At 46.3% G+C, this 71,468-nt stretch overlaps 3 protein-coding genes across 7 annotated transcripts; all 3 read right to left on the bottom strand.

Moving 5' to 3' along the window:
• Positions 1–19,287: 19,287 nt before the first annotated feature.
• Positions 19,288–47,640, bottom strand: LOC120847825 (guanylate-binding protein 5-like). The gene is made up of 6 exons (XM_040219709.2): positions 47,534–47,640; positions 47,331–47,419; positions 46,888–47,049; positions 21,140–21,200; positions 20,928–21,076; positions 19,288–19,428 (listed from the first exon to the last, which is right to left on the bottom strand). Exons 1-6 carry the CDS (start codon positions 47,625–47,627, stop codon positions 19,330–19,332), a joined length of 654 nt encoding a protein of 217 aa, XP_040075643.1. The 5' UTR covers positions 47,628–47,640; the 3' UTR covers positions 19,288–19,329.
• Positions 25,204–43,107, bottom strand: LOC115316376. 5 transcript variants are annotated; one of them, XM_042292468.1, is made up of 10 exons: positions 42,954–43,094; positions 36,611–36,730; positions 36,422–36,533; positions 33,750–34,425; positions 32,850–33,078; positions 30,515–30,581; positions 29,286–29,448; positions 25,784–25,907; positions 25,614–25,675; positions 25,204–25,294 (listed from the first exon to the last, which is right to left on the bottom strand). In XM_042292468.1, exons 1-10 carry the CDS (start codon positions 42,999–43,001, stop codon positions 25,252–25,254), a joined length of 1,644 nt encoding a protein of 547 aa, XP_042148402.1. In that variant the 5' UTR covers positions 43,002–43,094; the 3' UTR covers positions 25,204–25,251. The 5 variants fall into 5 exon arrangements, with proteins under 5 accessions (XP_042148402.1, XP_040075638.2, XP_040075641.2 ...); XM_040219704.2 differs by adding an exon at positions 37,678–37,826 and having other exon boundaries at positions 25,614–25,907; positions 42,954–43,026; XM_040219707.3 differs by lacking the exon at positions 42,954–43,094 and adding exons at positions 37,678–37,826; positions 38,357–38,412 and having other exon boundaries at positions 25,614–25,907.
• Positions 47,641–57,272: 9,632 nt separating the features above from the next.
• Positions 57,273–57,959, bottom strand: LOC120847807 (nuclear pore complex protein NUP62-like). The gene has a single exon (XM_040219683.1). It carries the CDS (start codon positions 57,957–57,959, stop codon positions 57,273–57,275), a length of 687 nt encoding a protein of 228 aa, XP_040075617.1.
• Between the last annotated feature and the right edge of the window lie 13,509 nt (positions 57,960–71,468).

Genomic DNA, 71,468 nt, shown 5'->3' with positions numbered 1-71,468 from the left:
ATTTTCGCGGTATAAACTTTCTTTTGATATCTGTTTATTTATGAATTTAGGGAGCTATATATTGTGATCGGTCTCATGTCTGCACTCATTCAATTTTCCTAAGATGTCCAATTAAATTAAGTCATTTAGACATAAACGGTGGCCCCACCGGGTGAAAAACGTGTCAAAGGCATCTTGTGAGCGCCTGACAAAAGCGCCTGAGGCACGCAATATGTGACGCCGAAAAAAAGCCGTCATGGTGGAAATCACTCGAGTGAAGCGTTGTCGATGTCCCGGATTCACTCTCGAAACTGCTCAAAGTAAAAAGCGTATCGGTTCAAACAAAAAAGTATCTGTCAAGCAAAATCCGCAAAGCGGTGCCTGGCATTTGCTTGCTAGAGGTCAAATTGGTTGCGCCTTTAATTTTATTTCGCAAATTATACAGAATACAGACGTCAGACAGCAAATGACGTGTTTTTCCCTAATCTCATATTCTCAAGACGTTGTAAGGAAATGTCCGTAGAAAAATAGTTTCCTAAGACCAACCTTGTGAAATGCTGCTAATGAATAGTTCAGCAGGGCGTTGATAGTTGAAAAAGAATTGCTACTCGGCCTATAGGGTGGACCATCGAAACATCTGTCCAGTACTTAATTTCTTTAAAGAAACCGATGGAGACATTATCGCTTCCTTTTTGCATTCCATGAGGTTGTGCCTGGAACCACTTCATAGAATGCTGATGAACAGATGAGCTTGCGAGTTCATCGGTTCTATGCGATCCAGCACATTGTTAGTCAAGTCGTCTACCTGGTTTTTCACTGTGCCTCCATGCATTAGCCTTCTCATTCGTTTATTTTTATGTAAACTGGTTTTAGCGAGTACCTCCTGTACGGCAGATCACATCCGTAATCCTCCCCCGGCATTATTTCAGTCGTTTCGCCGCCGAACCTGACCGAACGAAGATCATGATCAGATGAAGGTGTTCGGAAAACGTCCACAATTTAGGCTCGTAATTACGTCACACTTTTCGAGCTGTCCCATTACCACTGTATCGTTTCTTCTTTCACCAGAAGGGATATATTTATATCGCATAACTAAGCGAAAACGACATAACGCATCAGCACAGCCGCGAGCCCGTCGAGACCGAAACCAACCAGAGGCCACCTTACGGTGCTAGAGTTCCTCTCGCCAAGATCGATCACGTGAGGAGAAAAGCATCCAGCGCCGCGCAAGAAAGCCACCTTTACGGTCGCTCCGCCGACGTTGCACGCGCCCCGGCGTATGTTCCGCTGTTTTCGCCTCCTTCTCCTCTTTCTACTACAGGGTGATTTCAGATAAGATCGACCAAAGGGTGGCTGGTCGACATTTTTAAATCAACTGATGTTTTTATATGACATTCTCTAGTGTCTGGTATAAACGAATCCACACTTAGTTTTGACCAGAAAAAAAATTTGGAGACAAGAAAAATCGTAAGGCGGGGAGAGGTGGACAGTTGCAATAACGCGCACTGATGGAGGGGGCAAGTTTGAAAGTGAATAATTAAAACAATAAAATTAGGAGAATTTTAAAACCTTTTACAAACAAATTATGGGTACAACTTGCTTGTAATATAAAGTAATAATATTCATTAAAAATTTATTTAGTTTTCTAAAAATTGCCAAACATGCCTGCTCGAACGACAAATGGCAAAATTTGGAAATCTGTATCTCATGAAATAATTTAATCATTATTACATAACATGCAGACATTATTTTACTAATATATGGCTATTATTGAAAAAATAAATAAGGTATCTGAGTGACACAATAGTTACAATATATTTAGGCAAACATGGGAAAAAAATCAAACAAAAAAATTCCAATGCGAATAAAAAAAAAACGCCACCTTCGATATTTTTTAAATTTGGGTACCCTGTTATACTTTATTTCGGCATTAATTTCTATTAAAAACATGTTGCATCATTGCACTGTGAAAGAAGAAACAACTCCGCAAAGTAGGGTCCTTTTTCAAAGCCTACACTTAGCAGTGTCCTATACAAGAAGTGACTCTGAGTTCCAGTTTCATGAAACTTGCACAAATCTTTTATATACATTTATTCAGATGAGGTCATTGATAAAAAGAGCGATCGGTCACACAGTAAAAGGGAGGAGAAACTATATACAGCATTTTACATAAGCGTACAAAGTGGTATCATATTAGAGACTAATGATTTGAGAAAAGATGATGCAGTGTGAAGTTGTACCTTCCGGTATATTTTACATCTAGAGTAAAATAAATAACTTTACTTCCACACACAAAAACATAGATATCATAGTAAGATATTTAGGTTGGCTGTGTATTTACGATTACAAACAATTTCAGGTGACGGATGCCATGGTGCCTAACTGGAGCAGCTTCGATGCTCTCGGTGTATGAATGAATCGTGGCAAGCCGATATATTTTATCCTGCTCGAGGATAACATTTTGGGATTTTTTTTATAGTGATCAGATAAAAATTATTAGTAACCACCAACAAAAACAGTAGGTTAAATACCCCGTGAAGAAAAATGTGATAAATAAGATGTCCCTGCATTCAAAATGAGCAGTCCTTGGGAAATCAAATTCGGCACTTTACGCTAAGGTTTTCCTCGCTGTACCCATTTAATAAAGTTGGTTCCAAGCAGATCCGACTGTCCGTGCTACATATACGTCACAGGTCCCTTCTGTTGATGACTTGCTGAGCCGCCACGCGTGCCAAGACTGAATGCCAGGGAAGGCGCGCACCGTCAGCCACTCTTCTTTTTTTTGTTCACGATACCGAACAACCTCATTTTCGTCCAGATATACAAGATGCACGCCTTTCAGTTTCTTTGATAGAACGCTCACCATTGTCCTGGCCGTCTGAATTGCGCCTACTGAACGTTCTCTCAGGTTGTTCAGCGTGGCCTGGTGCTTCACGAGTCCGCCAACTCCGTCACATGCATTTTTCCCATGTCCAGATGCAGAAAATAACCACTGGGCTTGTGGGCAATCGTCCTTTGCAAATTGGTGAAGCTGGTAGCGATTCTTGAAATGACTGGCGGCGCCGTCACTTACGTACGTCACGTACGAGTATACCGCAACGTTGTATTCAACCCACTCCTTCACTTTTTCTAGAGCCAAGCAAGCGTGAGCGGCGTCGTGACACAGGTCCTCACTGATGATGGCAAAGCTGTTTGTAGATTTTCTTGTCGTCACTACACATGTAAATATCGAAACTTGTTTTTTTTTCCAGTGATATGCTTGCGCTTCGTCAGGAAGCACGATGGTCCAGTTTTCAGCAAAGTCAAAATGAAAGACAATGCTCCCGCGTTGCATGCAGTTTTTCATCGTAGATCGCTTTACCTTGCGTTTGCCGGATATGGTTGTGAAGTACCCAACTTCCAACCGTCACTTGGATGACTTTTAGGAAAGTCTCAGGTTCCAAAGTTTTTTTCACAAGGTCGCCGGACTCCCATGTTGCAAGCACAATCTCTTCATCCTCCGGGATATCAAGTTCCTGGAGTGTAAGAAACTGGCCTTTTGGGCAGTGATCACCGTCTCCTTGAAGGCACAGTTCTGTTGCTGGGTCGCACATAAATGCCGAGTTCATTTCACCAGTGTTGAATGTTGAGCCTGTAACGTTCTCTAGAGCGGCAATACAAAGATAATAATTGGCGCAGCGCACACAAACGCACACTTCCTGGTGTGGAATACATTGGACCCATCTAGGGCGCAACGAATAAAATTTCGTTAGCCCAACGCCGGAATCGGGATGCTTGTCTTTGTATATACGGAAGGCCTCTCGTATTGAGCGTGTCATGAAGCGCTTTGGCACGAACGTTTTCTCTCCGTTGAGCATGACAGAGATGACGTCCTTCTGGTTGGGACTTTGGCGCGAACATTGTAGCTCGTCTTTCGTGAAGTACTCTAGGGCAGCAGACAGGTTCTCAGGGCTCACCTTGCACCTCGTGTAAGGATCCGGCTCATACCACACGCCATGCTTTTCCTTGGGGTGTCGGGATTTACTGATGAGGTACATTGAGGCCTGTGGAATCATCTTTTGAACCTCATTCTTCGTCAGTGTTGACGGCAGGAGTGTAAGCGGTTGACAACGTTCCCGGAGAGAGGTGGCGGTTTCAAAGGCCTGCCGAAAGTTGTCCACCCACTCAGTGCATGTGGAGCATGTTGGTTCGGACGACCCCGATGGTGCGTCCCTGTCGTACGCAATACGTAGCCTTGAGCGTATATTCTTGACAGCAACCTGCTCCAGTTCTGTCTGCTTTCTCTTGACATAGGCAGGCCTGTCCCGACTTCTTACGACGCTTGGTGTCTCAGCGGCGACACATATGTAGGTAGTATGCTGCGATTTAGATCTTCAATTGCTTCTTCAGCTGGCACAAATATGTCAAGGCACTGCTCTGAGCTTCGCATCGAGATCTCCTTAGTGATGTGCATGAAGCAATGGTAGCACAGGTAGTCCGTTGCACTCACTTTGGTGGAACAGTCAGGCGGAAGAATTTGCTTCAACGAGTTTAGGTCCAACTCGCCAACACTTCGAAAATTCCGCTTCTTTGGTATAGTCTTTTTGTGTTTGCAAAAGTAATCTGCACAAAACACTCGTTCGGCGCTCCAGGACGTCTTCATAATGTATACATAAATAATAGAAATTAAACCCCAACTGATGGCATATAATTGCCAAGTGAAAGAACTACTGGGTGCACAAGTGACAAGTCCGAGGCTGAGGAGCTCACTCACTGCAAACGTACATTTGAAAAGAGAGGTCACAACTGAGGCTGTCGGCAAAGCTTGATCCACGTCAAAGGAAGAAAGAGGGAAAGTCTCCAGACAAAAAATTGTGGTCAGTGGCCTTCGAAAAAGACTTTCCGGAATCGCACTGTCGTCCCTCCACGCGCTGATATGAAAGCACCCGAGCTTCTACCACGTGGTTCATGACACAGCCTGAGCCATGTCGGCGACCGGTTCGCGAGGGGTTGGCGGTGGGGTTACGTTGATGGTCACTCGGATTAGCCCTTGCTGTACTGAGCTACCGCCTGCAGTGCCTTATCGCCGGCTGGTGTCAACAACGAGAACACACAGACCCTGTCTACACCAAAACTACAAGCGTTCACCGCACACGTGTCGCCGCCGCTGTTAAGCTTTTGTGAAATTGCTTTCTTTTGCCGCGGAGAACCGCCTTATCATAACTACGCGCCTGAAATCCTTCCAGGCGGGCGTACACAATATCAAGCGTTTCGAGAAATGCCCGTGGAGTAGAGCTATGGGAAAATTCGGAGCCCGCGATGTCGATATCGTCGCCGTTGTGTTAGTACGCCGTCACGTACTGCAGTCCCCCGTTGGGGGAGGGGGGGGGCGGTCTTACTACGATAACATGGCGACAGCGTTTACACTCTATGTATTTACGCGAGGCTCGAGTATTTGGGGATAATGCTGCCGGTTGGTGTGTCCCTTTGTGCCTGATATTATCGCCCGTGACGCCAGCGAGTGAGATGGCGACAGGCATGACTGCTCAGTAAACAGGCGTCGGCGGCCATGTTTTGCTGATTGAAGCGAACCCCCTTGTCCTTGATAGCGAGCGGGGAAATGCGAAAAAAAGATTGTATCTGCCGTTTTGCCAGAACTAGCGACGAGTGTCGTCTGCGGTTTCGGGCAACTATTTTGCCATAATCGTGAGCTTAGCGAGGAAATGATTTTTGCTAGCCACAGAACACTACCACGCAGAAAGGGAATGCTTGAACATGTTTTTGTTCTGGATATATATCAGGGATATATATGAGAGAGAGAGAGATGAAGGTAGAGCGGAAGAGGGAATAGCATATAGTGTCACAGGAGAATAAAGTAAACAAAGTTCGTAGGGGCCGATGGCTGCATGATCTTTTCTCGGATCACTAGTCCGTAATATGATACCTCTTTGTACACAGTAGTTTCTCCTTAATTTAAGTGTTGTGGGGGTTCTTTATGGGGGAGAGTCCCTCTATACTAATAATCCCGCCCGATCGGTATGCGCTCCGCCCGTCACCCAGGGAGTGACATACAGCAACGAGAAGTCAGCGAATGGGTTTACTGTACCTCTCGGTTGCCCGTCGTCAAGAGCCGGTAGTCCGGGCCTCCCGGCCCTTGTTGACGCCCGTCAATCAGAGCTGACAGTCGGGGTCTGTGTCCAGGCCTGCAGATCGCCTTTTCCACGCCAGCGCTGCGTAGGCTGGCTGTCCCGGGCTATCAATGCCCGAGTCTCGCTGCGGAACCACCCCGGGATCGTCTTAGCCCAGGTCATATGGCCCGGGCTCGCCGTTTCCACCGGTCTTGCTCCAGACCTCGCTGGTGGACCGCTCCGGGGTTCGTTATGGGCCAGGCCAGGCCTAGGCCAGGCAGCTTGGCTTCGACGTTCCTTGTCCAGCTACCAGCCTCGCTCAGCTCGCAATGTCCTGCGCCCGCTCGTGCCTTCTCCGCCGGCCGCCTGTCACGTGCCCTCTGCCTCGTCTTTCACCCCCGGCTCCCACACCCTTCCCCCCTCAAGGCCCGGACTTCGGGGGACTTCATGGGCCTCAGGGAGCCGCTGGGTTTCATGGGCGGCCGCTGTTGCTGTTGCCGAAGTGGCCACGTTGCAGCGTCCGAAAGCGGCGTAGGTGGTGGTGGCTAGCGAAGCCGGCAGACAATGCCGGCCTGTCTGTCGCTCGCTGTCCCACTCACCGCGATGCAGCAGGGGGCTTGCTCTAAGCTGGTCCGGCCGACGCAGACGGACTTGCCCCGTTCCGCTTAGAGGTCACAGCGGGCTTAGAACTGCCCGCCTGAACCGTCCGTCAGGCCGAACAACTGTCAGCCACCCTGAGCACTTGGGAAAACGAATGGTCCCGTCTTCCCTCCCGGTGGGCTTCCTGGGTTACGCCGTCTGTATACGGCCGTCTTTCCAAGAAGCTATTCTGCGCAGAACAAACTGTAAAAACAACGCACAGCGAACAAATACTCTGCCGCAGAATGTGGCAGTGGCCATAGCCTCTACCGCCATAGCTTGCCGACGGGTTCGTGTACCATGCGGCCAACTCAGCAAGTCTGCATTCCAGAGCTCGCTTGTGGGTCACCAAGAACAGGGGATTTCTTGTGTCCTACCACAACCTGATGCTATACGCCTTCCCCATCGCGACGACGGTAGTATCCTTTCAAGTCAGCGATGTGAACCGGGCAAGCCTCCTGGTTTTTTATCTCGCCGAGTAAGCCTAGAAATAAGACACGACGCTCGCGTCTTTATTCCTCGGGTGCCCTTCTCACCTCGGAGCAAGCGATGCGGCAAAACCACTAGCTGCGTTGCTCAAAGCGTGAGTTTCCTTCAGAACAGGTAGCGATGGCGTAAACCTAGTCCATCTTTTGCGCAAGCGAAGGGATCCAAAGCCTGTGGCGGGATGACCAAATGCCATACCCGCAATTCCGCAACGGCTACATATACCATGTGCTACTCGATGTAAGCGTCAGCGTCAGCGTCCCATTCCGTCCACGTGCATACGAGCTCTAAGGACTGCTCGGTTCTCGGAGGGGGCGGTAGCTCAGCGAGCAAGCCCGCTTAAACCGTTCACGCCTCAAGGCAAGCTGGACAACTACAAGCCACCTAAATGTCTACCGCCTCATCCCCGGCCAGGTCGTGACGCGACATAACTTATTAAAAGTCTTGCTGTCACTGCCACGACCGGCCAGAGTGAAGCCGAAAAAGTATCCGATAAAACATTTCGCAGCTTTCTCGGAACGACCCCCTCAAGGGAGAGTCGTCCCTCTGCCTTTCGTCGGTTGTTGGAGTGACGCGAAACAACTAGCCGTCTTGGCCCAGCGGTTACAAATCATACTGCTCCTTAACTCGCCTGCCAGCGTTCCCGGTGTCAACTGCAATTTACGCCAGTTTACCCAACACCCGCTGACAATCTCGACAGCCAGTGTTCCCGGTGTCGACTGCAATTCCCGCAATCTTTCCGACACCCACTGACAAAACCCCATCTGCATCCCGGGCCTCGACAAGCGCTTGCTTGCCTACCGCATCACTCCAAGCCTAAATCCTAAATATGGAATAAGTCCTGGCTGTGTTCCCTCCTGCCAGTCGCTATCCTGCCTTCCAGCGAACATGCCGTGGCTCTCCTCTGCCTCCGAAGACGACTTTCTTACATCTTAACCGCGCTCCTCGAGTTCCCCCCGGTTGGGTCACCTTCTGCCAACCACTATTCTGGGGTACCCGAGAACGCGCGTCCGCAACCTCGTCCTTCGAGACCTTTAAGTACTCGATTCGAGGAGACACCTGCTGAGCTCTGCTTTGAGACAAGTCACCATAATTCCAACATACTTTGTCTCAACGGGCATCGTTAGCGTTAGTGAACAACCCGCTCAACGAATCCATGGGACTCTCTGGGGACGACTAGAAGCAGAGGCATACCGAACGGGCCCCACGTTGGATGCGCCATTTTAATGTGGGGGTTCTTTATGGGGGAGAGTCCCTCTATACTAATAATCCCGCCCGATCGGTATGCGCTCCGCCCGTCACCCAGGGAGTGACATACAGCAACGAGAAGACAGCGAATGGGTTTACTGTACCTCTCGGTTGCCCGTCGTCAAGAGCCGGTAGTCCGGGCCTCCCGGCCCTTGTTGACGCCCGTCAATCAGAGCTGACAGTCGGGGTCTGTGTCCAGGCCTGCGGATCGCCTTTTCCACGCCAGCGCTGCGTAGGCTGGCTGTCCCGGGCTATCAATGCCCGAGTCTCGCTGCGGAACCACCACGGGATCGTCATAGCCCAGGTCATATGGCCCGGGCTCGCCGTTTCCACCGGTCTTCCTCCAGACCTCGCTGGTGGACCGCTCCGGGGTTCGTTATGGGCCAGGCCAGGCCTAGGCCAGGCAGCTTGGCTTCGACGTTCCTTGTCCAGCTACCAGCCTCGCTCAGCTCGCAATGTCCTGCGCCCGCTCGTGCCTTCTCCGCCGGCCGCCTGTCATGTGCCCTCTGCCTCGTCTTTCACCCCCGGCTCCCACAGTGTGTGAACGATTTCTTTAGTTATCATTGGCCTCATCTGAATAAAAATGTATAAAAGATGTGTGTTGGTTTCATGAAACTGGAACTCAGAGGCAGTTCTTGTATAAAACACTGCTAAGTGTAGGCTTTGAAAAAGGACCCTACTTTGGGGAGTTGTATCTTCTTTCTCAATAAAATGATGCAACATGTTTTTAATGGAAATGAATGCCGAAATAGAGTATAACAGGTTACCTAAATTTAAAAAAAATCGGGGGTGGTGTTTTTTTTTTATTTGCATCGGAATTTTTCTTTGTTTGATTTTTTTTTCCATGTCTGACTAAATATATCCTACTATTGTATCACACAGATACCTTAGTTATTTTTTGAATATTAGCTATATATTAGTAGAATAATATCTGCAAATTATATCATAATGATTAAATTATTTCATGAGATACAGACCTCCAAAGTTTGCCATTTGTCGTTCGAGCAGGCATGTTTGTCAATTTTTAGAAAAATAAATAAATTTTAAATAAATATGATTACTTTATATTACAAGCAAGCTATACCCATAGTTTGCGCCTAAAACGTATTAGAGTTCTCCTAATGTTACCGCTTTAGTTATTCACTCTCAAACGGGCCCCCTCCATCAGTGCGCGTTAATGCAACAGTCCACCACCTCATGCCTTACGATTTTTCCTGTCCCCAAGTATTTTTTCTAGTCAAAACTAAGTTTGGATTCGTTCATACCAGACACTAGACAATAACATATAAAAACATCAGTTGATTTGAAAATGTCGACTAGCCATCCTTTGGTCGATCTTATCTGAAATCACCCTACTACTACTAAGCGTTGTTGAATGAAGATGGGGAAGGGGGGGGGGGGAAGAGGAGAGGGCTAATAGTGAATGCGCAGCGGGCGCATTGGTCACTGGCTCTCGGGGGAAGGGGTGTGGTGAGAAAAGTTGGGGGGTAGAGGGGGGAGATAGGAATAGTTTTATAAAAGGGGAGGGGGTGGGCCATGTCGGAAAAAGCGCAAGGGGATTAATTTAGTTGTATCGAACACCGGGTGTCCGGGGTTTCCACACACGGCGGCGCAGCTATTCGCCAAATTTAGTCACGTGATGAGCAAAGCATCCAGTACGTGCAGGAAAGGCGGCGCTACGGCCACCCGCCGAGGCTGAATGCGCAACTCTGCTACCGTAACTAGCTCTACACAGGAGCTCTATATGGGGGGGGGGGGCGCCGCCTGTCAGCGCTCTCTGTCCACCGGTCAGGTAACTACGGAGATGAAAACGTCTATAGGTCACGTGACACGAAGTCATGTGATGTCCTTTTCGCTAAATTTAGCGGTGAAACTGAATTGGTGCTGAGGTCACGTTCCCGCTAAACCTTAAAAGGTTCTGGTTGGGGGTAGTTTCTCCGCCAAATTTAGCGTTGGATTGAATTGATGTATAGGTTTGTAACGTTCCATAGTGGAACGCGCAACTACGCTGACGCCACTGAATGCGGGAGCGGGCGCCTAAGAGCTGCGTTCTAAAATAATGTTCTTCCCTGGTCGACGTCATTCATCAAAACGGCATTACTTTCAAGGGATACGTGACTCGTGAGCATTTGGCGAAAGTATGTTTGTCATTCTTAGGACTGTTACAAGACAGCCTCATTTGGCATAGTGTTGTCCAGAAGCTTGTTGCCGGTATATTGAGCACAGGAAACAAGTCATCTAATGATGCGCCTTGAGCAGTGAATGAATGATGTCAGTGTTGTCGTTTGCTGTATATCTTCGCGAACCCGGAATTAATTGCTAACGCCGTGTGCAGCGAGATCGTACTTATCCCGAGCTTGAGAAAAAAAGCACGTCCTCCGCGTAGTTGAGAGATTGACAGGCAGGTTGGCGCCTTTTGTAGAGCAAATTTTCCTCTTAGTTTACGTCAGCTAGAAACAATAAAAAAACCTATCGCGATTACTAGGGTCGTTGCTGCTCGCATCAAGTAACTAAGGCGCTACAAAATGACAATAAAAAGTAATAGATACAAGTAATAAATTGTAGTGTGGTCACTAGTAGAGAAGCCAGACGGGTAGTCAATGCTATTAAAACATATTTTTTACTACCCCGGGTAGCAATTTATTTGAGTGCGTATTTTCTGGAATTTTTTTATTCAGTTCAGGCAATCCTTTCCCGGCTTGCTTGTCGGATTTAGGTTCCATTGATTTTAAACGCTCGTGGCATTTAAGCTGTATTTTGCACAGCCTAAAAGTAGCGAACGTTCAAAACAAAACCAGCCTAGTAAAGCAGATACACAGAAAACACAGCTATTAGCAAAAAAAAAAAAAAACGAAAAAAAATTAGTTGTTAATTGTTTTTACAGCAGGAGTTTAGTCTGCCAGAACATGGCGACATTGTTGCCCCTGTGGATGAGCAATTTAGCCAGTGCAGCACGACTGCCAGCCTGGGATGTTTAACAAGCACCATGCAGTAGTGATACACGAACACGGTGTAAGATAATACTTTTCAGGTGAGGACAGCGCGCTCCTCGCGACGTGCCAATAAAGTTCGCTTTTCACTCGATCTCTTTCTCTCTCTCACTATGGTTTCAAGCGGCGCCAGCAGGTGACTCGTCGACCCGTGGGCACGCAAGCAGCAGTGCACAAGACGGCTCGTGCCGCCTTATGCTCCCCACGCGCAGAGCTCCAGCGAGGTTGTCGCACGTGCAGAAAGACCACGGTGTACCGGGGTGTCATGGCAACGAGATAATTTTTTTTCGCTCTCACACCGTTTCGCCGTTTGGCCGCCGGTGGCACTGTCAGCCGCGGGCACGGTGGCCGCGGAATGATGCAGCCTTTCGGATGCCCGTCGAAGGAGCGCTATCTGATTCCTCGCGCCGCGCGTTTAGCCCCGCCGTGTCCTCAGCTAAAGAGTGTGCCTAAACACCGTGTACACGACGGGACGCCTGAACGATGTTCATCCGAATCGAAACAGGCAAGGACCCACACTGAACCTAGGATTCCTGGGTTCTACAGCGCGAGCTTTCGCTCCGAGCTTTTGAGCATTAACCCACTTGGCCACCGATTGTTTTTTTCTTTATTGCATGCAATCCTATACGTAAACACGCTTTATACCTTACTACATCTTATCACCATGGAAAGCGCTGATAATAGCACAAGCTTATATCACTTGAAAGGTTGAAAGGTTAAAAGGCGCGAACAAACAGGACGAAAAAGACACACGCAACCCGCGGACAGGCGCCTGCCCGTGCCGTACATGTCTTTTTCGTCCTGTTTATTCGCGCCTTTTAACCTTTTAATCGATATGAACTAGCCCCTACCAAAGTTTTATTATATCGCATATCAGGGAAAGACCTGGAAAATTCTACGAGACTCCCGATCGGAGGCATTCAGTTTAGAGAAGCTCGTTTTAGCGAACGCCGTTTTACCGACCCCAGTTTATCGAATCCCGACGACTACGAGACCGTTCACGCTCTGACGGCGACACCGACAGCGAAGACGGGGCGAGCTCTCTGCAGCCAGTCGCAGCCACCAGACGGCAATCGTGGGACACGGAAAATCGACGTCTTGGAGCGTTGCGGAGGCTAAGCGGCAGGGTGCTGAAGACACGTCTTCTGCTCTTTCGTCGTCATTCGCCGAAGAAGTTTTTTTTGAACCTTGCGTAAACGGTGAAAATTGTTTTTGAGAACGTGAAAATTTTTACGAAAGCGCAGCACCGCAGGAAAAAGACACAACTCGTCGAATGCAAGTTTCGCCGGTCTCTCGGCGAGATCAAAACTTCCTTGGCCCGCCGAAGCGCTGCGTCTCCGTACCTTGGCACGCTTGGAAACAGATCAAGAATCGATGCCGTCGCAAAGTTTTGAAGGTGTGTCGCGCGTAGATGCCTTCTGTATCGCCCAACTGTTCCGGCGTTCTGGATCGCCCACGAGTTACTATCAACAAAGAGGGGGGTGGGGGGGGGATCAGTGGTTGCTATGATGCACGATTAACCATGGCTATGTTCCCAATCTCCTTGAATGGATAACATAACAAACAGAGTAACGCTGTGGAGGAATTGGTAGGTCTTCGAACGCAAAACTATATGAAGCAACAAGATCAAACTTTTCTTTAAACGCGGCCCATATGTGTGCAATATGCCACCATTCCCGTACCCCCCTACCCCTCTTCCGTGGCCACTGGATCAGGCTCGTTTCTGGACCGCGAGTGCCGCAATTGTTACAACTACAGTCGCAAGAGTGAAGTAAAAAGCTCCTCCAGATGTAGATACTTCTTCACGCACCGTTGCACTCGCGAAAAAAACAATTCCACACGGCGTCAGTTCATGATCGTCATCCAAGCGTCTTAAAATTTTGAGTCTACAACAAAGGCGAGCTCGATATACCCGTCTTGCCTGCACCTAACAAATGTAAGTGCATACACTAGGCAACACTGAGAAACGTGCCACGTTTTTGTGCATTCATATCGTGCGAGCGCGTTTTTGTGTGGTTGCAGTCTCGCTTTGCATCTGGCTCCTGCCCTGTTTTTAACCGGAGTTCGTGAGTTCCTTGTTCAGATTTTCTGTTTGGTTCGTATATAACAAGCGGATCAACTACTGAACGATCGGAATGTTAAATAAAAAGTTGTCAATGCAAATGGTTTCTTGACCGGTGCGAACGAACAAAAGTGCGAACGAACAATCAACTGCAAATTTAATGACACAACATTCAGCTTAGTCTATAAAAAAACACGTGAAATAAATCCTAAAAAGTAACGGTGCTGCATTCTGTAATGTAGGGCACAACCAAGGAAACGTTATGTGCGGTCTGATAGCTGATGTACTTTGAGAAGTTTTGTTTTGCATTCCACGTAACTCTAAAGGCCATAAAAACTGCGACGCCGCCTGCAAGCAAGATATTTGTTATATCTCTATCTCTTTCCAGTCCGAACTCCGAAGCTCCAAAGTTTGAGATGTCAGAATAAGGAGAAACAAATATTTTGACGGGGGACATCAAAATGATTTAAAAAATATTTTCAAGTCTTAAAAAAAATGGCGTCACGGACGTCAAAATAACATTTAAATATATATATTGAGCGTGGACGTAGAAAAAGTCACTACCTTATATGAACCTACCAAACTCAAGACTTTAATATTATGAACCGCCAAAACAACCACCCCCAAATATTGTCACGGGTGGTGACCAATAAACAAGAAATAAACAAACGTTTAATGTAGCGAACTTGTGCCAAAAATAAAAGGGTACAAAAGATAATAAGAGAGCGTCGCGGGCGTCGAAGTCGGCGTAACAGCAGAGTCGAACGCTGGGGCGAAACTGACTGTGGGTCGCCACGCGGAGCCCCTTATGTACATGAGTGGTCTTCTGGAATAATCGGCGTAGAAACTTCGACGCGTAGAACATTCGGGCCTGGAACAAGCAACATGATTCTCGAATTCTCCAGAACACTAAATTGCAGGAATAAACAAAAGACACGTCACTCCCAGGATTCGAACCCTAGCTTTTCGCGTGGGAGGCAAGCGCGATAATCGTTAGGCCACGCGCGCGCTGCCTACTTGGCCAGCTGGGCACGCGGCATTACTCCCCCCATTAAAAAGTGCATCGACCCGATGCAATCCAAGAACTAAACAAATAAAAATAACGGTAAACTAAAGAGTCCTTTGGAACATATAAGGTCCACAGTCCTATCTAGCGTAGTACGGCTTCAGTCACACGACGTGGACGACTTCCGGTCGTGGTGGGCGGCGTGATGATGTTCTTGTTCCGTCGGGCATCACCCCGTAGTTCAGGTCCCCGTGTCGACGAAGCACTTTGTAAGGTCCAAAGTAACGTTTCAGGAGTTTCTCGCTGAGACCGCGGCGGCGAATCGGTGTCCACACCCACACCCTGTCTCCGGGCTGGAAGTGGACGTCCCGACGACGAAGGTTGTAGCGGCCAGTGTCGATACGTTGTTGGGCTTGAATCCGGAGTCTGGCGAGCTGACGGACTTCTTCTGCCCTTTGGGCAACCACCTGGGCGTCGTCGCTTGCGTCGACAGCCGGTTCGTGGGGTAACATAGCGTCCAGCATTGTCGTTACCTTCATGGCCCCTTTAACGTCAGCACTATGTTAGACAGGTGAGCTCAGGAAGGCACTTCAAAGTAATTGCTTAACGACGAAGGGCATGAATAGACCAATCTTAAATAACCTCCCCTCCCCCTCTCCTCAACTTTGTAAGCAGTTAAGGCCCGTTCACACTCTTGCAACCGAGTAAGACCGAGAGAGACAGAACCGGTTTTTAAGCCTCTTGCGACATCTTAGGATCAAGTGCACTGCTGCGGAGCTGGTCCCAAGACGTCGTAAGAGGATTAAAAACCGGTCTTGTCTCTCTCGGTCGTACTCGGCTGCAAGAGTGTGAAAGAGCCTTTATTAAAAAGTACGACAGAAATCAGTGTCATTATGCTCTTACCTCGTATAAATCAGTCAGAAGAAGGCGCTTGACGGCAGGCAAAAAGAGAGTGTAACACTCTAGCGATTTAAAAATATCTGGAGGACAAAGGAAACAAACTTTGCACCACAGACACCTATTAGGCACGACATGAACACACACTAACATAGTTACGTCTTATATCTTTCTTTCAGCTGGGTACATTTTGCCATCAACAGCACAGGGGAAGATCCAAGGGGGGGCGACGGGGGCAGCCGCCCCCCCCCCCCCCCCCCAAAACTAAGTCGACCCCCCCCCCCCCCTTCCTCCTTCTCGGAGGGCAATTTTAAGTGGGTAGACCCCCGACCCTGACCCCGACCTCGACTCCCGACCCCCGACCCCCAACCCGACCCCCCCCCCCCCCCCCCCCCAAATAAAACAGATTACCGGCCTGCCAGGTGGTAGAAGGCTCGGTACTTAAGGATGAGGGTTCAAAATAGGGTAGGTCGCAACCTAGCAGGCACACTTGTAGTCTGAACTTAGAGAACCACTCAGTCGAATGGCAGAATAGTATCCTTGCAAATTTTTTCGTCCACCCCAAAACGGAGTTCAGGATCCGCCCCTGCAACAGCATGAAAAAAAAGCTCGAGGTACACCTAAGCATTTCTTACGAGTTCTGAATGCGAAAGCATGCAAGCCACTCGTCCGCTCCCTTTGTCTTCTGCTGTGTACTGGCGCGCGCACGCTTCGGTATCTCGGAGACCATGACGCAGCGGCCAACGGGAGTCCCGTCGACGCGCGCCAGCTAATGGAACCGAAGGCACGCGGAAACTATCTGCCGTTTCCGCGCTTCCAACTGATGACGTCAGCTCGCTCCATGAAACAGTTAAAGCTTTCACATTAATAGCCTGCTGGGAAATCAAGATTAAGAAAATGGCCAACCTACAAGGGCAAGCATGAGAACTTTATGGAGATGGCATAAGAAGTTTATGAAGATGATGAAGAAGCCATCTGCACATAAAAAGTATGCGTCCTTCTCTCACCAAGAAGGCTGATCTTGTAGTCTTCGCTCTCTCTGCTGTGAGTTTCCATGAGCCGGTGCAACCACTGGGTAGGTGTCTCATTGTCAAGAGTTGTCTGCACAAAGTCCTGCACCACGTGCACTTCCAGACGGGAAAGGGAACAGTCTATAACTTAACACCACCGCCTTTAACAATTTGCGAGAGCTCTGAACAGCACCCTGATCTCAAGCAGCGAAATAAGGAAGGTGTCTTAGTTGCACACGTGCCCTTGATTCCTTTGTGCATCGTTGCAAAAGGCACGAGGCATTCATTTTTGACTCACAAGTGCCTCACTTTGGACATTGCTTATTACAAACTGAGCTATGAGATTGCTTTTCATGCTTCACATAGCCCCTAATGCGTTGTTGGGCACAACTTGAGAAATTAATGCAAAGAGTTAGAAAAATGCCTGTACATGTCACTTTCCTTGCGGAGAGTTTAACAGTAGAACTTCATGCAAAAGAAAACAGATGCAAACCCACGCAATTCACAGGGTGACGACCAGTTCCCTTCGCCTACTACAAGTAGACCTGGGTTTCTTGTCCCCCCGGGTCTCTAGCGAATTTCTAGAACTGAGGCCAGATTCACGAAACGATCTTACGCCGAAAATGTGCGTAAGACAAAACGTAAGAACAAATTCGTATTCACGAAAAAAAATTATCGTAAGTTTTTTGCAGGTTACGACGGAATCCTACGACAGCTCCGGAGCTGGCTTACGCACTTTTTACGATCAAATCTGCATGGCCGACAGCGTCGCTCAGTCACTTGGTCGCGACGACCAATGAATGTTTACTTTTCTACGTGCTCTTCTCGCGCGTCCCGACTTCAAGCAGCAAGAAAAAAGTAAAGAGTACTTGAAACAGACCACGACGAAACGACGAACAAGAATGCTGGACCCCCAAACACCCACAAAAAGCTCCAACAGCCACGATTCCATAGACCCCGACCAAGCGAGCTCGGCAGTATAGGCCTAGCAGGCACTCCGACTCGGCACAGCATTGCTCCGACGGTCCTTGGCCAAGACCGTATGCCCACGACCGGCTGGCGTGCTGAATGGAATATGCCCGGGCGACCCTTGTGGACCCTTCCCGTATTATAGTTTGATCGCTGACCTCAATTTTAGATTAAGAGGTTAATCTCCTCCCCGGACCCCTTGTTATCTTGTTTTCCGAGGCAGCGGTGGCGAACGCTGTCGTCGAAAAGGGACTCTCATTGATTCTATCTCCTTGTTTTATGTGATATAGAGCTCAAATAAACGCCGTATGGATTACCTTCGCAACACGGTATGTACACTTCGTTATTAGTATGCCGTTTTTATTCTGACACAACTGCACGTCACTGTCGGGCTATAACAGTTTGTGAGAGCAACTGAATGTCGGTCCAACCTCTCTTGGCCGAGTGTCACGGCACTATAGAGTTGCAATCGCAAAAGATCGGTTCCGAAGCGCTTACCGATTCGCGGTCCAACACCGCGAATCCAGCACCTCAATCAAAAGCGCACGTCCGCTTCGAGTGTAAACAGGTATTTACGTGGCTCTTGGTCACATTCTCGTAGTTCGAACGTATATATTTTTAACGTCGGATCGCTCCTGCATCTTCGAGGCTGCGAGAAACGTTGCGGCGATTTGTTTCCATCTACGTCGCTTTGCAAACGACTGGCACAGGCCGTCTTTTACCAACGATGACAGTTGTGTTGACTTCGTAGCGATCGAGTTCGTAGGAGTCAACGGAAGCGGTTATGCATCCCGGCCTTGGCATTCGGGCGCGTTTAAATTGTGCTAGCGTCGACATATCCCTGCACGGACACGGACCCCAGACAATCAGTGGTGGAAAGGCCGTCTGTGTTTGTTGTTAAAAATCCAAGTGCTCCAAACCATGCCGAGCTCTCCGAATGGTTGTTCGTGCTTTCAAAGACGCCATCGCTATAGCAACAACACCGGTAAGTTCTAGTTTTTCCATACAAGAACGTCGCTTTTCTCCTCTGACTTAAAAGCGTGTTTGTGAACACCGATTTCTCCTCTTCTTACGATGTTCTTAACTTACAAAGGAAACTTCTTAGCTAAGTTCTTGTAAAATAAGAAGCTCTTCGTGAATCTGGCCTCTGGTGATTGCATTTTGGGGGGTTTCTTTTGGGTTTTATTACTTTGTGCATTGCTCCTTCATTACACTTCTTGCCATTATCTTCAAGTAGAAAGTGTTTTCTTAACAAAGTATTCGGGCAACCTCCGGCCGCCATGACAGGAGGTGAGAAATACTTCCAGGTTGTCTTGTTCTCGCTTGTTTCTGGGTGGGTGCGCGATGACTCTTGGATCACTAGCGAGCAACTGAATGAGAACTACGCTCTAGAAATGCACCAGTGTTGTGCTCTTGGGAGCTCGATGCGCAATGGTACAATCAAAGTGTCCCAAGTGAAGTTCTTTTGATTTCCTCAAGATGGAGGATGCCACCGAGCTTGGATTCATCTCCTGTCAACATTCCCGCAGAAGCTTGCCATGTTCCCACAAGTAAGGATGCCCGCGAGTTTTATTTAATTATTTACAAAAACCCACGGTGCTGAAGCATTATAGCAGGTGCAGCCCAATACATTAATAAAAGATAAATTTCTTTGTGAAATAGGTGGTTTAACACGAAATAGTGAGGCTCGATTAGGAGACTATGGAAGATACCTATGAAAGGTGGGGAAAGGACGAGAAAACACTTCTATTTTTCTTTTGGAAGGCTAATAACTTTTAGCAAAAAATTAACATTTTAGAAGATGTTCACTTTGTTGGATATGTTCTGCTCGTTTTTGTCTGCTTATCCACTTGTGAATGAAACCAAGTACATCCGAGCGCCTCCAGTGCAAAGAACTAAACGTGACTAATGCACAGATTAAACAGGAAGATTGCTTTCACAAACTTACCCAAAGCAGTGGCGGAAAGCTGAGCAGATCATGGACGAAACCGTCGTTCCATCTGGCACGAGACAATTGCGACCGCAAGGCAAAGAGCTGCAACAGAGAAAAACCAATGATGGACCACTAAAAACCGACACCTCCCAGGTATAACAACTGACACAGAGCAAATGACATGTCCACATAACACAACAATGACTCATTCTAACTGCCAATTCAAAAGTTTTAAAAAGAGAATGACATCTACATATGGTTATATGGTAAAGTAACCATTACCTAAACTGAAAATAATCCTCTACATTTATTGTGAAGTTTCATTCATTTGGAGGCTACAGTAATATCCCAAGAGATAGCCCACCTAAAATCGAAGGCAAATCATGTTAAAATAAGGAGCAAGCTAACTTTCAATGTGCAAATAAAAAATGAGAAAAAAAAATGCTACCGTAATGTTTCGAAAGAACGCCCACACAAATTAAAGAGATAAATAGTTAAAAAACATGGGGTGGGCTATCTTTGGGGATGCCACAGCAAACCTTTATCGAAAATTAATTATAAACACCCCGGCACGGGCTACAACTACCCAACGCGGGAACCGATACTGCAAATTTGTGTTTCACGATGCAATAAACACGCAGGAATTCGCTACAAAATCCTGCGTCACGGGAGAGGATACCGGAGGTTGTGGACACAGCAGATTCGAGCTTCACGGTGCGAAGGCCCCGCGGAAACCAGTCAAGAACTCGCATCTCACAGGAACAAATACCGCAAATCGTGGACGGAGCAGATTCAAGTTTAATGGTGCAATAAACACGCGGGAACCCGCTACGAACTGGCCCGTCACAGGAACCGATACCGTGCGCGCAGATCGCGGACAAAAATGCGGGAATCCGCTACAAACCCTTATGTTAAGGGAAAAAGTAACACAGATTGCGAACGCAGCAAAATCGTATTTCACGATGCAATATACAGGCGGGAATCCGCTACAAACTTTATGTCACGGGAACGGATACCAGATTGCAGACGCAGCAGATTCGCATTTCACGGTGGAACATACACGTGGGAACAACTCGCGTGTTAAGAGAGCCGATATCGCGTGCGCAGATCGCAGACAAGAACGTGGGAACCTGCTATGAACTCGCTTGTTAGACGTGCCGGTACAGCAAACTGCGCAGTTGATGAGATTCTCGTCAAACATCGCGCGACGTCCAACAAGAATCAAGGGGTAGGCGATGTTTGGGAATTCTTATTTTTACAGATATTTAGCCAGAAAAACAGGATGGGCGATCTCCCAGGGCCGGGTGTTCTCTCAGAACTTTACTGTAGTTTTGGATTTTGTGACCTATGGAACTAGTGACTGACCTTCCCAGTCAACAATGCTCGCTTATCTCCCGTCGTGGCTAAGTAACACTATTTCTCCCGAGGTCAGAATTGGCCAGGGCCCTGGAATTACTGAAAGTTGACTATCTTACGGTGTTTTTAAAACAATATCAAATTGGGCCAAACATAGGGGTGGGTTATCTTTCGGGGGTGGAGCATGTTTCTTGATGGCAGATTCGTTTTAGGAAATCTAATCACATAAAAAGGAGGTATCCTGCCTGTGTGCGTCTGGCCAACAGCTCCAGGTAGTCAATGTCAGCTTGGTCGATTATCTTGACTGAGTTGTAGATCAGGTGCGAGCTGATAAGGGTTGCAACAGCAAAAATCTTGGCATCATAGTTTTCAGAGACATTGTTTGCGGCAAAGCCTGCAACAAAATTCATTAGGCTTAACTTTGGCTCTATGAGATGCAAGATATAAAACCACTTGCCTTCAGTGTCCAAGAAGATTAGAGATAAATTCTGCCCTGAGGGTAGCCTGACCTTCAGTGGCTGAAAGCGAGGTAAGGTTGTAAATAATAAAAAAATACACAGCGCAAAAGGACATAAAGGGAAGAGACACACCAGATAGAACAGAGTGCTGACTCGCAACTAGATATTTTAATAGAAAAGGAGGAAGAAAAATATTTTGGTCACCATAAATCGCACGTGTAGCCTGTGCCATGATATGTGGTCGTTATGGCACATGCTGGGCCTTCATAGTCAGTTTCTTTATATTCTTCCTATTTCTTCTTCATAGGTAAGGTTGGCAATTTTCTAGGTCAATAATTCTAAAGATTTCTCCATTATTCAGAAAATTCAGAGTTAATAGCTTCGTATTATACTACTCGCCACAATCATATAGCAACACAGTGTTTGATGAGTAAGGAAGAAAGAAAAGAGAAATAGCAACTTAAAGGAGCTGTGCAACAATTTTTGTTCTGTGCACAAATACCGCTTAAAACGGATCCCTAACGTTAATGACCTATGAAACACGCGTTCGTTTTTCACCCCACGCAATAGAAGTCCCAGAAAAAAATTTAAGAAAAACGAGCAGCGTTCACCCCCTCAACTCGCAGCCAGAACAAGCGGCCACGTGATCTGGAGCCGATTATATGCCGCCAGTGTTGATCATTCCCACGCGCTGGGGTTGGCAAAGCGCAGGACACGCGCTGAGTTCCAGACATTGTTATGGCTCGGCAGTTGTCGTCGTTGCAGCGATTGGACACGGGTCACTACCCGAATGCTTCTCGAGCTAGCAATTCTCACGAGCCCAAGTCGAGTGCCCACGCAATGCTCGGGTCCAATCTATGAACCGCATTCAAATATCGTCACTTGGGTGCTCTGCGATCCCCGAGTTACGTCATCAAATTTTGCAAAGGAGAGATTGAATGAAAATGATCGCTTTTGTCCTTGAAATTACACCGCAACAAAGGAGTTTCTTGGCCAATGGCGTTGCGTGTGGGTATCCTTGAGTCCCAGGTGTGCCAGTAAGCTCGTGTAGAGAGAAAAACATTCCAATTGAATATCGTTGCACAGCTCCTTTAAAGGGAAGCTCAAAGAAGTCAGGAAAGACTCTCTATGGTTTGGCTCCTGAATTCAGTTCCTGCACGAAAATTGGGCAGGACTGAAACTGAAAAGTTTTTATTAGAAAACACTTGCACCGATTGCCACACGGCTTGCAACGAACCTCTCTCCCCCCGTTAACTGTAAAAAGTGTCGACACATAATCGGTGACATCTGATGTAATTTTTACTCTTACAGCTTTTTAAAATTAAAAAAAAAAATGTGGTGCCTAGTGTTACGTCCGACGTAACCCAAAAACAAAAGTTAAAGTTACGTCTGACGTAACCTACAATACAATTTAAAGGAGCGGTGCAACAATATTCAATTGGAATGTTTTTCACTTGACACGAGCTTACTGGCACACCTGGGACTCAAGGATACTCACACGCAACGCCACTGGCCAAGAAACTCCTTTGCTGCGGTGTAATTTCAAGGACAAAAGCGATAATTTTCATTCAATCTCTCCTCTGCAAAATTTGATGACGTAACTCGGGGATCGCAGTGCACCCAAGTGACGATATTTGAATGCGGTTCATGGATTGGACCCGAGCATTGCGTGGGCATTCGACTTGGGCTCGTGACAATTGCTAGCTCGAGAAGCATTCGGGTTGTGACCCGTGTCCAATCGCTGCAACGACGACAACAGCCGAGCCATAACAATGTCTGGAACTCAGCGCGTGTCCTGCGCTTTGCCAACCCCAGCGCGTGGCTATGATCAACGCTGGCGGCATATAATCGGCTCCAGATCACGTGGCCGCTTGTTCTGGCTGCGAGTTGAGGGGGTGAACGCTGCTCGTTTTTCTTAAATTTTTTTCTGGGACTTCTATTGCGTGGGGTGAAAAATGAACGCGTGTTTCATAGGTCATTAACGTCAGGGATCCGTTTTAAGCGGTATTTGCGCAAAGTACAAAAATTGTTGCATAGCTCCTTTAAGGTTACGTCCCACGTACTAGGAAACTGGGTCTTGTGTCCCGCTTTGTCAGATTATTCAAACAAAACTGAAATGAAGTTACGATGTTGTAATCATAAAATCACGTAGTTCCACGCCCCTCAGCCGGGGCCTTAGTTGACGTCGTGGCAGAGGGGGCTGGACAAAGTCGTTGCATTCAGTTGGTTTCAACACGCAAAAGAGGTGACATTATGTTTTCTCTTTTTGCAGTTCTTAGAAGGTTACATACTCAAACTTTCTGTAACGATTTGGTAACTGGTTGCTGCATGCGATACCAATACCGCGGTCAAAGAGCGGAGAACCCCCAGTGCGTTTGTGTCACGGCTACACGCTAAATCAAATTGCCACTGAAGAGTGGTGAAGGCATGGACCCTCACGTTAGAGATTTCACGAATTTTTTTTCAAAATTTCAGGACAGTCAGAACATGATTTTAAGTACTAAACTAGAATTGCGCCAGGCATAACATAAAATATTTAAGTGGAGTTATTTCGGATGTAGCTTTAATTTTTATTTTACATTATGTCGGATATAACTTTAATTTTGTTTTTTTAGGGTTATGTCGGATGCAATTAAAAAAAATTTATGTACAGCGACGTTGGGTTCTCTCGGACGTAACTATAGACACTGCGATTAAAAAAACTGTTCAGCTTTCGTTTAGTTGAACCCGAGGGGTACATTGCTGCCAGTAAAAATGTGATTACAACCTGTATTGCTACAAGATATGTCGAGTATATCGCTGAGAAAATTGTTTATTGTTTACAAAAACACAAAGAGCAAGGCAGCGTAAAAAAGGTATGTAAAAAAAAAAAAACACCAGGAAGCAAGCGAACCACGAAAGACAAACGTTCGTGGACCCTACCTCTTCAGTGGCGGGCTGGCAGACATGCTCGCGTACAGGTTCTAACCTTTCTGCACAGCCTTGCACGCCACCCAGAATCACATTGTAGTAAGCACAAATATTATCACACTCTATTGAGTAAAGCTATACGCACTCCACAGTGCACTTCGGACGGAAATGGCTATATGCACTCCGCTAAACTCGTATAAAACAAATGGTCACAACGAGTTTTCTGAGCGATAGCATAGCATAGGAAACTATTCAGAGGAAACAAACGATACAGTATGAGACCGCGTCAACAGTTATACAATCTGTACGAAAAAAATATATAAATAAATCGAGCAATATAGACGCGCAATTATAAGGGGGAATAGCCACGGTCCACTTTTGCGCACCACGCACCTCAGCCAACGCCAACGCGCCTACAGTTCACAGGAACTCGCCAGTTTCCCACGCTTGACGTACGTCGTTGCACGCATCGGCAACGCCCTTCCTCGAGTTCTCGCTTGATGCACTCCCAATCACCCGCATTCACCTGCCACGACGTCACCGAGAGCACCCACACTGTTAAAAAAAGTGCCGTTATATTACAGAACCGTACTGCGCTAACTCATGATGCCAGACGTTATCTGTAACCCTCCGTAATACCACCAAAGCCGTAGCTGACAGTTTACATTATCATTTCTGTACAGCAGACATACAGCAATAGAAGCGCAGTACGCAAGTACAGGACTAAAGCCGCAAACTTAGCTCGAGGTATCCAAGCCGTCGAGTGTTCAGACGGTATTGAAGGCGTAAGGGAAGGGTACGGTTTCAGTCCCGTATTTTCATACTGCACTTCCATTGCCGTATTGTAACGGTAACAGTTCAGTTACCGTACCCTTCCCTTACGCCTTCAATACCGTCGGAACGCTTGACGGCTTGCATACCTCAAGTTTAGTTTGCAGCTTTAATCCCGTACTTGCGTACTGCACTTCTATCGCTGTGTGCTCGCTGTACAGTAACAATAATGTGAACTCTCAGCTACGGCCCTGGTAGTATTACGGAGGGTTACAGATAACGTCTGGCATCATGAGTTAGCGCAGTACAGTTCCGTAATATAACGACAAATCCTTATAAACAAGTGTAGTGTGTCTGAAAAAAGGGACACGACAAAACGGAGGCAGTTTTGAAATTGAAGAACTATATTGTAAACCGTAAAAGAACATAATTATAAAGAAACCTTCATGGCATCCGATCGATCATCAGATGAGCTGAAAATAAAACAAATTCATATTCAGATGATTGAAAAGGCTACGTGAGGACCACAACCACTTGCACAAATTGCAGAGGCGCACGCACATGAAGTCACAAAAACCTGTACAGCGGGGCTCCCAAGCTCACAGAGCGATGCTCTAAGCCTCTGGTAGCAGCGCGCAAAAACACAAGGACAAAGGGAGGAAATGCACAAGGCGAGCGCTGAACTTCAACTAAATGTTTAATGAAAAGGAAACACCGAAGTCCTGTGCATTCGTCCCTTTGTCCGTGTGTTTTTTGCATGCTGCTACCAGTTGTAATCATACACCAACTCGCCTGTGCATTGCCACATTGAGCCACTCAGCACCATGACAGATCAAGGTTGCTGCCCTCGACCCCTGTGAATGCAGTGTCGTGCCGCTATTTGCTTTTCTTTTTAATACAAAACAAGACTGGAAACCTTTTGATACCACATCGTACACATGCCAAATCAAATATGTACTCACACTGTTCCATTTTTTCTCAAAAGCAGCAAGATCTGTGGCGGCTTTGATTGCTCTTGCCCGAGCTCCTTTCGACCTCCCGGCCTCCTGTCGTGACCCATCATGTTGTTTGATACCAACTTGGTATCTGAAACAAATAGCAGATTGGCCCATAAGTATTTGGTCAGAAACCAGACAAGTGAAAAAAAATTGCAGTGAAGGATTTGGGATCAGTACTTGCTGATATTTTACATGCACAACTAATGTCGAAAGCCCCAAGCTTTGCCACCAAAGTCACATAGGTGCACAGTTCAAAAGTATAAGTGTGTTGAAGGTTCCTAAAATACCAATTAAGCCATAACAAGCTGAGCAAAACCTACATTTAGGCCAGCAGACTGTGCACTTAAAGAAAATATGTCAAGGTACAAATTCATGCCTAGATTTTGAGGAAAATAAAACAATGAGGGAACAACAAAAAAAATATTGTAATAAGGTGTAATTTTTCTGCAAGAGGAGAAAATCTGGCACTCAAGGCTTCCCTCACTCAGATGCGATGGGGATACAGAACTCGGAATATTTCAGAAGTTATAAGCCCCATGTGGCACATCTTAAGGGGTAGGATTCATATAATGTAACTTTTAGAACTACAAAACACTAAAAACATGTTGATTTAAAAAGATATTGAACAGACAGCGATGTAATTGATTTGAGTCATTTGGGAGAAGCTTTGGAAGCAAACAAAAGTAAATTTTATAGCAGCGACATAATCAGAAGAACAAGTACATACTTCGCGCCAGGGATGGGCAGTATTTCAAATACAAGTATATGAACTACGTATTTCAAATACTTTGTGTATTCTGCATTTGTATTTAATTAAAAATTCTGTAATGTATTTGACGTGTGTATTTAAATACTAAAACGTGTGTATTTCAAATACAATTGTAATTAAATACAATTTTGTGGGCGAAAATACATCCCTCGAATTTATTGTCACTGTCCAGAGCAGGAAGAAAACTATGTTCTGCACCGAATGCAGTGTCTCTCAATCAAGCACAAGCGTTTAGTGACTTTGTAATTACGGTGCTAGTCCAGGGAAAGAATAGTGAAGAAATCGACGTTCACAGGCAGACTGGCTAAATAAGTGACGGTGACAACTTGTGATGCTTTCCAGCCTGATTTCCATCCATACCTTTGCCTCGAACATTCTAAATGCGCGGGTCATCCAGATGTTTGTAAATGGTGCGAGTTGCAACAATAAAAAAATCTGTAGCTAGTGCTGCGCGTCTTGGTCGTCTCGGTTCTTTGATTGTCTATACCAAAATGTAATCAACAACAAAAAAAAAAACTGCTTGAAGCTCTGTACTTTTTTCACCTATTACGTCCAAGCTGATTACATTTGTTTTTTGTGATTATATTTGTATTACGTTGCTAGAGCCTCGAGCACTAACTCCCGAGTGTGCGATGCAAAATTAAAATGAGATACCCAGAAACCTGTTGCAGGTGCCCTGAAGTCGCTGACGCAAATTTTAAGGAATGTATTTGGAAAAGTATTTGGAAGAGACCAACTACTTTTCTGTCTGCATTTGTATCTTGTACTTAAATACTTTTTTGCAAAAGTAATTAGATTTGTAATTAAATATATTTTTGACTAAGCATTTCGTATTTGTATTTCGATACATATTTGCATGTATTTTGCCCATCCCTGCTTCGTGCTTATTTCTTTTATTACAATACAGCATTAAAATTTGTCTGTTGTCCTACACAGTCACAAAGCAATTCCTCCTCTGCATTTCTACTCGTAATTAAGCAAGCAGTCATTTGCATAATTAGTATTGCAGACAGTTGAATGACCTAAAATACTCAACTAGCTGTTAATGATTGCTTAAAAGCACCAGACATGGCAAAAGGAATGTTGTAAGAGAATCATTCTCTTTTTTTAGGAAGCCACATTTTGGCCAGCCACTGTCGAAAGAACATACGATTGATAAACATGTATAAAGACGAGAAAAAGGTATTCAGGTACAAAATCAAACATGAACCACATACTACTAAAACATGCAGAAATAAAGCTTCAAAAAGTTGTGAAAAGGTTGTATATCAGTCAAATTTAGTTATGAATTAGAGATCATCTGCACATATCACTTCTAGACACTTTTAGAGTGATACAGAATAGTGTGGTGCAGTAAAGAAACTCTTAAATAAATAATTAGCTGAGTATATTAAACATATTTTGAAGCTCCAATTTGTTTCCAGCCAAAAATAATTTAATGATGTATACTGCTTATGACTCTGCCTTCTAACTGAATGCCAAATAGAATTATAAGTAAATGACACATTCAGTAAAGATAAAACAATAGGAATAGTAGATATATGGACATATTTATTTGTGATTTCTGGGATAGGATCAAACATAGTCACATTGTAACATTAGGTGAAATTTTTAAATCGAATTATTATGCAAGATATAACAACCTTTAAAGTAACTGAAGAGTGTGTTGGTAAAATTCACAGACCACAGAAAGAACAAAACATACCCGGAGGAAGGACGACAAACATTTCTTTTAATTAACAACATGAATGAGCTTAAAAGCACTTCCTTCAATTCAGACCGCCAAGGAAATTGAGAGAAAGGGAGGCAGAAAGAGAGAAAGGTAAGTGTCAAAAATTGTAAGGAAGGAAATAAGAAAAAGAGTGAAGTAACAGCATGAGTTACAATTCTAACTTTACACTTTCCTTTTTATCTTCCTGGCTCCCTTTCTCTCCATTTTCTTGGCAGTCTGAATTGCACGGAGTGCTCTTAAGTTCATTCCTGTTGTTCTTAGTTGAAAAAAACGTTTGTCGTCTCCTTCGTCCCGAGCACGTTTTATTCATTCTGTGGTCTAAGAATACAACACCCTATTGCGGTTTAATAATGGACTCTGAAATTGAGCTTGGAAATGTGGCTAGCCAGTGACAAATTAAAGGGCAACTCTACTCAATTTAGAAAATTTCAAGATAGTGGATGACCTTACTTTGAAAAGCACTCATGAACAACTCTACACTGTTTCACGAAAAGTAGAATATTGTTTGTGCAACTTTGCTATTTAAAACTCAAGTCGCAAATTGAAACCGAAACTTCGGCAAAGGGCAAGCAGCGACGTCAGTTGCATGCACACTCATGTCCATGGCAGATGCATGATTACGTGATTTACCCCACTCACTGGGTCAACTCTAGGCAGTGTTGTCTGAACTGACTGGACATGTGATGGCGTTGAAAGAGAAAAAAGCCGGTGTATACAACAGACATCAACATGACGTCACATCTGAAGGAAGTGCCAAAGTTGGCTAGCCTGCACATCGCTCGCTAAAATTAGCAGATTAGCGCTTGTCAAACTTTGAGGGTCCAATTTTATATACAGAAAGATTTCAGTTGTAGCCTTCCTAGATGATTATAAAGAGAACTAATCGTTTTCTCAGCCAAAATTCAGCAGAGTTGCTCTTTATTGCCTCTCATGAGGCTCAAAATTATGAAGGAAATAAACCATACCTCTGAATGAACTCAAGTGTGGTTCCCGCACCTTTGGCATACTGGATGTTTAAACAATAATAAAGGGCGAAAAGGAGCTCCACAGCTTGGAGAAAGCCCACATCTTCCACCATCACCTCATGGTCCACAAACAGCTGGCAGCTGCATTCGAAAAGTGAGCGGCCTAGGAAAGAAACAAGCAATTAATGTAATTAATGCGGAGAAAATGTGTTAGTATCAGATGTATCGACCTATCTAGTCAAGTGACCAGAAAAGTCATGCGACCGACACCACTACGCCGGCTTTTTCTCTAATAGGGCTTTTAACGCTCACGCATTAAATGAAGAAAAAAATACCATTGTCATATTCACATCTGGAAACTTCTATAGAGGTATATAGGATTGTGACGCATATCTGAGATCTGAGACTGAGATGCATCACAATCACAGATAAGGCACACCTTATATGCCAAGCCAAATAAGGGTCACACTAAATAGTGTTGAGCTACCATACCCAGTAATGACATTAAGTTATGCAAAGTGCTCCTGAAGGCTTGAACAAAACAAAAAATTTGTATATGAGCATGTAGAATCAAACACTTTTTGTTGAGTTTGTGAACAGAATCAGTAGCATGGAAGTCTGATGCCAACGTGCAATGCCAGTCGTCGGTTTCGTTTAAATTGCTTTAGCTAGAAATTAAATGACCGGAGACCGCATGCGACCACACATTCTACGAGCAGAAAATTTGGCTGTTCGGGTTGGACAAGACACAGAATGCAGGCCCAAACAATCAAATGCCTCACAGGCACCTGCTGTTTGGGCTGTATGCCGTTTTGTGGCACCTGCACTCACAAACCAAAATAAAAACTTCTCTTTTTCTTGCTGGATCAATCAAACATTGATTGTCGAAGTATGGTATAATACCAGGACATGTGCTTTACATTGGTGCTTGATAAGGCTGCCGAAACCAAACAATGTGGTTGTCTATCTAGCTCTAATCAAAATCGGCACACCACCCTTTGGTTACACCACTGCAGTATTCCAGCACTCTGGTTACACCACTACAGTATTCCACTACAATTGAGTCACTAGGAGTCATCTGCACTGACCCCTCTTCTCTCTCTCACTCTCAAAATGGCACTACCCACGATAAAACGGTCTAGGTTGTTGTTCCAAAATTCAACACAAATTAAAAAAGAAAGCACCTTCAAAAATACAAAGCATGCAAGGAAAAGACACATGAAGCTCACCCAGTGCAACAATTACAGGAGAAGCAGGCAGACTGTTACGAAACTCCTCTGTGATTTCTGTTGTCACCTAAGAAAAGTCAGAAAACATGTGTGGTTAATTGAGAAATGCACGAAATGCTAGTGAAGGTACCATACATCTATGGGTCTATATTTATTCCCACAGAATGTAGAACTGTGGGACACAAGCAAGACGACGTAAGGCGGATCGCAAAGAATGATGCCCGAAGAACTTATTGTGGCCGGCGACTTTACCGCAGATGCACGAATATGGGGTACAAACGAGACAATGACAGAGAGTGCAATGTCTTCACACCCGCCAAGCAGGCCAATCTATGAATTCTCAAAGAAAAACAGACTGCCATTCGCATTGGCAAACGTCGCACTGAGAACGACACCACAAGACTTGACATGGGCCATACACAACATCCAAGCCCGAGTGCGAACTGCTCCTACGCCTTGGGAAGCAAGCACCTACCCGTCGAAATAGAATTAATGACAGAAAGACATCCCAACACTAAATGACAGATCAGCTTCATTAACCTAGCACCTGAAAAAGTGGCTAGGTGAGCGAATAACGAAAGCCACATCCACTCAGAAGTACCAAGTTAAACAAGACGACCCAGACCCCGACCTTCATCTCCTCAACATGCGTGCTATCAGACTGCAAGCCCAACAATGTTACAGGAGAAATAAGGACTGAAAACTCCAAGCCAATTTCAATGCAACCACGGTGAAGATAAAAAATACACCCAGAAGCTCCGTAAACAACTGAGGTGCAAGCTCCAAGATAACACACGACGAGTGTAAGGCACATTCAAAGGACTCTGGCAGGAAGGCCGACAACTTTAAATCCACTGCTTCCTGGTACACCAAACCATTCCCAAGTAAATAAAACAGTGTCTGCCGCCGCATGCGAGTTCCTGTCTTCCCTTATCCTTACTATCCTTGGTGACAACAGCGCCACCTTCATTGAAAAAGACACAAAGGATCCCCCATTCTCCCAGGAAGCCAAACAACAGGCCCACTGAAAACACCTCACGGCTCTACTCAAAGAAGACTTAGACCCACTCCCAGATGGTAATTATACCAGGTGGGAAGAGGTGCGCCTGAAAAGACAACGGACCCACACCACTATGGTTTCCAAGGAAACAGCAAAATGTAACACCCACAAGAACATGGTGCATAAGCCGCCATACACAGGATAAAGACAAGAGCCTATGCACCCACTGCGAGGTCACAGTCTCAGAAGCGCACTCCTGGTACTGCCCACACATGCAAGAACCCCAAACCTTGAAAGAGTCTGTTAATCCCACGGGTATTCGGGAATACCAAAAGGCTATTCTCCATTCACCCCTCACTTATGTGAAAGAGGTTCGTCTCACCCACTTTATTTTCATCTCACCCTTATTTCCTTTAACCCTTCATCCCACCTACAGGAAAGGATGCGGTTCCTGTTATTTTCTCACTAATAAGGACATTTTTAACTACAAACATTTGTTGTCCTAACGCTCAATAACAACTAAAAAACAATGTTAAATAAGCAGCAATGTATCTGCTGATATCTGTCACAAAGCCTCATTGTTACACCTGCGGGACAAGGAAGTTGCTAATATTAAAAACAAATGATCCTAACTTAGGAGTCGAAGTGGAAGTACAAACGTTTGTCACTAGTTAATTCTCTAGCATAATTTTTGTGTTAACTCTAACACTCGATCCCAAAAATACAAAACATCATGTGAACCCATTAGAAGCAAGTGGTACAAGAGTGGGCGCCCACCGCCGCTCCCCCTTTGGTTTAGTGAAATATTTATGTAGAACATACTATAAGATGACCCAGCCTAGAGTCGCATATCTTCCCATTGCACTCTAATGTGAAGTATAATAAGTTGAGCCACCTCAGCCAGGAAAAGATTAAGGAAGGTTTGGCTCCTCGTAGAGCAATAGTAATTTCACTTTTTACGTGCTCATTATCAGCATTGTCGTCAGATACCAAGAAAGCGTTCACAAAGATTTTGCAGACAATTCTGAAAAAGTGGGGGGATGGTCGCTCAGAAAGCGAAACTGCAGAAAGAGTACAAGGCATTGCTCCAATGGTTAAAAATCACTAGGTAGGCGCCTATTCGGACATAGGTGCATGACCGGTATGTTACGGTATACAGGAAGACTGATATAGCTGAAAATTTAAAAAAATGAAGAAAAGTTTAGTATTTCCAGATGCATAGTTTCTCAGTGGAATGCTGACTGCCTGTGTGAGACTTCCAGGAAGTTATTTTCAACAAGGTCATGAGGATGTGTCTTCGGAAACAAATAGCCTGCTTATTATGAATGCTCCTACCTGATGTAACTGGAAGAGCTCTCCGAGGTTTTCTTGAAAGTAGGATGCAAGCAATGGGAGGAGGCAGACAGCTGCTGCGTTTTGATCTTTGAACTCTGCCTCGGCCTTGTTGATTTTGAGGCTCCACTCGAGCACAGCATCATTTTTGGGGCTTGAACGTAGGAATGTCACGAGGAGGAGGACATCTTTGGGCAGGCTCAATTTTCCGTCCAGACAGACACCTGTAAGCCTTAAAAAATTCATGTTATCACTGACTCCTCATATCCAAAATCTTTGTAATCAAAATACCTTTTTGCGAAAAGCAAAATATTGAAGGAAAGAAATCTGCAAGGACCACTGTATGGTGAAAGTAGCAATCGTATTCGTCGTTTAAAGCACCTTTTTATAAGCATAATAGTGTATGTTTGTTTTAGGAGTGAGTGACTCTTGCAAAGAACTGAACATATTCTGCCTTTTTAAAAAGGTATATTTGTGCAAAAAGATTTTCAAGCACACATGCCAGGAAAAACTTTGAAACTGCTGCAAGTTTCCAATTTGCCTTCTTTTTATATTCACTCAGTTATGTGTGCCTCCATGCTGCAGTGCTGAAATGTTTCTTGCCCTCTACCACATGCTATTGTGACTGCTCTACCAGAACATTGAAGCCATAGTTACATTTATAGTTAATGATATTCCCCACATTCTAATTGCTTACTCACGCTGCCCTAGTCCATATGCAACTAAAACAGTGGCCACCAAGCCCGAGCATTATAATGGTTAATAATAAAAGGAACACTTTTTTGTCAAATTTGCAGCTCCCATTGCCGTCAATTCTATAACTATAGCTTTGCATTTTTCGACACCCTGTAAATAACTCTAAACCTGAGTAAACTCATGGACAAATATTTATGAAAATTATACCTATGGAAGTGATCAAGGAGGTGCTCCCTCACAAACAGAAGTGGCCACGCTCGTTTGACATCCAATGCTGAATATGGAGGCTCTGACGAATTTATGAACGTCCTGATGTGGGGGTAGCACTCAGCCATGGCCTTTGTTTGAAGGCAAACGTCTTGTTCACATGTCGACTTCAATGCCTCGTCCAATAGAAACTTTCTTGAGGCTTCCACTTCATGAAGTGAAGAACTCGTAGTAGCTGGCTGCCAGTTCACACAACCGTAAGCTGATCGAGATGTCTGCTTCTTTAGCTTGATGGTTCCACCACTGAGCACTTCCACAAGGCGCTTGCATCCCCTTCTGTTGTTTTCTATTCTGTTCTCTATTTTGTAGGCCAGGCCTACAGAAGAAACTGACGTAGCTGAGCAGGAAGTGGGGTCCCCAAGTGCCCCAGGGTACTTGTCAACAAGGTAACTGGCAGCACTCCTTATTTCACGTGCAGATGGTCTAGCCTTGACTTTTTGACAGGCCGCGGCAGCCATGCGCACAACTTCTTGTCGGTCAGTCGGATTAAGTTGAGTCCCCTCTTGCAATGCTTTCATGACGTCTTTGCTAAGGCTGCTCCAGGGAAACTGAACTTGTGAACCAAAAGGCACATCGACACCTTCATGTTGTGTTGATGTTACATCCCCCTGCTGACCTGAAAACGAAGAGCAAAACATCATTCCAAAAGAGGCAGACAAAGAAAAGAATAGTGATAATAAAATAACAGTGCAGCACCATATTCAGTTTAAACTTAGGGGAACATTTCTTTTGGCTGTGGTATTTCAAAATACAATGCGACAGTAACTGAAGGAGGTCGACATCCAAACTTCGGGCCACCAAGATGCTCTACCACAGAGCAACGATGCAAAGCAATGGAGCTTGAGGGAGGTACATAAAAGACATGGTACTTATGTAATCATATCAAAAGTAGGAAATTGGCTTTATCATAACAACCGCCATCCCGCCTCATCCGATTGCAAAGACATACTGTGTAAAGTATCTCCTTGCAACATCATATCTGATGGTGTCGGCTAGCTGTACAAGCTGACGAAACGTTCGAGAACAAGTTAAAACAATGACTAGGCCAGCAAGGTTGACAAACACGTTTTAGCTCAAGCAAGTAATTTCTTTTTTCCTTTGGTCTTTTTGAAGGCCTAGAGATGATCAATCTATGCCAGTTATTTGATATAAATGGCTTCCCTTAAAGAGCCTGCACCACCCGACTGTTTGATGTGCCCTTCAACAAGCTTGATCCACCGTTCGTATGAGCCTACTGGCATGTGGACCTGTTTTTTGTGCTTCACAACAAAAAAGTGTGCTTTGCCACGACAAGCCTTAAAGGAAAACTAAAGTGGTTCTGTATTTTCGAAAAATTAAACACTTTAATTATCTTCTTTTGGCCCCCAAGACCACGAATATTGGAATTATTTTTCAGTCTGATGCGAGGAGCAGTCGTAACAGTGCTTTGGAAATAGCGCCAAAGCCCTGTCATCTCTGAGCGTGACATCATACCCAGATTTGTCGGAACTTCTGCTCTTGCGTGCCTACAATGCCCATCAAAGCTATGCACGTGCACTCTTGATATTGTCAGAAAGGCCAGACAAAAACGTCACAACCAGTGTCACATGCAGGGTAATATACCTGGCAAGCTTGCAATTCCATGTGCTGCCCACATGAGCAAAACACGCTTGGCGGCCGAAAAATCTGGATATGACGCAACGACCGGCCTAAGGTCTCTCGAGTTTTCTCGCATTTAGTTAATCTTCAGGATTCACGGGATAACATTATGCTGTAATCTGGCTCAAACTCAGTTTTCTTAAGAACCTCTTTACTTCCCTTTAAAGGCAGACGCACAGGGAGCACTTTCTGCATGGCTGAAATCCCTCCCGTAGTGTCCTCTCCCCTCCCTCTTGCACTCTTTTCTCCTCTTTCCCCGAAAACAGAATATCCAAAAACTAGCCCCCACAGAGAGGAGGCAGTGTCTCTTCCTCTTTGGGGTGCAAACGAGGAAAGCGAGGGACAGCTTCCTAATCGTTTTGCATTCGTCAGCCTTTAAGAGTGTTGGCTATTCATTCCGGTAAATACAACCACTGGTGCCAGTGTCATTGCTTGTTTTGTTCTCTTCTTGTGCATCTGAGTTCTGTCAGAGAAGACCAATAAGCTAACTTTTTATGTCTTTCATGTGTTCGCTTACAAAACACGATGAGCACAGTACCTATAGGTTTTCCAATTTCTCGAAAGAGAATACCAGCTCACTTTTCTGCACAGTAGACATATTCTAGAATATTAATAAATATTGTTATTATATTGTGTAACTAAAATTCCAAGCAAAATAATCCAAGTGCATTTCTTTGTAGTTTGTGGTTACAGTCTTTGAAACTTCTATGCCATCGAAGTGTTACGTTTGAAGCAAAAACTCTATACTGCACGTCTGTTGCTAATTGCCTGCATAATAAATAAAGACTAATTGGCAGAAACTTTGCTAGGGAACCTTTATCAATTAAATAAGTTCTTTTTTTCCGTTCTATGAAATTAGGTGTTTCGAAGTTATTTTTCATTTCTCATATTACGTTATAATTTGCTTCACATTTGCTTTTAACTGAAAAATTACTACTCCCCCATTCCTAAAGTAAATTCAAGCTTGGACTTGCCTGACACCCAAGAATCTGTTGTTGCAATGAAGGTGTAAGTAGCATCCTCAGATGACTGATTCAAACAATTGAAAGCTTCTTCGTCCACCTCCGTTCCATCCAGCATGTGTACCTGGAAACAGGGTATGTTATTTTGAGAATAAGAATGACTAAGTACATAATTTCAACTGCTGAAATTATTTTACAAACCTTGATGTCTCCATTGCAGCATATACCGAACTCTATGGCCTTTTTCTTTATGGCGTCGAAAGTGGCAACCACTGCCAGTTTCTTTATTGTTTTATCAAGGCTCCAGATCTTGACTATCATCTGAAAAACAGTGAACGTACAAATGCAAAGTTTATGTTATTTGCTACAAAACAATTGTAATTTAGAAAAAAAAAATAAGGGTGCAAGTTAGCTGGTAAAGCATTGCTACAATTTAACAGGGTGTCTACAAAATTAGTGATCTTAAATTCCCCGACTTTTCCCAGTTTTTCCCTTGACTATTTTGATAAAATCCCGTGAGCATTTGCGGGTCAAAGGATCATATTTCAGAAACATTATTCGACATGGCTGTGCTCATGCGCAACCATCTAGCTTTGTTCCGCATTGCCATTCCACTTTTACTGATCATTTTCCCTGGTGGGGCCAACGTTTTGACGATATTCCCTGATAATTTCACGACTTTTCCAAATGGAAACCTATTTACGTTACTCCCCACTACTGCAAATTAAAGTTATTAGACATTGCGGGTGTAAAAACTAGGGAGCCTTCATGTGCGCTTTGCTAGGGTGATGCCACCCTTTGTAATACCACTCACCGACAAACCAGCAGCCATTTTGGTCCTTGGCGATAATCCGTGGGCTTATAACCCTCCCGGAAACAAGCACCTTATCTCACAAGTTCGGAGCAGCGTTGTGGAACCCACGGAGGGAGGATTAGCATTTCCCCCCTCGGATGGGAGGACCGATGGACACAAAGGCCACTTTTCGGCGCACGGGGAAACAATTAGGAACAAAATGGCGGTGGACGAGGGTGTGAGAAAGGGAAACAGGCAGTTGGCATCACCCTATGCGAAGCGCACATGAAAGCACCTTAGTAAAAACTTGCAACGAATGATATAATATATTTAAAAAAACAAGAAAAGCCTGCCTAGAGGTTTTTTGTTTGGCCTACATTTTCCAATTGTCTGTGCTATACTGAAAAAGTGAGTTGCAGGGTGTCCCCCGTTTTTAAATTTAAGGTAATTTCCACACAAATCACTGGTATCATACCTTCAAAATCGTCGAACAATAGTGAACTCCGCAGCCTGATCACAAGACAGTTGAGGAGTCTGTACGGGACATATGCATGTATGTCCATCAGCTGAGAGGAAGACAACAACTGTAGCTCTTCCACTTCCAATTCCATCAACTTGTAGAGCCTGAAGTTTGGGAGGAATGCAGACGCTGCTTTTTTCACAAGAAGTAATGGAGTTGCCTCATGGCCAGACTCTACCACAATATGCAGAAGCTGGCCGAACTGCAGGTTGTACTGGTCCCCACCAAGCACTATGTAAGAACCTGGCTTGTAATGTGTGCCACATAGTGTCACTGACGAAGCAGTCATCAAGGTTTCATGACTAGTGGGCAAGTTTTTCTGAATGAAGCACCACAAGTTTTTGTCGAAACTGGCTATTTTAGATGCAGGAGTCAGGTCACTGAACGCCGCAGCTGGTCCAAACAAGCCTTCCTTTTGCAAGTAAGACTGCAGGAGCTGGTGTTTCTGAGCAAGTGACTTCGTAACATTAATAAAGTTGCCAGATGCTCTAATGCAACGTTTGAAGTAGCTGTGCTTACTTTCGAATCGGAGAGACCATACTTTCACGAGTGGTCCAAACTGTTTAATGAGATAAGGATAATGGAATAAATAATGATGCTTTGGACGAAGTGGAACAGCTGGAAACAACCTTACCCTCTCACAGATGTAATCACTGATCAAGAGTGCCAGATATGACACTTGATCATCTGAAATGGCAGTTGCCATGACGAGTTCTACAACCTGTTGGAGAGTCAAAAGGAGACGCCACATTTCGTTAGTTGCATCCTGAACTTTGTCTCCCACCATTATTGGTAGAAGTAACAAAAGAGTGTAGTTTTGCAGTGCCTGGCCTCCAAGCTTTTTACCGCTTATGTTCATTGGAGCTGGCTTGTTCCTTTGGTCACACGCGTTGTACTTAAATTTGAACTGTATTGTTGCATTAAGATGGTGGTAAGAGAACCATTTCAGTGTTTTCACGAAATATTTTATCATCAGTGCAACGTCGTAGTCAACAACACCTTCAAAAAGATCATGCCCAAGACATGGCGGGAGCCCAGGAAGACAGACATGAAATGTTGAAAGCTTGTTGAATGGAGAGTCGTGTTTGACTCCCATAAAACCCTGTTCTTGGCTGTCCTTAGCACGGTTGACTGCTTCAGTGTATGATGAAACAGTTCGAAGCTCTGCTGGCTTGTTGTTCCTAAAATCTTGCATGGTTGTAACACAGTACCGGCATATGTAAGAGGCCCTGCTGAAATTCTCCACAAAGCCGCCAATGCTATGGCTTCCAAGGTTGTCACCGCATATAAAAGCAAGCTGCACAACGTAACGGTGCCCGTTCACTGTGATGCCATCTTCAAGATCTTGGAGGTCACTGATGAGTCGCTCGAAGAGCTTCCTACAACCAAAGTGTTTAAAGTCTTTATCATGGCAAAGCAAAACAAGCTGTTGAGGGTCAACTACGGTTCTGAGGTAAGCTGGTAGGTTTCCAAGCGTGAAGTATACCGCTAACATTTTAAACTTTCCACGGGCTGATCCAAGGGGATTGGCGACTTCGAAAGCATCTTGGTATAAGATTACCGATACAGTACTGCCATCGGATGATATCCGGCTTTGAAAAACTTTGCCGTCTGTGAATTCCCGATACACACCATCGTTGCCTCCCTGCGCGTTGAAACAGAGTTTGCACAGTACATCTGGGTTAGAAAGCAGCGAATGAAGTGTCACCTTTATGGGCACATAGCTGTAATGTCGCATTTCGTTGGAATAGTCTAATCCAAGAGAGATTTCGACTGGTTTATTGTGATGAAGTTTGTTAGTGTAGTAAACATTTCTCATGTAGCTTGAGCGAAGAGCTCCATCACTTGAAAATGCAACAGACAAAGGACTCTTCCCAAAGGAGTGGTCAATTGCCTCAGTCATTTGGTCTCTTGACATCTTATCGGTTAGGTGAGCTTTCAAATCAGTCATAAGATGCTCCTGTGAAATGCCATGAAGTCTTTTCACGTCAGCAACTATATCCTGGACGATTGAGGACGGGATCAAATATTTTGACTCAAGCTTCAAAGTAAAAAGGGCCATGCTTTCAAGGAAAGAGTCTTGATCTAAGTGAGTGGGATCCACATCATCAATGACTGAAGGCACTTCACTCTCAACATCTGGTTTTCCCCTAATGTTCTCCAGACCATTGTCATCCTTGCTACAGCATGACGTCACTATTTCATCCTGCTCTACTGGCTCTGTCACCACTGATTTTTTTTTTCCATTCCCATGGTATATGGAAAGATGGGTCTTGAGTGAACCCCATGTCCTAAGCTGGCTATCACACACATCAATTGGACAAGTTACAACAGTTGGCGGGTTGCCGGTGAGATGTTTTTTGAGGTGCTCGATAAAAGCCTTTCCAGGGCTCACCTCTTCACTGCAGGAACTAACACTGCATGTCCGGCAGGATTGGAAGTTAGTTGCATTACGAGGTGCAAGCGGAGAATGACACCTTGTGATGTGGCTTCGCAATGAGTTGTAATTTTTGAATGCAGCCTCACAGCCGACAACGCTGCATGGAACACCTCTTGATGACGTTTCATGATATAATGTGTGCTTGAAGAACGTGTCCAATGATGTAAACTTTTTCTGGCATCTTTTGCAGTGATGTCTCATCTATAATTAAAAAGGAGTGCTTGGTTTATTTCAAGTTGATTTAATATTGAACATGTTTGTTGGGACCCTGAGAAATACAATATCCTAAGACGACATGAGAGCTGAACAATTTGGCTTTCTTTTTTCGGATTGAAGGTCTACTTTAAGTCCCAAGATCTGCAAAAAAAAAATTTTTCTCTCCACGATTTTGTACTTAAACACATGATCTTTGCATTTTTATAAAGGTACCTGAAACATTACCAATATTCGAAGCAATCATGGCGAAGTCCTAATCCAAAGATATTAATCCTTGACCCCAAATTTTTTTATTCCTGCCATAACTGAAGTCAGTGAACATTAAATCAACTGTGCTTGTGAAGATAATGACACACAGCATAAACATACACCTATCTAGAAATGAACACAGTAAGGATTATAAAGCATAAACAGTAAGGATTATAAAGCTTTCATCAAGTTTCAAAACTAACATTGTGTTTAAACTGAAGTACAAAACAGCCATCCTCAATGTTCTGTGTTAATCTGAAGGCAATGTTTCTATTTACACCAGAAAGATAGAACACCTGCACCTGCCTGTCTACACCTGCAGCGTGCGTGTCGTCTTGTCGTCCAGTCTTAACATACAAAACTATGTTTCCGTGTTCTTTTAGGTTGCCCGAGCCATGAGGAGCTACAGTCTAGCATGCTAACATTGGGCAGTGATATGAATGGCCGCAGTAATTGTCATGTGAAACGTTCGGCTAGGTTTTCGTTTCTGTGCATCTGGCTTGAGAGGTCAGGTGAACAGAGCTGGGCTGGAATGGTATAGCGCCTTGTCATTCATAGCTTGAGCAGTGCAATGAAAGCCAGGACGACGCAGCGCTATTTGATTTAAACTGCTGCCAAGGGCAAGGGAAAGGAACATGGAAAGGAGTAAGTAAACAACGCTGGCAAGGGAAGTTCCTCCTCTCCTTGCCAGCTATCCATCTGCTTCCTCCACTCCCACCTTCCTTTCCCTAGCATTTCGCGCTTGACTTACTGTTTTTTTTTTCTTACTCTTTTCCATTTTTTGTTTGCGTTGCAGTCTATCGCGAAAATGTTTCACGCTAACGCCCCGCAATTGCACAGTAATGTGACACATTTTTTTTACCACCTTTTGGGGCAGAAGATTGGTTTTCTAGATATGTGGGCCGGCTTGCATAAAGCAGAGTCTCGGTTGAGACTGCTCAAAGAAAGCGCTGTCAAGGCTAGTGGTAGAGCTTAAACCGAGTCCTAGACGCTCGCGCGCCCGAGCCTTGGCAGCGCTTTCTTTGAGCAGTCTCAACCGAGACGCTGTCTCTTGCAAGCCGGCCCAGGCATCTAGTTTGTTCTCCTTTCTACCTCAAATACTACAATAAGGCAGATGACTTAACTCCAACTATAAGGCAACATATCTCTTTTTTTTTTTCCACTGCTGGCAGCCACTTATTACGGTGCAGTTACCAAATCATTTCTTGCCCAATTTCATTTTCTTTTTTTTTAAACACACGACGCGCTTCGTGCACCCTGCTGTGCTGAGACCGTTTCTTCTCTGAACAGAGCTGCGCCGCGGCAAAATGTTAAGGCTGAAACACATTTACAAGAAAAGAAACCGAATATAGAACGGAAATCGGAGGGTGCAAAAATTGTTGCAAGCAAATTTGGAAGACAAGTTACACGAGAAGACTGATCCCGCGCAAAAGGCAACGTCCTCCGCAGTAAAATTAACGCAAACAACACCAAACGTGCACTCTTGATATATATATATATATATATATATATATATATATATATATATATGACGCCGTGATTAGGACTTGACAGAATCATCGGATAAAAAGAGACTGGCTGTATCAGCTTTGGTTTTCGAAGCAACTGAGGCCTTCACGCACCGGTACAAAGACTGCTATTACAACAGATAAAGTAAACAGAAGCAACGTGCGGAAACCAGTGTACGTATGCCACCGGTCACGACATCCTTCTACAGCCACACGCTTGCCTCGTTCTTATTCACGAAGTTCCTGTTAGATTAATTCGTTCTTACATGCATGGAGTCAGCCACAATCGGCGCTCGATGTTTAGTTGAGATGTGCACCGACACGAGCATCGGCCGACGTACAGTCGGGAGCAAAAGTTTGCGGGGCACGGGAGCGCCTGCCGAAAAGACTGGCTGCGCCTTCTCACGGCACGTTGCTGCTCCAAGACTCACGCTATGCGCACGCGCTTCCTTTCTTGTTCGCGGTCATGCTTTTTTCGCTCGCTTCCGTTCGACACGCACGATATATAACTGGGACTGGCGCAAGGTGCCGCGAAATGTTATCTGTAGCATGCGCGAGTTTCGTCACCCATCACGGTGGCTGAGGCAGACGCGCGGCGTGATGGCTGTCATAGCGGCACCTTGCGCCGGTCCCCGGTTATCTCGTGCACGTCGGGCGGAAGCGAGCGAAAAAGTCATGGCTTCGAGCACGAAAGGAAGCACATTCTCGAAGCGTGAATCTTGAGAGCGGCCGCGCCGCAGAAGGCGCAACCAGTCATTTCGGCTGACGCTCCCGCGCCCCGCAAACTTTTACCGCCGACTGTACACGAGCAAACTCACCGCGATCTTGCTTTGCCCGAATGCCACAACACAGCGAACAGCCCACATAATTCTCAGTCTCCGCAATGCTCCGTTCACCACATACACGTAACAAGACAAAGATCAGCGAAAATCAGTCTTCGTACAAAGCTGATCAAAAACCGCGGAGACACTCAACCAGCCTCGGCGGCTGCCGCGGCTGCGCCATAGCGTAGAAAACCCGGAGAGGGACGGAACGGACGGAACTCCAGAAGTAACGTTGCGACATCGCTCCGTCCCCCTCCGAGTTTCCCCCGCCGAAAAAAAAAAAAAAAAAAAAGAAGGCAATAGGAGTTGCTGTCCGATTTTCGTTTGCGATTTCTTCATACAATTTGGCCGCTTTTCGCAAATGTGTTTCAGTCATGACTCATTACGTAAAGTCCGGCGCCGTCGCTACACAGTAGCGCACCAAAGAATGGAGAAAGCTAAACTCAACGAACTCAACAAAAAAAAAAACCGCGGACTTAAAGACGTATTGCAAAGGATTTGAGTACTGGCAGTGTTAGACACGAAGGTCGAATCGATCAATTTAAAGTTTCCTAAATCCACACAAGTCTACCGTAACAAACGAACAAAAAAAAAAAAAGGAATTTTGGCACTAGTTTTTTACACTTCGGGCAAACGTATATAGTATATTATTGTGGGCACTTGAAACCTCATTGCACTGTGTCGCTTTGCATGTTTCGAAACAAATTGCACCTCAAGAGCACGTTATGTCGAACAAGCAGCTACCGAAAAAATCGGCGTGCATGGTCCTCGAACCGGACCAGGGACCTCTGCCTTTCCAGCGGAGCGCTAAACCAAGAGCGTTTCACGTAGCCGAATAATATTTAACTAAGAAGGGAGCAAGAAAAACGTAGAACACCGACACACTACGTCTCCTGATAATGCTAGAGTAACACTCGAAAGCAACAAGGCAAAGACCCCGTTACCCTAAACGCTACGCACCTCCAGCGCGAGGCGCACATCGTCTGCACACGCTTGTGGCGAGCAATGCATAATAGTGAATCCAGACAACAGCGCGACTCATCTAAGAAAACAGTGGTGCGACAGGTATTCATCAAACAGTTCAAGGAAGGGGATGTAATGCACTTACCGTGAAATCTCCAGGTTTGAGTGCGGCGAACCAAAAACACGTCCACAAAGTCGCCGAATTGCGCGGGATCTGCCTCGACACGTTCACTGCGCATGCGCCAGGGGTGCCTTCACGCGGACAGCGTCCCACGGGAGCGCGGGAAAGAAGTTCACGTGATCTTCCGCCTCTCCGAATAAAAGGGCTGCATTGACTGCGCCTGCGCAGCGCGCCGGCTATGTCTGTTCGTTCGGGTGCGGTGGAGGGGTTTACGGCAAAACGGCCACGACGGCTCGCGAGCGGCTCTGGTCCCGTTGGCGCTCCCTGTAATTTTACGGTTTTTTTTAACAGTGCACCCCAACGTGGACACGAAGTAGCTCCAGGTTGGAAGCGCGTCGAGGTGGCATTGCACCATTGAGGTACGCGACTGCCAGATGGCGTGCAGGCCTAGCAACATCATCACGTGCACCACCTCCGTCTTATCCCTCTCCTCGAGTTGCAGATACTTGAAAGCGCTCCACTCTACTTCGAAGGAGTCCCGGAGCTTAAACGTCGTCCTCATCTCGTCCCAGGAGAGGTAGGCGTTACTACACTCGACTAGGACGTGCTGGATGGTCTCGGGCGCCCCGCAAAGGTTGCAGTTTAGGGACTATGGCATGAAGAACCCCTTGTGATGGAGCCAGGTTTTAACTGGAAGGACCTCCATGTGCATCCGGACGAAGAAGTCCCTTGTCGCCACAGGGACGGGAGGATTCGCACGAGTTTGTAAAGTTGCGCCGCGTCGTCGGGCGTCAATGGTTGTCTGTAGAGCGGTGGCAAGAAGGATGCGGAAACGGCATCCCAGTACAGCCGCCTCTTTCTGACGGTCACCAGGTACTCCCAGGAAAATTGGGCCTGCAGAAACTCGATGGAGCTGGCAATTTCCTTGTAGAACCGCAGGGCGGCTTTCTTGGTCGTACGGCCACTCGTGCTCACCCTCTAATTCCCGAGATGTGAGAATCCAAGGTGGTGCAGCACGGCGACGAAGGTCGGGTCCCTCGCATCCCGGAAGAGCAGAAAACACTGCACGTGCAACTTGAGCACAATGTTAACGAGGCCCAGACCGCCGCTCTCTTGGTGCAGAAAGAGGTTGCTCCTTCATGTGCTTTCCATGGCAGTCTTCCACACGAACATGGCCCAGCTCCGGTGTACCTTTCCGTCCTGGCTGCCCGGGCAGCAGATGGCCTGAGCCTTGTACAGCACGGCGGGGTAGCTGACTGTGTTGCACATGTGAGCTCGGCTGAAGAAAGACAAGTTTCTGCACCGCCAGGGCGACAGCTTGGCGGCAACGAAGTTGGCGGTCGGTCTCCACACTGCGGCCGTTGATCGCTGCGGGTCCAGAGGCACACCCAGGTAGCCGTCGAGCGAAGTGCTCCATCCTATACCTCCGAAAGTTCTTGGCATAGTCTCCCATGCACCGAGCCACGCCCCCGCCGACTTGCTGATCATGGCCCCTTAGGCAGCGCAGAACCGGTCCACGTGTTGCAGGATGGTCTGCACCTGCACCTTCGACGAGCAGATAGACGAGTCGTCGTCTGCGAAGGCCAGCACGCGGACGTCTTTGTCCCCAAGCCGTAAACCTGAGATGGATGGGTCCGCATTGACTGCCCGGCAGAGTGGCTCCAACTGCAGCGCGAAGAGGATGGGCGAGAGGGGGCAGCCCTGCTGAACCGACCTCCCGATGGAGATGGGACCTCCCCTCTGACTGTTGATGAGAAGGCGCGTGGAGATGTCTCGGTAGCAGAGCGCGATCCACCCCCGCAGCTCCTCCCCCACGCCGAATCGATCCAGCGCCGCCAGGAGGAACCTGTGGGACACCCGGTCGAAGGCCTGCTGCATGTCCAGCTGCAGGACCGCCAGGGACTGGTGACCCTCCGCCGTCGCCTCGCCGATCGCCCGCATGATGTGGAGGTTCCTGGATATTTTCCTCCCGCGAAGGCTGTAGGTCTGATGGGGCTCTATGATGGACTTGAGCCCTGTGTCAAGTCGCCTTGCGAGGATCTTGGCCAGGATTTTATAATCAGAGCAAAGAAGACTGATGGGCCGAAAGTCCCCGACCTCGGAAATAGGGCCCTTTTTAGATTTCTTCGGGAAAAGTACCGTGAAGCTTTGCCGCAGGGTCGGAGGAAGTAGCTTTCGTCTCCGGAATTTTTCAATTTGGCCTTGTATAATGTTTGCGGAACCTACTGCAAGGATGTCTGCAAATAACATGTAAATAAACTTGTTTCGTTTGCCAAAAAAAAAAAAAAAAAAGAGATGGCATAGCATAGGGGTTAAAGTTTCCGCTTTATACGCAAGTAGATGCAGATTCGATCCACCGGTGGGCCTGTTTTTTTTTTTTTTTTCTCGAACATTTTGTTTTGTCGAGGCATTTGGCAATATTTACGACATTTCTTTTTTGCGATGAACACTAAAAAAAACCAAATGTTGTCGACGGATTAAGTACGAAACGAGCGTGTTCGTAACAGTAATTCCTCATGTTTCATTATTGTCGACGAAACTTCACAGAACTAAATGGTATGGGACTCCCTTTTCGTAGGTGCGATCGGGAACAGCGGGGCTTGGGTTTCCGGCTGGACGCCGCGAAACGGCGTGTACTGGTTAAGTTTTGTAATTAGCAGCCGCATACTGCAGCCGCGAAGCGGCGTGAACGCAGGCGAGGGGCTGTGTTAACGAGCTCCCCAGTGATACACGCGTCGTTCGGAAAGGGTGGCCCAAGCGGTATGAGCTCTCCGCGGAGTGCGTATAGCCATTTCCGTCCGAAGTGCACTCCGGAGTGCGTATAGCTTTACTCATCATGAGTACCTGTCCCCACATCCAGATGCCCATCGTTTCAGGTCGGACCGTGGGGCCTATTCCGAATCCCTTGGTCTTCCCCATCAGTTGGTTCATGAGGAAAGACTTGCCGGAGTGGAACTTCCCGACGACGGCTATGGTCGCCACGGGCCCCTCAATTTTAGACACGACCTGCGAGGAAGACCCCACACGAAGCATGAATCGGATTGTGGAAGACCCGCCATAGAGCAATAAAACGCGCCACATCGTGACTTTCTTCTTCTTTTTCTTTGATAGCTTGCCACACTCAGACGTTTTCAACTCTTCACAAAGAGCCTCAATGCGGTGATCTTCCTTCTTGGAAGACACTCTCGGCAGAGACTCTTCAAATTTGCGCAGAGATTTGTCATCATCGGCGGTCGAACACGGAATGAATGAAGCCGAAGCCTCGAAATATAAGTTAAGTTCCTTACCTTTATATTTTCCTTCACCAACACGAGCCTTTTGTGGTTTAGGTCTGGTTTAACTAGTTGCAGAGGCTCGTCCGCAAATTGTCTGAAATCTGAAAATGCAGGAATTTTAAAGCGGGTCGAATGCGACTGCCGACTGCATCCTACGCCAAATGTCTGGTTCGAGTGAATAAACGCAGCACGCGAACTCATCTCAGCAGGCTTACTTGCTTTTCCGAAGGAAACCAAGCAGGAAATAAGTATGAATAAGATAGGTACAGGGATATTCTGAAATATTTTTGAACCAGCCGCGGTCGCCATGCTTCGAAGCGCGGAAGCAGCCAAGAGATGTTAATTTTGAAATATCCGGTGAGACAATCTCATGTACTCCAGCTCCACCTCAGAAACGGTCATTTGATTTTTCGCCGCTTGCTAGTCTTAAGCGCTGTCATCAGTAGCGATTTTTAGTGATAACATGCAGACTTTTGCATATTTTTAACCTTGTAGGACGGAAATAAAGTTGGCGAAAATCTGGTTTGACATCCTTCTCTTTTCTTTTCTTTTTATTTTACTACAAAACGAACAACAAACGGAGTAGGGCGACGAATATTGCAAGGACGTTTCTAAGCTGTTGTCGGTACTGAAACTTTTTGGATGCTTTTCAATAAGCCCGTCAAATAGCTTGCGTCCAAGCGATACTTCAACGAAATTTGAAATATATCGGTTGTGTTCAAAAATAGGTTGAATATGATCCACAATATCCGTAAATGACAATCGCACGTTTGTATTTTAAGCCTGGTTGCTGTATTTTTTGTTATAAGCGGCCCACTCTAGCGATTGCCCGGAGAAGGCCCAGCTTAGAGCACGTGACATCTGACGCAATCGTGACGTAGGTCGTCTCGGGACGAGCAAAGCTACGGCGAAGCTACCGTCGAGGGGATGGCCTAGTCGTTCCAGCCACCGAAGCGGCTGCTTTTGTACGAAGTTTGAGTGACGGGTTAATCTTCTATAATCTTGTGGGGCGGCAATAGCTACTTTTGGAACACTCAAAAGGGATTCTCGGGAAGACGGGAGTTTTTCCTTCCCCTCTTCTCTCGTCGTGGCCGGAGGCGAGACACTCACCGTCACTAGCTGTCAAGGTTCCTAGATGGGCATTACAAGCGAGGCGTTAGCGACATCCACCAGGTCTCTAAGCTAATTGTTTAATTCGTTTTAAAATTCCTTTTCGTGACTTTTTGTAACAAGATGTTTGATGTGATACTGCTCCTTTGAACACATATAGGCCATAAAATAAGCGCCGAATTTTAGGGAAACGAAATTTCAGCGCTCATTTTCTAGCTTGAATGTGTTGCATGTTGCACCCTAACCTCAAAAACACCAGTCTTCCGTTGAAAGGCACAAGAAAACTAATTTTGAAGCTAAATAAACGATCTTTCAAAGTGCGCCTGGTGGATGCATGCGGAGCCTATTTGGGAGGTAATCTAGCAACGTTGGGGAACTTGCTACGTAGTCGTGACGTAGCAGTACAGTGTACTCCCTCCTTCGCATGGGCGCTGCCATCTTGGAATCACGTGACGAGGCAGCCATTAGGTTGCTTCAAGTTGCTGCTCCGCTCTCCCCTCCGCGCCTTGGCGGATGCGTTGTATTGGTTGTAATCGTGTTTTTCGTCGCGTTTCGCCGCGCTTTCTTGCCTGACTTCGAAAACTGTAGCCCGATACGTCTACTCGACGACTAAGACATCACGAGGGTACAAAGGTCCTTATGACAACTGAGGTTTGTTTACTTATAGTGGTGGAACTTTCTCAGTAAGAAGCGCGCATATTTATATCGTGCGTTTAGGATCCGAAGGCGTCCAGAATAGTCAGCGCAAGGAGACTATCTGTATTTCCTGAAAGTATCGTTCTTTGGATTTATAATATATCGAAATCTGTTTCTTTTGATTATCTGAGGAAACTTGCTGAGGAGATAGACAACGAACGTTTAACTTGTATTTTATCTGAGGCTAGAAGTACTGCTACGTCAACATCACGCGATTTGTTTGTTAACAATAGCGCACCTACATATGTGTATGAGGTTCTCAATCTTTTTTTGCGACGTAGTCGTTCGGTTGGTCGGTTTACTTATGAAGTTTAAGAAAATGTATGCCGTGCTCCCTCCCATTTCGGCAGTCATTTAAGCGATTTATTGATTATATTTAGATAACCAGTTGGGACTTCCCGCGTAAGAAACTGCCACGACAACAGTAGCGAGTTTTGGAATAGCGTGCACAAAGAAATAATCTCGTTTCTATTTGCTAATCCAAAACGCGGTTTGGGTTCGGGATATGCGCAATAATGACGACGTTGTTTTTTTTTTGTTTTTTTTTTTTGCGTACGCTGTTTTAATTATTGCCAGTATCTAAAATCTGCAATATTAAAAAAAAAAAAAGAAGCCGTTTGCATAACAATTACTTGTGTCCAGGATTATCGATGGCGAATAGAGGTTTACTTTTGGTGGCTGGCGACGCCAATATTTACAAAGCGAATCTGTTCAAACAAAGAAGTATTTGTTCACACAGGTCTGTGGAGTGTTGCCTAGCGCTAGAATTCAGCCAAACTTTCGGAGGTATTTCTCCTCCTGCAGCCTTTAATTTTATTTGGCCAATTTTACGGAAGACAAATGTCAAATTTAATTTGACGGGCCTGTCACTTATATCATATCTTGAGGAAGCAAATGTTCATATAAAAATAATTTATTTCCAAGGATCAATATGGCGAAATGTTGCTTATGAGTACTTTAGCCGTGTTGATAATATAAATAAATTTCCTACTCGGCCTGTCAAAACATGCTTCATTACTGAATTAAAAAAAAAAAGAGGCCGAGACGACACTACTTGTTTATATCAATTATCTGTGTCATTACACGATACGTTTTTAGTTTGTAAAGTTCACTAAAGGTTGGGTGCCCACAAAAACCGAACAGTGAGTAGTAAACTCGCGAGTTCATCTGTTCTGGCTGATTCAGCAGATTGCTAATCAAGCTGTCGATATGCTTCTTTATATTCACGTGTTAGTCTCTTCATTAGTTTGGTGGTCATCGGGCACGGCCGTAGACGATGATAATCTGCCCTATATATCAGTCAGGCGTTTCGCAACCGGCCATAATCAAACATATCAAAAGTGTTGGTAAAAAAAAAAAAAAGCCCGCGATTTAGATTTAAATACACCTCGTCTTCCTCAAAGTAGCTCAATACCACTGTTTCATTGGTTGTGTGCTACAAGGAAAATAGTCGGATCACAAAATTACGCAAAAGAACGTAAAACAGCAACATAGCCGCGTTCACGTTGAAACCGAAACCAACCAAATTGAAGCAACCTAATGGTGATGATGATGATGATACTGCGGCTGCTCCCTTTATAACGGGCGGGCTCAAATAATCGTGCCCAAGCCTGGGGGTGAATTCAGCGCCCCCTGTGTTGTGTATGATGCCACCAATCCTCCAGTCGTCTTTTCGTCTGCTCGATGGTCTTCCAAAAGGCTTCAGTAGTATTGGCTGCCTCGCTTGTTGACGAGAAGCCCAACGCTGCCGCTAGAGGCGGGACACCTTCGTGTAGTCGGTTCGCCTCTTCGGTGGCAGAAGTGGCAGAAGGTCGGATTCCTCCACAACGGAGTATGATGTGCTCTGCGGTTTCGCTCTCACCCTCGCATACTCGGCATACAGTCGACTGCACACTATTGTCGAAGCGCTGTTTGTACACCAGTGTGCGCAGGGCTCCAGCACGAGCCTCGAACAATAGGCGGCTGCCCAAGCTGTTGTCGTACAGCCGCGTCTCTGCCGTGATTTGCTGTTTTAACTCCGCATACATGGTAAGGGTTGACTTTGTCCGGGCAGCCTCCAGCCATTGTACATTCTCCTGTTCGCGGACCCTTTTCCGCACCACAGACTCCCATTCTTTCTCTGTGGTCGCCTCCACCGGTTCTGTGAAGAAGCCGAACTTTTTCTCAAGCTGGTAGAGGCGCTTTCGCCAACGGCTCTGCAGGGAAGTCATATGTGTGTATATGAACAGCCTCTTGGCCCAACGGCACCGGTCCATGAGTCGAAGCCGCCCGTCATAGGAAACCTTGCTTGTCGCCTCCCTCGCTTCGAAAGACGACCAGCCCAGGTCCCCCTGCACTGCCTCATTCGCCACCGTGCCATGGCAGCCCAGCGCTTGGCGTCCCACTTCTCGTTGTCTGCGCTCCAAAGCGGTTCTTGTGTCACCTGGTACACACACCACTGCGTTGGCGAACGTCAAACCAGGCACCACCACCGCCTTCCACATTTCGCGGCTCACTATGAATCTGTTACAGCTCCATAGGCTGCGCTTACGGAGGATGTTAGCTCCCCGTGTGGCGGATTGACGGAGGTGGACGTAATGCTCTTTCAGATAGTCTGCCTCGTTGGACAACTCAACGCCTAGGTACTTATACTTATTCAGTACCGGTAATACGTCAAGCCCCAATCTGAGGCTATCGAGCTCTTCTTTCTCAGTGCCCGCGAATTGTATCACGGCGGACTTGGATGTGTTGTACTTGAGACCAAGCACGGCAGCCTCATCAGCACATATGTCGAGAAGTTGCTGCATCGCCGTTGCACAGCCCGCCGTCAGCACTATGTCGTCCGCGAAGGTCAGACCCGGTAGCACCCAGTTCACGGCCTCTCCATTTTCAACGTGCAGTAGCGAGAAGCTACTGCACGTTGAATATATATATATATATATATATATATATATATATATATATATATATATATATATATATATATATATATATTTTTTTTTTTTTTTATAATATTACAGTGGCCACTGTACTAGTATCAACTTGGGTAGTGTTGGGACCGGAGGGGCTTGCCTGAAGCGCGTGGTATTGATCGCGACAGGTGTCGACACCGGCGCGTTATCCAGAAGGTGTGCGCATGCGCGGCTGCACGCGCGAAAATATGAATCTGGTGCCGCTTTGGTAAAGTGCACATAGGATTTCTGATACAGCTACATCCTGCCAGCGGTCGTACCGCGGCATCAATTACGCTGCATCACGATCGTTAGCAAAATTATGCTTCAATGTATTGGACGGTACAAGCTACATTACCCTTCCTTTACATAAAAACAATTGCGACTTTAAAGAAGCGGACTGCAAGTTACATGTACGACGAAACCGTCCGATCCGACGTCCGACCGCGCAATACGACGGGCGGAGGCGAGGGTTTTCAACGCTCTCCGATGCTACGAAAACCCTCTCCCCCCAAGGTCATCCGGCAGTCCGCACGTCGGATCGGAAGGTTTCGTCGTATGTTTCGCGCTTTAGAATTAGCTGCGACTTTCTGCTTGTCGAATGGTGAGCATTTTAAATGAAATGCCTATTTCCTTGAGTCGCAAAGGCCGAACATTTGATATTTGAAAGGGATATCTAAAACTCAAAAGCAGTTTTTTTTTCTCCCTATCTTATTTTATAATGGAACGAACGGCACATACTAAAGTCCGAGATTGTTTTAGTATGTTATTAATACCCCAGGTTAACTTCTCCGTCTTCTTTCCAGCCCGTCTCCTTTTCTTGACCTTAATCATCTCGCTTCACTTGTCACTCATTCTTGAGTTCATTTATGGGACGAACAGCCCAAGCGACGGTCGCAAAGGGGGAGAATATTTTATTTCTTCATGGCTGCCACGATCATCCGAGGACCACCCGACGTTCACTTGTAAGAAATGGCTTATAAGTCGTGACAATTTTTATCACGCGTTTTAACATTGAACTTAAGTCCAAAAACTGAGACAACGTGGGCTGAACAAGTAATGCTTTATAAGAATCAAAGAAAACAAGCAACTATTTCACATCATTTTGAGCAGAAAACATGAACACACGTGGATCAGGCAAGGAAAAAGTTGTAATAGCTTACAGCACGGCATTGAAATACATGATTACAATGTGGGTTGCATACATGGTTACAATGCGCAGCGCATACATGGCCCTGAAGGTATACTTGGCATACCACATCAGGTAAGTTGTCGAAACAAATGAACACCGCCCTTTCGATGCTGCTCCTGTTTGACTTCGGCTCAAGAGCAGTCTCCAAATAAGCCACACCGTCGAAGTTGCTAAACGTAATGTGAACAGCCCAGTAGGAATTGGCACATTTAGAGAGCCTAGTGCGTCGCGATCGATGCCTTGTGGGATCACGGCAGGAGCTTCGCTGTTTACCACTGGTGACAACGGGTCAGTTTCCCAAACGAGCCCCGAACGCTTTGCAACGATGGGCTCTGGTGAACTTGCCTTCCGCTTCCTTTCCTCTCGTCCTCCGGAGAGGTCATCACTCAGGTCCTGGGGTACACTTGGCAGCAGTGGGTACCGCGTCTGGCGTAAGCGCTGGGTGTCCACGAGGGATCCCCACTTCCTTTCCGCCGATGATATGGACGAAGTCTGGAAGGATGAAGCGGGCTCGAAGTGCAGCTCGCATGCAGACAGCGCTTGTTTCTTCAAGACGCTTGTCCGATCGCTGGAGATTCTCCTCACAAAGATCTCTTTTGGCTCTGTCCTTTGGAACGCCGAAAAGGGACGCCGTTTTCACTCCTTTCACTCGGATGAGTCCCGTTTTGAAACCATGGTGCAGAGCAAGAGTTCTGTCGCTGTTTCGCCGACGGCATTTTGGCACTACCCTCAAGCGGGTTTCACATGCAGCGATTTTGGCCCTGGAGCGGCGCGATTTCTGCCGTCGCGGCGCTCGTGCCGCTCGACCGCTGGTGCTGGCCAGAACGCCGCGACGGCAGAAATCGCGCCGCTCTAGGGCCAAAACCGCTGCATGGGAAACACGCTTAAAGGGGTATTCACACGAGGGAGAAATCCCGGGGATTTCTCCCCGGCACGCGCATCCCACGACGAAAACGTCAGGCTTTGCGATGTGCAAAAGCCTCGCGTTTTTATCTCGTGATGCGCGCGTGCCGGGGAGAAATCCCCGGGATTTCTCCCTCGTGTGAATACCCCTTAAGGGGTATTCACACGAGGGAGAAATCCCGGGGATTTCTCCCCGGCACGCGCATCCCACGATGAAAACGCCAGGCTTTGCGATGTGCAAAAGCCTCGCGTTTTCATCTCGTGATGCGCGCGTGCCGGGGAGACATCCCCGGGATTTCTCCCTCGTGTGAATACTTCACCATCCGCAAAATCGGAACACAAGATTCAAAGCATATTACGATCGAACACACGGAACTAGGAAATCGTGGTCCCGACACGCGCACCGCTCGAAGTGAAAAACACGCGGAACTATACTGTTTCACCTTGTGTCGTACCGCAGGAAAGCCTACAAGCGCGAGCTCCTTGCTCTAGGGCACATTTCGGCGGCACAAGCTCTCGTGCATCAAGGGCAGCTGCCAACGCTATGAGCTCGTGCTTCTAGCCTTCGCTGCGGTACAACATAAGGTGAACCGGAGTATATAAAATCGTCGTACCGACACGTGCACTGCTCAAAGTGAAAAAAAAAAAAGGCGGGCTGCGCGATTTTTTTTTTCGGATAACTCCACTACAGCGCCGCCACGAACTATCGCCGAGCCGCTCCGGTCCTAACACTACCTAAGTATTTTAGTACACTGTAGTAAGTAACAGATTCCTTCGGAGCAGCGCCACTCTTTGGCATTTCAACATTTTCCTTCTCAGCTTTCCTCCTCAACTCACAAATCGCGCATTGCACCAAACGGTCCAAGAAGACAGAAAGGAAGGACTCCCCTCTTTCTCGGACTCTCGTTCGTGCAACCGGACACAGCCATTCTCCCCTTAGAAGATTATCTCGTCGCTCCAAATTTGAACAAAAGTTGCTTTCCCCACCCCGTTCAGCCCTAGGCTGACAGTGTTGTGGAAGCTACGTGCTCTTTGGGCTAGGGTGCCTTCATGTGCGAGCACATGGAGGCTCCCTCTTGGGCCAGCCACACGATCGTCACCCCACGGGTAGTTCGAGCTGCTCGGTTCTAACGCGTTGACCAAAACGTTGCCAACGCCACCAACGGCAAAGCTCATAACCACGCCAGCCTTGCTACGTCACGAATGCGGGGAATCTTTTCTTTCTGTTTTTGTTTGCGCCGGATATCCCATGATGCATCGCGCTCTCCGTTCGCTTCTCTTCGAGCGCTTGCTCGAGTGCACCGTATGGAACGAAAAATATAGCCAGTCGTTCAAAAGACAAACGCGCGATTATCATTTACGGTTATTATCCGTCATGCTTGACTCATTTCCGAACGAAATTTGAATATTTAAAATTTCGTTTCCGTACCCCTTTAAAGACCCCATGCTCATCCAGATCGAAACGGGCAGGGGTGGGGATCGAACCCAGGATCCCTGGATTCCTAGGTTCTGCAGCGCAAGCTTTCGGTCCACGTGCTCAGAGTGCAATATTTGAGAAGGTGAAAACACTGTGAGGACGAATCACGCACGACGACGACGATGTGTATCAAGGAGGTCGAAGTGCAAGCCAACAGATGTTCCAAAGATTTCTGACAGCAGAGTGGGTTCAGTCCACATCTGTGTGATAGCCTGGTGTTTCACGAAAGGTGGACAAATTCGATATTGCAAACTACGCATCCCACCAAAAAAAAAAAGAAGAAAACAAAGGCTTGTGTTGTTTTGGTCTTAGGCCAAGGGCCTATTAAGGAAAATTATTAAAGTTTGGCATAATTAAGTTAATTATTTTCACATAATTAATTTTTTTTTAATATTGAGTTTAAGGACATGATTTAATTTGGAAACTTGCTGAGCATCATCGAGAAACGCCAAATAAGAAAACTGGAGTGTGACAGAAGGCACGCGCTGTATTTTACAGCTTTCTGAAAAACTGCAATCCGAGCGCTTCTCGGCACCGACGGCACCGCGCCCCGTGGAGAAATAGTGGAGCCTGCGCCCCTGCTGCGTTGAGCGAGGACAGCGAAGCAGATGTTGGTTTTCCCTTTGCAGGATGCGAGCTCAAAAAGATTTCCTTCCCTAGCTATAAATGAATAGGTAAAAAAATAACAACATAAAGTAACTGTCTCGTTTTCTGCCACCACGGGTGCTAAGCAAGACGGCGAGACCAGAGCGGGAAGAATGAACCGGGACATCGCCGCCTGCTGCGATTGGTCAGCGGCATGGAGTCGACCAATCGCAGAAGGTCGCGATGTCTCGGTCTTTTTTTCCCGCCGTGTTGCATTCCACCCCAGTGTGTTCAAGCCTCACCTTCGTCCTCTGGACAGCCCCTTACATGCTGCGCCATCTCGCGGCGCTTGTCAGAAATGCGAGCGAACCTTCGCAACACATGCTCCGTGGCGAGGCAATGCCGTTCAGTAACCTCTCTTCTGCCACCGTGGACCGGGATGCAGCGTATACGTGCACGACAGACAGTGGGATCATTCGATTAACCAGCACCAGCCTGCACCGATGCAGAAGAGTAAAGAGCAATGTACTTCCGGTTTTTTTTTTTTTTTTTTTTCAGGTAGGCTGCACTCGTAAGTCAAATACGGCGTTCTGCGCCGAGTGCAGCAGGCGCAGGTCGTGCAGGTAGATCGAATATAGCAAGTCTTCGCAGCAGTGTCAATGCGCAAAGCGAACGTTCTGCCGCGCAAAGTTTATCGATTGTTCCCCTCGCTCTAAGATATTCGAACAAACAGACAAATAAGCAAACAAACATACAAACACATTCGCCCCACTTGTCTTTAAAGATGCAAAAAACAAATCAAACAACCACCTTTTTTTTGTGCGTGTGTGTGTTGAGTTCGACAGTGGATTGACGGCACACCACTGACGGTACATGGCACATTGATGATTCAGTGGTGACGACGTGCCCGGAATCACGCACTGTCAGATAGGGATTATCGCGGATGTGTCCACCTGTGTCGTTGCGCGGGTTACCGACGCCCTCCCTTGGGGCACTTCAGACACCGTCGGATAGACGTATTGGTATATAGCCGAGGCCGTCGGCACCTGCGCTCCTCCTCGTCACATCTGCGACGCGGACACGACGCGAGTCACTGACGTCGTAGACCCCTGGGGCGTCTGCGTTACTGTGGGGTACTCAGCATACTGGACAGTTGTCGTGGCTGGAATTTGAGTGTTCACTTGACACGGCTGCGACGTGGAACCGACGCGACGGAAGGACACCGTCCTTTGGGACACCGGCGCTGCCGTGGGGTACGCGTACTGGTACTGCGGGTAGGCTGGAGCGGTGGCGACGGTGCTGCTGTACAGCTGCGACAGCGACGTGACGCGGCGTACCGACGTGGTCCCCTGGGTCACGGGTGTCGTCGTCTGGTAGGCGTACTGGTACGCCGGAGCCTGCGCAAGGGCAGCACTGGTCGGCATGGCATACTGGTACGCAGGGGCCTGTGCAATAGCCGCGCCGGTTGGCATGGCGTACACGGGAGAACTGGGCATGGCGAACATGGGCTGTGCCACCTGAGGCATCAGGCCGTAGCCAGAGGGGGCCGACGACCCGTAGAAGTTAATGGTGGTGTGGGCCGTGGCGGCCTGCTGATTTTCTGCCAGAGTTCCACCCGACGCGACGGACGAGCGCTGTTTAAACGGTAACAATGGAGCTGGTGGGGGTGGCGGGGGTGGCGGGTAGACAACCTGCCTATGCGCCGGCGAATTAGACACCGTCCTGCAACCTCCCGAGCGACGAGACATCGTCCATATCACGGAACTACATAAATATGCTTCAAACCCGACGCATATACTACTTCGTGCACATCGAGCACTGCGTGACAAGGAGACCTTAGCTTTCTTTTATATTTCACCGGGGTTCCACTAAACCTCGCCAGTCCTCATTTTTCTCCTGTACAATCCACACCCACACCCCCTCCGCTCTTGTCTTACCTCGTTTTTTTTTTTTGTTCTATACATCACGTACTAAAGGTATATTGTAGCACCTTTAGTCTAAGTATACTAAAAGTATGTACAACCATTAGTTCACGTTATATATAAAATACACGCACACACACACAATAAAAATGTACCTCAGCGTACCACATAGAACTCGTTATCATAGAAATAAAACACGTGTGCATGCAGGGATCAGAGGCGTAAATTTAGTTCGTACGCACCCACACGCACCTTTAGTCCCGAACATATTTCATATTAGTATAGAACCACGTACAGAATTCAGTTTAGAATACGTACAAAGTGCATTCAATATTTGTGGACTAAAGCCGAAGTGCAGTCAGTAGGTAGCACCACAATCCTGGTGCTTTATGACGAAATGACACCTAACGGACAAGATACCGTTCTATAAAGGGAGAGGTGCGAACACGTGCTTTATAACTGAGAGCGAAACTCGCTGCTCGGGACTTGGACGTTGTGGCAAAGAAAGGAATTCAGAAGCAAATCTCGGATTTTTCGCAACACAGAAAGATCACCGACTTCCCCTTGTCCTCAGTGCCGCTTCAGTTTGCAACGAGATTGTGTTCAAGTAATTATTTAAAAAAAAGGATAACTTATTTACATCTTCAACGATCCTTCAGACTTTGGATAAACTGTTTTATAAAGGTCACTTTGATACTATATAAAACGCCCCACTAATGTACTACACCAAACGTCTTGACCGGAAATTTGAAGAAAATCAAGACGCGTGGGCAACTCGGCCCCCGAAGAAAAAGATCACATAGTAAGGAGGCGGTTGTTCTAAAAGCCTTCTTATCTCTAGGCGATCCCGTTGTGTTACAAAAGAATATAAGAAACGAGCAAGCTCTTTTAAAATGACTTGCCAGTAACTTTACTAAACATCGAGAAACGCGCGCTCCAAATTGGCCAATACAGTCACAGCAGGCTTATTTATTTTATTTCTCCGTACGTACATTCTAGAGCGTAAATAAATATTGTCGCTGTCAGTGCACCACAAGATTTGGATACCGTGGTGGCCTAAGAAGCCAACTAAAGGATGTTTCACACAGCACCGTTTTCTTAGGTTCTCGCAGGTATATATACAGGGCGACTGATACACTCGCATCGAGTCCGACCGAGTATAACTGCAACGATTTGCAACGTAAGGGTTGCTATAGAAACAGCTGCGTCGGCTCCAACAAAACGTGATAAAAACAGGCTTTGTTGGATCCGGCGCAGCTGTACGTCGCAAGCCGTTGCAGTTGTACACAGTCGGACTCGACGCAAGTGTGTGAATCGCATCAAATCGCCGAAACGTTCGTGTCTCAAATGTCGCGTGCCGGGCTATCAGATGTCCTGGTGAATTGTGGCTTAGCAGACGTAAGCTTTCGCAACGTAATGTAACGTAAGAAAACGGGGCTGAGTGAACCAGACCATCACGTGATGCGAACCCTCTCAATTTATCAAATAAATCAAACAGTTGTAGCTTGCGCTAACCATACGCCATGGTTCTCTGCTTTTGGAGGGTATGCCTTCAGATAGAACAACTTGTAACACGAGTTTTGATTGGGCTAGTTGGTTCATAATAGACATGATTAAAATGGCGCAAACTTGACGGGGACGAAAAGAGGCACGCACGACAGGACTAGCGCTGACTTCCAACTAAGTGTATTGCATCATTCACCAAGCGATATATACTATAGCCTGCGGACATAAAAAACAAAGCGTACATTAAGATTGTACGTCTACCACGCGCCTATCTTCAGATAAAACCACCAAGAAACCATAATTTTTTGCCAATAAGAGACACCGACGGCATGCTGACGCACTTGTCTCCCGTATTTTTTTTTTTTTTATTATTATAAAATAACGCTTTCATAATTTCCCTCTCTGTTTTGTCCTTTGCTCTCTTCGGGAACTTGGTCCATTTCAAAAACGGTTAACGCCCACATTGTTTAACGTGCTCACCAAGATGACCATCCAAATTGCTTCGTATCGAAAGATCATGCTGACGCGCTCTCTCATTGAAACAGCGACCCGTTTGTCCAATGTAAATGGGGCCACAGCTAAAATGAATATATCCTAAACAACCCCACTCGTGCACTTAAAGTACATGACGGCATGTCTTTTTGCGCACCGGGCACTTTAATGCCCAGTACGTATGGGATATATCTTGTAACTTGCAAAGAACCGAGAAATGCAGATTAATGCCATATCTAACAGCTCTCTTTTTAAATTGTGAGATACCTTGCGAATATAATTCACAACTTGGACTTTTTTTTTTATGATCTGCTCTATAGTACGTTTTTGTTTTTTGTTTTCTTCTGTGATCCTTTAAGTTTCTGTAATTTGCTTTGGCAAACACTTGATAGTAGCATGTTGGGGTACCCCGCAGATTTTAACTTCCTAAACTGAAAGGCTGCATTTACTTTGGACAAACGGGTCGAGTGAGAGAGCGCACCAGCATAATCTTTCTGTACCAAGCAATTTGGGTGGTCATCTTGCTGAGCACGTTAAACGACGTGGGTGTGAATTGCTTTTGAAATCGACCAAGTTCCGGAAGAGAGCAAAGCACAAGACAAAAACAAAACAAAAAAAAAAAAAAAAACAAGAAATTATTAACATTAAAAAAAAAAAAGCGGGAGGCAAGTGCGTCAGCATGCTGTCGGTGTGTCTTATCGACAAAGCATTATCGATTCTTGATATTTTTTTACGTGGAATTTGGAGATGCTTTTTAAAACTACTTCCATTCCCATAATTTCGCCCGTCCACCCGGCCGTGCATTTTCCGCGAAATTTAGCGGGGAAAGTGGCGTCACATGACGTCACCTCACTTAAATTGACGGCACCTGAACCATATGTCAACTTAGTTTTCCGCTAAATTTAGCGGGGAAATTCACGTCTTGTTTCCAAAACATCAATCCAGTTTCTTCGCTAAATTTAGTGGGAAGATACGTGTCACGTGACACACCAGTTTTCTATATTGAATTTCATGCATTATAAAAAGTCAAAGGTCGCTGGAAATTAGGTTCAAGTGACACGTGCTTTTCTAAGTTATTACCGTTATTATTATTAAACGATCAAGTACCGCGTCGGGAATACGTGCGTCGTGCACTGTTGTCGGCAAGCTTTTTAGTTTGCTGACAATGAAACTGGCGATTGAAATCAAAACAACACTGAAAGCAGGCATCAAGCAAAAACCGCGATCCCCGTGACACCCACGATATGAATGCAAGCGATCTAAGCTGTTATAAACTTTGAACTATGCGGCCTAGAGACCGATATGACAGCTCGTACGCGGCACGGTACGCCGGGCATTTCAGAAAATCTCAGACGTATACCTTAGCTATACCTCCGTAAACAGATATTTACATACAGTCCAAATAGAGAACAGTGGCATTCTTAAATGTTTTCCCGACGTACAATAAAGCTATAGTTGCTAGAAAGCGTGGCTGTGAGATATCGCTAGCAAGCGTGTACGTATTTAGCTATAAGCCGGGGTCAGACATGCTTATCCGTCATACAAATGACAGTTCGCATACAGGTTCGAAAGCGAGTTACCGCGAGACCCTTGCTTCAAATGCCGCATGGAAATGAGTTCAAGGAGGCAACTTGGCACGCGGCATTCGAACCATGGATATTGCGGCGACTCGTGTTTGCAAAATGTCTTTTTTATGATGTGAGCAGTGTGACCCCGGCCATAAGATGCTAGCAAACGTGCGTGGTTTTTGCACGCCAGAGGATGTAGGCCGCGCTCGCGTGTGTGACGGCATTCATTCGGCGCATATACTAAATCGTGAACCGTGCATCGCTAGGGAAACGAGCATTCCTGCACCAAGACATCCACAAAGGCTGCAGTTTCCAAGCCGAGGTTTTGAGGACCTTGTACACCCTAATCCCTCCAAGTTGCTGAGGACTTTGTACACCCTAATTTCTTTTGACGATGTTAAAAGCGGAACGGGAGGAAACGTAAAAAAGTAAGTTGACCACTCTGTCTAGACGTTTCTTAATTAGAACATGAGATGTATGAGCTTAACTCGCCTGGGGTGGCGGAGGTGGCTGGATGATCATCGGTGGCGGCATCATGATGGGCGCCGGAGGTAACAACGGGGGTGTTGCGATGATAACTCGCTGTGGGGGAGGAGGAAGCAGTGTCTCGATCGTAGTGCACGAATGAGCATGTCGGACCGGCGTGACCAGGTGATCGTGAATGTGGTCTGTTGAGTGAACTGCCGTCAGCGAGCTGATCCTGCGCAACGGGCCATGAGACGAGGCTCCAGAACATATGGCTTGGTGCATGGAAGTTTGAGACATAAGGCTGACGAAGGGATGATAGTGCATGATCGCTGGTACAGAGGCAAAACGATTGATGCATGACCGAACCACTATGGGAGCCAAAGAGGAACTGAATGGCATGGCAGAATGCACGTGAAGCGATGATATCGAGGTATTATAAGCGCTCGGCATGCCAAAGGGAATCGGCGACGTTCTAGAGTCTGTGCGGACGAAGGTGGTTCGAACGACCAGAGAGGAGGACGGTCCTGAAGACTCGGTCGTCTCAGTCGATTCGGACTCCTCTAAAGACGAGATCAATCGCCTTTGTCTACGGGAAGTCCTCTTCCGGCGTTCGTGGGTTCGAAAAAAGTATTTTGAAAACAAGAAGCAGATGATAATTATTAAAAGGGCGGAAAAGATCGAGAAAAGAAGCGTGGCCCAATAGCCTACGAGCTCAATGACAAAGCCCTTGCAAACGTCATCCATGACCGAAGTTATAAGCTGAGAGACAATGAAGCACGGACCAATCACGGCGGGTTTAGATGCAACCGAAGTTTTAACATCTTGTGTCACTCGTTTGACAAAACGCCTGAAGTACGAGGGCACCATCGGCACAAGCACTCGTTCAATGGAAGTCCTGGTGAGTCTAGGCATGATTCCTCGAGCCCAAAAGTTATGCCATTTGTCGTACATTCTCCTGGCAGTTCTTTGTACATTTCTGCAAGAGTGATTATCAGTGAACGACACATTTTTGATCGACAGAAAAAGGCGCTGGAAGGGGTCTTCATGGCTGGATAGCGAACCATTGACGATGGGACTCTGCTCACGAAGAGTCAGCTTTTGCAGCACCCCTTGTAGACTCACTTGTGGGACAGCAAGGCTGTGGTAATGAAAGGTGCGACCATGAGATGGCACTGGTCCCAAGTCAAAGATTGAGACCGATTCATTTTGACATTTACTTGCAATCTCGCTGGGAATAATTTTTGATAAAAGCTGGCTTCTGTTGCCAACAGGCCACATTCTGTCGATGGCATCGTCCAGAATGGCATAATCGTTTTTCAAGTAAGGCCCGCAAAAGTGGCAATATCCGAGTGTGTTGTATACGGTTAAGTAAATCTCGGTAAGGATGGCTAGAATCACAAATGCGGAGAAGACATAAGCCGTGACTATCAACATATGGCCTACGAAATTCGACACCTTACCCCGCTTCTGAGGTTGCACAGATTGGCGATGGACCGCAATGCCCGTCAGCAGACAAATTACGAGCAGTGCCAATGCCACGAAGAACAACGCCACCAAAACCAAAAGCCAAACGACTGCTTTTTCCGTTAAATATTTGTACACGCCATGATACTCCTCAAACCCTTGTAGCTTCATCTGGAGCATGTCAATGCTGGTGTACGAAGGACTCACGTCCACGTCACTCGCGTCGAGCGTCGACATTGAGTCTGCTAAAAGCTCCAGGAGTTTAAGCCGATATGACGCAGTAGTCCGGGCAACAGCCTGGACGACATTCCTGAAGAGTTCCTCATTATCTCTGTGAACGCGAGCACATTGGTCGCCGATTTTTCTGAATGTGACGCCCAGGCGACGATGTCCCGCTGCATTTAACACGCGGCCGAGGTAGCGGTGGTCCATCGCACAGTCCCGGGCCATGTGGTGCAAGGGCACCCTGGCGTCCTCCATCACGCTGCTGGCGATAAACTTTTCAAAGGTCCGGTCAAAATCGGGGCCAAGTACCCTGCTGACGTTATGAAAAGGTAACTGTGTTTTGCGACTCTCCGCAATTTGACCCAACGTCAAGTTCACAAAAAGTTTGAGGTTTAAGAAAGTCGAGTTGTACAAGTCGGGAGCCCATTCTTTCAGTGCAACGTTCATGGCCTCTCTCGTGATGATGAGCCAGACCAAAAACATGACGCACAGAGTAAAGAGAACCGTCAAACTGATGGCATAAAACACGAAAGCCAGCATGTAGTTCTCGGTGACTCGCTGCTGGCGGCGCGCTCCACAGAGACTGGCGAGACGCATGAGGAAGATAACGACGATGACGACTATGAAAACACCCAATGCTACCCATAGATACATAATAAAGGAGCTGATAGCAATATGATTGGATTTTATGTAGTCTCTAACGGTGTCATAATCGGGACTGAATGAGGTCAACTCCAGAAGGGTGGCGTCGGTGGGGGTGTCGGCAAGGCTATCTAAGATGCCTGCACCTACACCGGATATTAGAGGGCTGGAGCCGCCATCGGTCACGGGAAACGTTACAGTGTCGAAAATGAAACTGCCCTGGTTGTGAGCCGATGCAGACGTTGTTGTTTCCGAAGTTGCAGACGTGTTTGCCTGAGCCTGGCAGCTGCAGCCCAGCCCCCGGCAGGTGAATACCACCAGGAGCAGGTACCCGCCGCTCGTTGCTGACACCATGGCTGTAGCTTCCGGTCCTGGGGAGTTCTTTCCTACGAACCGTGGGAGAGGAACATAATTTCAGGACTACTGGCCCACGGGTCCGATCGTGCGCTCGTTCGATGTTTTTTTCTTCTTCACAGCAAGCGGTCTAGCGTCGCGCGGAGGACACGGGCACATAAAATATTACAGGCGTAAAAAAAAAAAAAAGTTGTCTTTGCAAGGATTTTTTTGTTCTTACACAGTTAAAAAGAGCCACCTAAAAGTTGTTGGCGAAAACAAATATGGTTTATGGAGAAAAATATTAGTGGTCGACTTTACTTCGAAGTAGTAAGGGCAGCAAGCAATTTTCATAAAATCGTGATTCGAAAATTTTTTAAAATTTAATTTATTGTCAAAACTGCTTAGTTCCCTGCGCGGGGGAAAGAATAAAGACTATTCTCAAATTCATAAATTTGCATAAAATCATATTCGCACAAACTCCTAAACCGGCTTCCTCTTATTTTGATTCCATAAAGATCAGTGAGATTCCTGTGGTCATCATGGACTTTCCGAGCTATTTCCATGCTACAGCCATCTGTTTGTACACTTTCTCTCTTGTCCTCCATTTTTTTTTCGGGGGGGGGGGGGGGGGGGAGGGAGGAGGGGGCATTTTTTAATTTTTTTTTTAAACGCGCGTTTAAACTTTTTAGGGATCGTAAAAATGAAGGAATCCAATTTATTTAAAAATTCAAAACCTTAAAACCGAAGACCGTTAAACTTCAAAAGAAACCTTACCATTTTTATTTTTCGTTATTTTGTTTTAAAAGGGCAATGCAGCAATTTTCGTACCTTCAGTAAATATCGTTTACCGTAATATCCCGCAAATAACCCACCTAAAATCGAGAGCGAATCAGGCGAAAATGAAGATCGGGCTAACGATCCGTGTAAAAATTAAAAAAAAAGTACAAAAACAACAATTTTTAGATCATGTTTTTCTGTCAAACATTTTATCCCGGAGCGGGACAATGAAGCAAAGATGAATGTACTTACTAGTCAACAATGTTCCCCTTGCCCTCAATTGCCCTCTTATCACGTTCCGCCTTCCTTTCTCTCTTCGCCTGGCGTTGCCTTCGTCTGCACCGCACATATATTGACGTAAGAAATGGCATAGTATGAACGGGCCTTAAAGGGACCCTGCAAGGACTTTTTTACTGGTTTTTAATTTGCACCGAACCTGAGCGCATTGAGCGTAGTAACTTAATGAAACTTTTATTTCCTTAAATTCCGCTTTATTTTAAAATTTATGGGCAAATTAAAATTACAAAACAGGCATAAAATAACCTCCTTCATGACGTCCTTGGTTGCTTCAGTGGCCGTGAACTAGACGAGGGGTAGTGAGCTCAGCGAGCGCTCACGGCTGCCGCACTCCGTGTCGACGGCTCGAGAGGGCGCGATACTAAAGCATGTTCTGGTTAGGTATATCAGGGCGGCTTGCATTGCATTTGTTGTGCGATTAAACACTAATTCGGCATGAGACTCCATTGATCACAAACGACAGCAAACACGGGGTAAAGATCAGCTCAGAATGGGAGCCACTTCGCGCTGCCATACCGCCAAAAGGCCAAACCGCAAGCCAAAGCTGCTCGCCGAAGGCCTTGGAAACGCTCGGAACCGGTCGGATCCTCCAGTCCGTACGACCGCAGCGCCGCCGCGTACATCCGGGACCTTTCTACGCCCGCCGCTCGTTGGTTCCTGATCCCAGTACACCTTTCCAGTATGCTCCGCCTTTTCAACCGCTTGGTGGCGGGTATGTCGACGGGTCATTTCTTGTTTCCGTACTTTATGAACTGCATTTGTTTATTTTCTGATCTAAAATACTGAACAAAAACTAATTTTATAGATAATTGAAACGGTTCGGGCGACACTTATATTTTGTATCTCGACTAAAAAAAGCTTTTTAGCGGCTCTGACCCGTAGTAAGCCCAGGACCAAAGACGTCACATATCGCGCGCTTTAGGCAACGCGGGTCGCCCTTGTAGGTGGAGGGGGTTCCCGCGCCGTCCAGTTAAAATATGATGGACTGATATTTAGTTACTCTCTTCGTGCCAGGATGTTTCTTTTTGTGTAAACCGAAACCGAAACTAACTCAAGCAACGTTTCCTTCTGTTTCCGTGTGTGTGCGTGCATGCGCGTGCGTGTGTTTGTACGCGCGCGTAAGAATGCGTCCGCGTGCTTGCGTGTGTGCGTCTCTGCTTGTGCGTGCGTGTGCGTCTGAGCGCGGGCGTGTGTTTGCGCGCGTGCTTGCGTGTGTACGTGCGTGCGCGCGTGTATGTGTGTGACTGCGAGCGCGCAAGCGTCTGTTTGTTCGTTCTATTGCACTGCGCCAGCAAGAAGACCAATTGGATGTTCCTCGACACTGCTAAAACACTAACTTATTGATTATTATTACTATTATTGTTATTGAAACATAGCCCTCAGTCTTTCTATAGACGGGAAAAGAAAATTGATTGGTTCCCAGTCTTTAGACACAGGGCCCTAAACTTTTTTTATAACTGGCTGTAACTGTATTTATAAATTTCTAAGGCTGACCATGCAAAGCTACAGGGGGTGATAGCCTGCCATTGAATTTTCCATAGACGACCATAGACCATTTTTGTATGGGATGTCTCGGACTGGTTTATAATGGGTTTTGCCTCTTTATGTGTGTAAGTTTTTGTGCATGTCATCATATTCTCAAATGAATAGATTTCCCAGGTTGACATGGTCATGTGACGGGTTCTAGCAGCATGTCATAAATATTTGTCAAACATTTTCACTATATTTTGATTTAATGTTATCAGACATAAACTCGAGACTGATTTTCTTACTGTACACTTCCATCAATAAATATTTTTAAAAAATGCTAGTATTGAGCATTTCACCCTAGTTTCCAATTTATGAGCAAAGAGTGATTCGTAAGAAAATTAAATATGAACTCATATATAAAATTTTGTTTGCAAACAAAAATTTTATGCAAAAGAGGCACTTTATTATCAGCTATTTGCATGAATTACAACTGACATTATAAAAAAAAACTAGACTGCTAACAACTGTTGCCTTTCAAGCAGAAATCTCACCTGTACATTATGGACAGAGCCATATATAAGCTTCTCAAAACCATTTCATATTAATTATTTAGCACCCTCTTCTTCACCCTTCTCACCAACTTCACTAAATGTAGGGTGTAACACGAAACAGCACCCCTTTCAGTAAAATTATGAGGGTGTATTCCTACATTTTAGGGTGTAGCTGAGGGTGTAAGTTGCTAAAACACCCCTTTTACGCCCTTAAAGGTGTAAAAACTTTTACTGTGGGGGAGGCGGCACCGCTCGCACGGAACAAAACCGGTTTTTCTCCCGGTCCGCTGGCGCCCTTATCTCCCGCTCTTCACCTCCTCGCTTCGGGTCACGGTGGCGAAAGCGGTTTGGAGCACGGAGTCATGAAGGAAAGTAGACTCCCAGGACTCCGCAATATTTGACGTCAACGCACCGGCGCGGATCGCGAGGGAACTTCAAATTCGGCATTTGGAAATTAATTTTTTTTTTTTTTGCTTGACAAATACTGGATTCCCAAGTTTCGAATTTTGTGGGTAATGTCCCGGCATCGTTTTCAATCGTTTGGAATAATAAAAAAAATGATTTTGATGTGTCAGTGCTTTTTAAGCACGCGAAGAGTACGAGATCACCGACGGGAAGGAAGTGCGCTCCGAGATTGGCCGCTTCCTTTATGCGGGCGCTTTCGTCACAATACGGGCACCCGGAAAAGTTAAAAATATTGAACAATTAAAAAACGAAGTGGTGAAGTCAGAACCGGAAACGGGAATCTATTCGAGTCCCGGTTCACATACAAGTGAAATACGCCTCTGTTGGGACAGCACTTCAGTATTCCAGCCTCTGTAGTAAGTGCGTCGTTAACGCTGCCCGTCGTTGGCAATGGCGCGCAGACGCCGCCATCTTGAACTCGGTGGGTGAAGCGCTGGATCAGTGCTAAGTTACGCCCAAGTCAGGGCTGCGTCAGCGCTCTTCCTTGTGCTGATTTAGCGCTGCGACGTATTTGTAAACCAGCCTTCACGCGCATGCTGAAGCACATGCATGCTTGCACGTATGAGGCACGAACCGGAATGCCATGGAGCGAAAGCTTCCGCCGGAGGGCCAGCGCTTTTGGGCCCGATCCTTAAAGGGACCATGAAATGATTTTAAAATCGAATTTCATCCACCGCAAGTCGTAAAAGGTGTGAGAAGAAACACAAAAACACAAAACTAGGGAGCCCAAAAAAATTATTTGCTATAGAACTTTTAAAAGAAAACTGGACTCTTTTGCGACTTCTTTCCTTCGAAAGCTCTGCCTTTTCACTACGATGCATCCGCAGAAACGGAGCACGTCAGCCGAATCCACGTCGCCTATTGGTTAAGAGCCTACCTCACCAGCACCGCGATCGTAAACAATAAATAGCCGGCGAATGTTTCCTAAAAGTTTTGTTAAATAATATTCAGATCCACATTTTGTAGCATAATTAGAGATGTGTGGCGAAAATTGCCAAATTTGATAATGCTGAGAGCCAAGCGCCATCTATCGTGTGGTAAACGAAGCAACTACTGCGCGCGCGCAGTAGGGCAGGGCCGACTTCAGAACGTTTATTTCCTTTGATCTCCTTCCTCTCAAAACTCTGACTGACTGAACGTTTATTGTTCTACGTGTTCATCTCGCGCGTGCCGACTTCAAGCAGCAAGAAAAAAAGTGTACTTAAAACAGACCACGACGAACAAGAACGCTGGATCCACGAACACCCGAGAAGAGCGACAACAGCCGCGAATCCCGCTCCGACGAAGCTCTCAGAATATAGGCCTAGCAGGCACTCCGACTCGGCGCAGCGTTGCTTCGTCGCAAGACCGTCTGTCTGCCTACGACCGGCTGGCGTGCTGAATGGAATATGCCCGCGCTACCCTTGTGGACCCTTCCCGTATTATAGTTTGATCGCTGACCTCAATTTTAGGTTAAGAGGTGAGGTCAATCTCTTCCCCTTGTTTTCCGAGGCAGTGTTGACGAACACTCGTCGAAAAGGGACCCTCGTCGATTCTCTCTTCTTGTTTTGTGTGATATATAGCTGAAATAAACGCTGTATGGATTACCTTCGTAACACGGTATGTACACTTTGTTATTGGTATGCCATTTTTACTCTGACAGACTGGACGTCACTGTCGAGCTGTAACAGTTCGTGGGAGGTATACGTGCAATACCGGTCCAACCTTTCTTTGCCGAGTGTCGCGTCAGTATCGAGTTGCAATCGTAAAAGATCGGTCCCGAAGCGCATACCAACAGCGCGAATACAGCACTTCCATCAAACGCGCGCGTCCGCTCCGAGTGTGAACAGGTATTTACGTGGCTCTTGCTGACACTCGTAGTTCAAACGTATTTTTTTTAACGTCGGCTCGCTCCTGCATCTCCGAGACCGCGAAAAACGCCGCGGCACTACGTCGCTTTGCAAACGACCGACACTGGCCGCCTTTTACCAACAATGATAGTTGGGTTGACTTCTGGAGTCTTCACCGGAAGACTCGCTGCACTTCCCAATAGGCATACCGGTGTTTGTGGGACTAGTCCTATGTAGAGCACTATATAGCTCCTACGGAGCAGAGTAGCGCAATCCTTTGAACCTCGTGTTTTGCCGACAAGATGGCCGACAGAGCGGCTCGGCGTGAGTCATGTGGTACTCAGGGTTCCAAGAGGCGGCCCGCCCTATGGGAAAATACATGGAGATCGATACAACACGGCTGATTAAAAAATGAACGGCGAGTTAACACTTTTCAAAACTAGTATGTCGTGAAGTTAGTAAAGCACTAAACACTTTGTCAAAGTTTTAATAATATCGGATGCGAGTGCAAATTTTGAGAAGGCAATTTCCAAGGCAATGGCGTTTGAAGCAGACGATTTTTGCTCGCAGCGGAGATGGGCTTTTCGGGTTGGCCGGAGCGGGTCACGTGAATGGTGTGACGTCACCGAGTCGTCTGCTGCATGTTGCCGCTCAAGCAATTTTTTAAAAAAAGTCAGGTTCTTGCGGGTCACAAAACTTAGCGCAAATTATTCTAAAATGTTCCATTATTATGTCACAAATGATTGCCATTCCGTATATTCCCACAATACTGAAGAAACAACGATTTTCTCACGTTCTCCATGCATTTCTGACCGCAGTTGGAACCTCCGGGCGTTCGCCGCTAGTCGCCGAGAGGCGGCGTTCTAGATTGCGCTACTCTGCTCCGAAGGAGCTATATAGTGCTCTAGTCCCATGCTGTCTCTGTAGCGCAACGTATCTCATTGAATTTCGCTCAGCTGCGATGCGGCGATGAGAGGCGCCGATTCAGAAAATACGTCGGTGACATCGGCGCAGTAAAACCTACCGGCGCACCCCAACTCGTCGCCGCTAACGCTCCCATCTCCTACTGCCGAGAGAACTTCCGGTTCCGGAAACAGCGTACGTCACGGCTTGTTTTGCGGTCAAGAAAAAGTCGATATTTCATTAATTTTTTGTATAGAAGTTAATAAACCGAGACGAAAACGGATGCCTCTTCGGCATTCAGTGAACATCAGTCTTGTACACGTTACTAAAAAAAAGTAATCC

Source organism: Ixodes scapularis, unplaced genomic scaffold (assembly GCF_016920785.2).
Source record: "Ixodes scapularis isolate PalLabHiFi unplaced genomic scaffold, ASM1692078v2 PGA_scaffold3__209_contigs__length_174095766, whole genome shotgun sequence".
In the NCBI taxonomy this organism is placed as follows: Eukaryota; Metazoa; Arthropoda; class Arachnida; order Ixodida; family Ixodidae; genus Ixodes; species Ixodes scapularis.
The sequence above is the reverse complement of the archived record's forward strand: the minus strand, read 5'-3'. Positions and strand labels throughout refer to the sequence as shown.

Excerpts from the sequence above, each read along its gene's own strand:
- LOC115316376 (XM_040219702.3), bottom strand. The coding sequence starts at position 43,001 with ATGTGGGCTGTTCGCTGTGTTGTGGCATTCGGGCAAAGCAAGATCGCG. Across the intron at positions 36,534-36,610 it reads GCTGCAATGGAGACATCAAG|GTACACATGCTGGATGGAAC; the intron begins GTTTGTAAAATA and ends CCCTGTTTCCAG. Across the intron at positions 33,079-33,749 it reads CTCCTTGATCACTTCCATAG|GCTTACAGGTGTCTGTCTGG; the intron begins GTATAATTTTCA and ends GAATTTTTTAAG.
- LOC120847825 (XM_040219709.2), bottom strand. The coding sequence starts at position 47,627 with ATGGCGACCGCGGCTGGTTCAAAAATATTTCAGAATATCCCTGTACCT. Across the intron at positions 47,420-47,533 it reads GGTTTCCTTCGGAAAAGCAA|ATTTCAGACAATTTGCGGAC; the intron begins GTAAGCCTGCTG and ends CTGCATTTTCAG. Across the intron at positions 19,429-20,927 it reads TGTTGGCCAGACGCACACAG|CTCTTTGCCTTGCGGTCGCA; the intron begins GCAGGATACCTC and ends TCTCTGTTGCAG.
- LOC120847807 (XM_040219683.1), bottom strand. The coding sequence starts at position 57,959 with ATGTCTCGTCGCTCGGGAGGTTGCAGGACGGTGTCTAATTCGCCGGCG.